Here is a 63,645-nt window from a genome sequence, read left to right on the forward strand (position 1 = left end):
TTTGACCCCAGAAACAGCCTCCTCGGTCTCGGTTTCTGAGCCCAAACACGTAGGACTTGGTCTCAGCCCAGCCCCAGGAGCCCATTCCTCTGCCCCAAGCCCGCAGGACTTGGGCTCCGTTTTCAAGCCTGGGAGATGCCCGACTCAGTCTGTGCTGAGCCCCAAAACCGGTACCAGAAGCCGGGTTTCCAGCCTCACAAACACCCGTCTGGCCGCCAGCGGCTGAGTTCCAAACCATCCAGCCCCGTGTGTGGTGCCGGGGACGGCTCCGAGAGCCCCCAGCGAGGCTTTACTCTCCGAGCCCTGCTGATGATCCTCCGCAGAGCCACCGGCAGCAAGTCAACCAGAGCGCTAGTACTTGCTCGGGGATCCCTAGCTCACTCCCTGGCCGCAGACCCCACAAGATCCCGGACCCCCCAGCTCGGCCGGTACCCGGGCTGAGTCCCCAGGGCTTCTCCTGGCTCTCGCAGGGGAGCCGGAGGAGAATCAGGTGGTTGCCGAGGCTCAAATGTGCTCAAGGCAGCGCTCCGCTCTCCGCAGTAATGCCGCCCCTCCTCTTCCGGCCGGTGGTACGCTGCTGATAACGGCTCGGGGCTCCGCGGCCGGTGTGCACGGTCAGGTCATGGGTTTAGAACGTGAGTCCTTGGCGCCGGTCTGGCGGCTTCTCCTGTGGGTGTGCCGGCCACGATGCCGGGCTTCGCGGACCCTCGGCCAGGGACGAGACTGGTGCCAGTGGAGGAGTCTCGGCCCTAGTGTCCGTCTGTGTCCAGGCGGGCTTGGCTGGAGGGCTCCTCGCTGCGGAAGAGTGCCGGGGCACGCCTGCCCCGAGCCCAGCCTCATTGTCTGGAGCCGCACTTCGGGTCCGGGCCGAGCTGAGGTCCTAGGCGGGGAACGGAACCCCCTGGCCGAAGTCCTGCCACTGTTTGTGGGGCTGGGGATACTGCTGTGGGTCCGGGTGCCGTCCCCTCCAGTGCTGGAGAGCAGCAGGGCAGCCGTAGCTCTGCGGGGTGGGTGTCACGGAGCCAGCGCCAACGGCTCTGCGCAGACAGCGAATAAACGCTGGGAGCAGTTGGCGGCGCTGGGGCTCTGCCTGGGCACGGTCTGACCTGCACCACGGCTTGGGACTGGCGATATACGAACCGGGGTACCGACCCGGGATGGGGAGGATGCGACTAGACTCTCAAAGCGCCTTTTGACCCTAGGTTGTTCCAAATCGAACGTTCAGCTTGGCAACAGTCGGGGGAGCCCAAGGCTGAGCCCAGGGACACGAGAGTAGGAATCTGCTGCTAAGCTCAGGAACAGTAACGTGGGCCTCATTCCAAGCCCCAAAGCACAGGACTCGGTCTCAGTTCTGAGGCTTATGTTCTGAGTCTTCAAACCCTGAAACTGCCCAAATAAGCGGGACTTGGGCTCTGTTTTTCAAGTCCCATCCCCTGCTAATGAAAGTCTTACTCTTTTTTCTTTTTCTAGGGTAATTCAGAAATGGGAGGAACCTTACAAGTTGCAATAAGAAGACTGAAGAGGAGACGGAGGGAAAAAAAACAGTTAAAATTTCATCTAAGCCAACTTCATTTGTAAGAGAGTGCAGAGAGGTGGGCAGTTTTCATCTTACTGCTGTGAGAGAGCCACTTCTCTGCCACTGAGATTTCTAACACTGTTAGCTCTGATCCTCAGAACCTTTGTGTAGTGGCTCAACCCATTACGTGGAGACTGTTGGTCTCACTGAGCTCTGGGCATGCTTTCCATGGGAAAGGTTAACATGGAAATGGCTATTTGAAAGCTTTGTGTTTTAATAATACACTATTGAGAAGTAGCTTTCTGTGAATTTTGGTGTTTTCATTCACTTTTGGAGACACAGCAAAGGGCTTAGAGCAACTACAGCTAGACCATGAGTACAGGTGTGTTGCTTTCAGGCTTGATGACTGACCCTTGTTTAATACAGATGTGTCTGCAGCAAGCTTTAGGCTGCCCTAAGCAAGAGCTTGGGCCAGTCTTGTTGAACAGGACAGCATTGCATTACCCACACCTGTGGGAACAGAAAAGCTCATTCAAGATTTGCTTTCTAAGGAGGAAAGAAAGAAGCCAGGGTGCTAGAATGGCAGAGATGAAGAGCAGAGGATAAATTGCCCTTTCCATGAACAAGCATTTCAACTCCTGGAGCATAACAAGACAGAAGGACTGCTTACCAGGGTCAGGGGGAGGTGGCTGGGAAGTTCTGGTTTCACTTTGACCACTTTAAAGCCCAGCCTGTACTTATGTCACATGTTATTTTCCAGGCCTCCCATGGCTTATCCATGCCTTCACCCACCAGCAGTTTTACTTTTCCAACAGCATTTGAAGTGAGGAGTGAGTAACTTCACTGAACACTTTCAGAGGTGTCTTTATTTTTGGTGAGCACTCTGGTCCTCCCTCCTTCCCTTGCTTTCCAAGGTTATTAGTTACACAGCTCCTGCTAAATTGCCTTTCATTCTGTGCTGTTGTCTTCTGATGAACTTTTTCTTGTCATCTGCACTTCCTTGGTAGTTCAGGAGGTCTGCTTGTGTGCAGTGCTTTAGTGTTTGTTTTATGATACTAGTAATGAAACTCTCTGGGGGTTTTTTCCTTCACTTTTCTTGGACTGCAAAGTATATAGCATGCAAATACAGTCACTTAGGCTTTGCAAAGTCTCATTTTCTCTCTAGCTATTTAACTACTCGACACAGAATTCCTCTATTTGAACACAGCTCTCCTATCTGTTCCATCTCCAGCTCCGTGTCCATACTGATAATAGAATATAACACCTGGAAGTTTCAGCATGCCACTGATGCAGATACTGCCTAAGCAGTAAATGAGAGTCCCCTTTATGCTCCTGTGAGTTTTGGGTCATGTGGGGCTTTTTTTTTTTTTTTTTTGCCAGGTTGGCTCTGGGTGAGAACATCTAGAACTTTTCATAAGGGTGTCTAGTGATAGAACAAGGGGGAATGGTTTGAAGCTGAGGGAGAGAAGGCTTAGACTGGATCTTAGGAAGAAGTTCTTCAGTATAAGGGTGGTGAGACTCTGGAATAGGTTGCCCAGAGAGGTTGCAGATGTCCCCTCCCTGGGGGGTGTTAAAGGCCAGGTTGTATGAGGCCATCGAGCAGCCAAGTCTAGCTGAGAGGCATCCCTGCCCATGGCAGGAAGGTTGGAGTAGATGAACTCTGAGGTTCTTTTCAACCTAAGCCATTCTATGATTTCGTAGCTCAGCTGTCTGTGGATAAGTGTATTGAGTGTAAGTCTTCACAAAGAAGTAGTGAAAAGAGGAAAGCTGGGTGTTGCCTAATGCTTCTGACAGGGACAACAAGCTAGTTTGGGAAGGAGGTTTGTTTGGTTCACTTCTGAGAAAGGAACTATTACGGTCTTCGTTCAAACATCTCTTGTGCTGCTAACCACAGATTACTGACACCTTCTAAATAATCAGTTATTATTCATAATGTTATTTTTCCTTGACAGTTTCCTCTTTTGTAATTTCAAATGTCTGGATAATGTGGGCCTTTGGCAGACTTGAAAAAGTCAGGTTTTGATAGAAGCCTGTTAGAAGAGGTCCAAATCTTGTTGAATTAACAGACATTTGCCCTTTTAGTTATGTTCCCAGGAACCCCACAGAGCTTTTCCCCACCTAGTGTTACGGTGGCACATCAATATTCATCACTTGTTATTTAGAGATGAAAAGGTGGCACTGCAGGGGACAGCAGGGCTCCTCTATTTAACAGGCTTGAGCCAGAGGATCAGCTCTTTGCCAAGTTCTTTCTGGTTGTACCACTTGATGGCACACTTGCATCAGCACACTGCAGGCTGGAGGCAGGACAAAGCAACAAATCCTGTCCAAAGTTGCTTCCCTTAGTTAGTTTTGCATCATGAATGTTCCTGTTTAATTGATAAAAGGAATCTCACACTGTAGTATCAAAGTCATACAAAATAATTACACCAAGGAAGCCCTGTGTTTTGCAGTTTTAATCTCAGGCATTGCCTGGATAATTCATTACTTTTTCATGCTTTCAATAAGTTTAATAATAAATTTGTCTTGGCCTTACTGAGGCCTTTCTTCCAAGGGTGGCAAATTTTCCCTGCAGCTGGGGGAACTGAGATTAAGTCTGGAGAAAGGAGGCTGAGGGGCAGCCTTCTCACACCCTGAAAGGAGGTTGGAGCCAGGTGGGTATTGGTCTCTTTTCCCTAGGAACAAGTGACTGGAGGAGAGGAAATGGCCTCAAGTTGCACCAGGGTAGGTTTAGGGTGGATATAAGAAGCAACTTTTTGACTGAAAGGGTTATCAAAGACTGGAAGAGGCTCCCCAGGGAGGTGGTTGAATCCCCATCCCTGGAGGTTTCAAAGAGGCACAGATGTGGTGCTGAAGGCCATGGTTTAGGACCAGACTTGATAGAGTGAGACAGTGGTTGGACTCGAGGATCCAAAATGACTCTATGATTCTACTTTGATTGCAGCCTGAGTGAAGGACATTTTAATCTTGCCCATATTTGCTGAGCATTTCACCAGCTGTGCATCCTCTGCAAGGTGGCATAGGACACCTCTGTGGTGTGGAGAAAGTCACTTTGAGGTTTTCCATCTCTGCCTAGATTGAAGGTGATTCTGTTTGGGGTGGGGGTATTTTGGAGATGCTTCCTCGCTGGCCGTTTCCCTCGGAGCAGCTTTATTAATACAAGTGTGTGTTGACAGCTGCCCAGCTGCCCTTGGAGCTGGCACAGCCCTCGCATGCTGCTGGCCTCTGGAAGGGCAGCAGCTGGGTGGAATTAAGAGAAGTCTGGTTTGTCTCTGTAGATAAAACAAGGTGGCAAGCTGCTGGGACACTGGGTAGGCACTTGTTCATGCATGTGCTGAGATAGGGTGAGTCCTTCCACCATTTTCCACAGGTCCCAAGCTGTCTTGGTGCTTTTACTGGTTGGACTGGTTGGTCACTCAGCTGCTACTCACGGTCCCACTTGTATGCCAGCACTATTTATACCATGGCTCTAGGGTTCAGAGCAGTTGGAAACCAAGCACCGTGGTGCCACAGCAATGGGGATACTTAGAGCCCCAGAAAGCTGGGTTGGGGGACAGCTGGAGCCAGTGAGTGCCTGGTGAATGCATCCAGAGCAGGCCCCAAGCTCCCAAACCTTGCTGACGAGATGCTGGTGAGTCAAGCTCTGGGCAGAGTGAGGGCTGGGTGCTGGGGCAGTCTGGAGGGCAGGAAGGGAGGTTTTGCCCACCCAGCACAGAGTGTGGCTTTGTCCCCGCTGATCCCAGCAGACAAAGAACAAAAGGCAGCAGATGCCAAGGAGTAAGTTTGAGGTGCCCATGGAGCCTTCCTGTTATGGATGGCAGGGCTGAGTAACGCTGGAAAAACCTGAGAGGCAGAGAGTGGTGGGGGCTGTTTATCTTTTTATTATAAATTTAGTATGAATGACCAATGGAAAAGTCACAATGGAGTACCAAGAATGGTTTATCAACATTTTAGCAGCATTCAAACAGTTATAGATTCCCAACCTCCTCTGGGCACCCCTTGCCCTTTGTCTTCCCCCCCATGAAACAGTAACCTTCACCCAAATGTGCTTTCCAAAGCTGTGTAGGGGATGTAGCTGACCACTTCCCCCCTTGAGCTGCCACAAAAACATCCCATCCCAAATGCTGTTTACCGTGCAGGGCCAGGTTGGCAGCATGGACTGGTGGGCTGTGGCATGGGATGGAACTCACAGAGTGGGGGAGCACAGCATCTGCTCACATCCTTGCTGTGCTCCTTCCACCAGCCCCTGTGTGGGTCAGCACTCCTGTGGGCACCCATACATACCTTCAACCACAACACCAGGGCTGAGCTTGTTTCCCACCTGCTGCTGCCCTTCACTTCTGAATGGCAAGGGGACTGTGCACCCCACGGCCCTACTCCTGTACCTGAGACTGTGTGGCTGTGGTTGGATGGCCAGAAAAGGAGGAGACTGGTGGCCCACTCTCCCACAGGGACTGATAGCAGGGCAGCCAGGAGCTGAGACTTGAAGGGGGAAGCTAGAAGGTGAGCAGTGAGATACTTCAAGCCACAAAATGAAGTCAAGTGTACTGTCAGCTACTGTGGAGAACCGTGGTCTGCCTACTGAGTAACACGGACTAACTTAGTGTGTGCTTTGTTGTTTGAAGTTACATTAAGACATGAACCACCCCATCCTTGCTGGTGGAAGCTTGGTGAAAAGACCAGTGAAGTAGAGGTGGGGAAACACAACACACGCCCACAGGTGTAGACAACAACATAACTCTTGGCAAGCTATTTCCCCTGCTTCTTTGGTACTTCCTAACCTTTCTTATCCAAAATAGAGAAGGGAAATGCACCATTTAAAAGTTAACTGTTTGTCAGTATTTACACAGCCATAACCATCACGCCATGACACGCACAGGTCAAGATGATATGAACAAAGTTATTTTATGAAAAGCACTTCTGCACATTTATTTTTGTTCCAGTATCTTAATAACCTTAAAAAAAAATACCCAGAACCCCCCCCAAAAAAAATCCATGTGATACACAGCCCTGTACCTCGCTTCTTCTTGTATCAAATGGACAAGAAACAATTTTTTTCCCTAATCCATACTCTTCTTCAAAAGGTTTTTAAAAAATCACCACCAAAATGATACACTATGTACAAATTTTTCCTAAATATTAAATTCTAGGCCATTATTTTCACCCCACTGATAATATAACTTAGGTATCATTACCTACTATATGCATATATATTTCTTTAATAGATAGGAAATGGCACCACATCACCATGTCACCAGTATGACACATTGTTATGTACAGTAGATAAAGAAGTTAGATATGGAAGCTGGATCCTCTCCCACCGGTTCTTCCTGGGGAAGGCCTTCTGCCCTGGGTAGCGGCTGGGCGCCTGCCCCGCTGCCCGCTGGCGGAGGCGGGTCAGACGTAGGGCAGGATGCCATACATCAGCAGGGCCATCACGCCGGCGCTGAACAGGCCGGCCACCGGCACCGTCACGAACCACGCCAGGAAGATGTTGCGGAACAGCCGCCAGTCCACAGCCTTCTTGGAGCGGATCCAGCCGACGGCCACCACCGAGCCCACCTTGGGAGAGGGAGGCAAGAGGTGAGGGGGGTGGCTGAGCGCTCCTAACCTGCCCCCGGCCACACCAATGCCAGTCAGCTGATACCAAGCACTGCTCTGACAGCCTCCTTCGCTGGAGACATTCAAAACCTGCCTGCACGCATTCCTGTCTGACCTGCTCTAGGTGATCCTGCTCTGGCAGGGGGGTTGGACTGGGTGGTCTCTAGAGGTCCCTTCCAACCCCCAGCGTTCCCTGATTCTGTGTGGTTCTGTCATAAAAGAGCCCCTGGTGAGGATGATGGAGGCTCTGTTCCAGGGAGGTGGCAGAAGGGCGACAATTCCGGGGTGCTTTAACCTTGATTTTTCAATGATCTCCTGTTTTAAGATCAGCCAAAGAAGAACAAAGATAGTTGTGGGTTTTTTCTCTGCCCTGCTAGCTCCCAGGTTGGCCATGAATGCAACTGGACCAGCTCTCCACTCACCCAGCACCTCACTTGGTATTTAGGGGACAGGGCAGCTGTCCACCAAGTCTGGCCAGGCTGGGGTCTAAATCATGAAGACACTAGGAAAGTTGTTATTAAGGCTCTGCCAGTGTGGTTCCCATTCCACCTGCCTGTTGCTGTTTTGGGATGTCCTGGCTGGTCACTCAGCAGCTGCCAAACAGCCTGGCATACAGAGTTGGCTCCACAGGGCACCTAGGTATTTCACTGTTGTGGGCTATAAACAGGACAGCAACAGCAATACAAACAGCTGAACCCACTCTGTGTCAGCCATGGGAAGTGGGCAGGGGGCAAACTGGACCCCATACAGCTGCCCCACATCAAACTCATCAGTTCCAGCCCTCCACAGAAAACCAACCCTTCTGGACAAGGCAGCCAAGCTAAGCATCCAGAGCTAAAATCCTCCCTGCAGACAGAGACATCAGCCTGATACTATGGGACATGGAATATCAAGAGGTCTGGCTCCAAGTGGGGATGGATAAACCACCACAATACCTTTCAAAGGCACTGCCACCAGGGCAGCTGGATAGATCAGTGGCTTTAAAAACAAAATACACTGTGGCATGGGCCACTTTTTCTTCCTTCAGATGTATTTTCAGTGGATAGGCTCAAGTATAAACCCAGCATACTACTTTTTAAGGAAGAACTGGGCTGAGACCAACAGTTCTGGTGAAAAAAAAAATGAGGCAAGCATTTCAGAACCCCTGGAAGTGGCCCTCTGCACTCTTAAGAAAAATGTGCAAATCAGCACAAGTCTGCTCAAAGCACACAGTAAAGCAGCAATAAGTGTGGAAGGAGTATCTTATTTTAAAGGAAACTCCAAGACACAGGTGGGCTTGTGCTCCTTTGCATGCCAGGGCTGCCTCATCTTCCCTTCTTCATAGGAGCATCAGTCCCTGCCTATAGCTTAGAGGATGGGCTGCTCCTCATGATAAATGCTGGGAAGACAGGGAAGCAGGGAGATGGGGGATAATGAATCTGCATCTTAACACCTCTTTAACTTATAGCTACTGATTAACATTTCTTTCTCCTTTATGGAAGACCCTGCAACTCCAGGGACATAAGACTCAAGACCAGCTGTGACAGAGCAAGGTGAAACTAAACTTGATATTCTAGGACTGAAAAGGCCTCAGGCTAAAGCTTAATCCAGTAAGGAAATCTGTTAGATAATATTTAATAGGAATACTCCCTGAATGGACAGCAGAAGATTCTGTATTTAAGAGGTGTCAGTGTAGTTAGGAGGTGCCCAGCTAGGAGGAACCTCCCACTTCTGACTTTATGAAAGCATTAACCCAAAGACACAGCATTTGGTTTCTCAGCAGCTCAGCTACCAGGCTCTATTTTGCATTTGGCATGTCCTCAGCATCCCTCTGGCATGTTTGCTACAAGAAGCATTGCTTCTTGAGCAAGGCTGCAGCCTGCATACAGTAATCTCCAAGTCCTCCCTCCAATTTCAGAGGTATCAGCAATGATGGCATTGGTAATCTGGTTTAAACATTATTAAAGTTTAGTATATTAATAGTGATTTGGATGGACTAGAGGTTAGGAGAGTAGTGTAAGGACACTACACTGACTGCAGAATTTCAGATGATATCTACTTTGGTAGAGATTGGTTTGAGACCAGAGCAGTTTGCCTTCAGTATGCTCTGCTTAAAGCATAACACAAATGCTTTATGGCTCCCGTGTTCGTGAGTGCAGGCATGTCACCATAAACTACAGAAGAGGATCAATTCCATCAAAGCAACACAGAGACCCTTTTGCAGAACCCCCAAATCACCACAGCAGAGGGGAGCTGGCAGTATGACCTCAGCAAAGTCGCTTTTGCACAGAAAAAGCATCTAACTCCTGCACTCTGCTTTTAGCTTAGTGTGAGCATGTCCAGCCTCTTCCAGCTGGGGAAAACCTGTTTGCTCCTGCAGCTCAGATCTTAACATAAATCAAAAGGTTCAATACTCTCATTTGCCTACCTGGGCAGCAGAAAGGCAAGGTTGGCACTCACACCAGGCTGGCTTTGCAGTGCTAAATCCCAAGGGAGGCTCTGAAGGGCTGCAGGCAGAGCAATGGGGTTGCTGTCTTCAGACTCACTAATTCCTCTGGAGGCTCAAGATGTTAGGTCCTTCCCTCAGGCCCTCATGACTTGGAAGCTTTCAGAGGGACTTTCCTCTCCCCTTTGACTTGTGGCAAGGAAGAAGGTGCAGTTCAGGCTCTCAGCAAGCACAGAGCATGGAAAGGCTGCTGAGCTGTAGATTCAGGACAGGCATATCGAGCAGTGGCTACCTCATGTAGAGCAAAGTCTCTGATTTATAGCATCATAGAACTGCTTTGGCAGAAAAAGAGCTTTAACATCATCCAGGCCAATCAGTACCTAATTCTGCAAAGTCTGGTGCTAAACCATGCCCCTCAGCACATCCCACCTCCAGGGATGGAGATTTAACTGCCTCCCTGAGGAGTCTTTGAGAACCCTTTCAGTCAAGAATTTTCCTCTATGCACCCCTGGTGCAACTTGAGGCCATTCCCTTTCCTCCTATCACTTGTTACTAGGGAGAAGAGATCAACTTCCACCTGGCTCCAACCTCCTTTCAGGATCAAATGCAGGTCCTGATCTTAGAGTGCTTGATGAATCTTTCTGAGAAGTTAATGTTTTTCTTCCTGCTACCAGTCTGTAGTTTGCTACCACATCTGCGCCAAGACCTGAAAACTGCTGCTCAGAGGTTCCCTTCATTATTTTTCATTATAGTCTATCACTCTACCTCAAAAAGGCCTCACTCCACCTCAAAAAGGCCTCCCTCCACCTCAGGTGTTTCATGCTGCTCCTTCTTCATCACTAGTTTGTCTAGCTGCTGCAGGTTCAGATGACTGACACCACTTCAGCAGGGCTCCCACTTCAGAAAGTGCTATTTTGCTGTGGAGCAGATGTTAAGGAATAGAATAATTCCTAGAGTTTTTACTTTGAACACTTTCTTTTTTATTTCTAGGGAGAAATATTTTTTTTCTGTTGATTTTTAAGGCATTTCTGCCTCAAAGGCTGACAGCACTTTCTGACAGGCACCTTCCCATGGAAATTATATTGAGAGTTGTTTTATTCCTTCACTCAAGCCCTCAAAGAAAACAAGGAATATGCCTGTTACTAGGGTTGCCTTTATCTCAGGACCTTTCAACTCAGGATCTCATTTGGCTGAGTCACTTACTTAAAATACTGTGCCATCCTGGAACAGTCTTAATCCCTATTGCAAAGTGGATCTTCCCATTAAGAATGAGTAATCTTAAGATATCTTCCCATATCGAACGAGATTCCACAGGGAGCAGACAACACCCAACCACTGCAGCTGCCTTTATGGAAGTATTTTTTTTTTAACAAAGAGTTATTTTCCTCTTCTATTAGAAAAGACCAATCCTTTAACTGTGTTGAGCCAAGGAAGACCTCCTAATGCCACCCTCTCGTTAGCTTATGGCTTCAAAGACATTTCCTGTTTAAATTCAATCTATTTGTCTGCACCCAAGTGTATTTTCTTGCAACAGTTGGCTTCAGGCACGCAACTGGGATAATCAAAGCTGCATTATTCTCCCTGACAAATTCTTCATCACACGTTTGATATACCAGCCAGCTTAAGGGGAGATGGCGTCAGGCTAACCATTTTTACAAGTGGATCACGTTGTAATTATTTTTCCCCTCCCTGCCTGATTTTCAGAGGACTCAGAGTTCAGCCAGCGCCAGGAATTCTAACAGCCTTTCAGAGCAGCTCAGTTTGGCTGCTTCTCAAAGAGCTCTACAGCAGAAGAAAGAAATGATTTTGCAATAGAGGAAGGCTTTCTGAAGAAATGGTTTTCACTAGAAAAAGGCCAATTGAACCAACTTGGGGCACTTTGCAGGATGTGTGGATTTCAGTGACTCTTTCACTGGAAACCAGGTCAATGTCACAGGCAAGGATGCCTGGCTTCCTGCCAGCCTGCCTGCTGTGCCGTGGAGCCAGGCAGCCCCAAAAACCTGCTTGCTTCTGCCTCAGCCAGAGCTAGAAGGCCTCCAAGGTCTCCAGAGTGCAGTGGCAAACTGCAAGTGGCTCTTGTAGGACTTGGTGGTATGTCCTGATGCAGAGGGGCTCTGCTACTCTGGGGTTTCTGATTCTGGAGGAGCTTCCTCACATCCTGCCAGTGGGTGAGAGATACAGACAGCTCTGTGTATCCAAGAGCTTGAGGGTACACAGGGAAGCAAAAGAAAGACAGGATATTTAACTCAGGAATTTCCTGGGGAACAAAATTCCAAATTCCCACTCTGTCCTTCCAGCAGTGTCAATGTCCACATGCTCCCTGTTGCCTACAAGACGTAGAACTGTCTTCTCACACCGTGTCTCGTAGGACACGATGGAAATGCTGCTCGTTGCCCACCCTATATTTAGACTTCAAAATGGTTTGTTGGGGTTTTTTGTACCAAAAAAAAAAGAATAAAAGGCCAACAACCTTGCTGAAAGAGCTAATGACAGGAGCCAGATTCTCTAGTACAATGCACAAAAGTGAGGATGAGTTGTTTTAAAAGAAGAGAGACATTAAAGTATTAGCTTTATGATGGTTTTCATACAGGTGGCTCTAAACTAGATGTAATGGGGGTGGGGGGGACCACACAAACTACGAGTCTAGGTTATTTTACCAGGTCTATATTAGTTTGGTATGGTCAGACAGAGATGAAAGGTGTTCCAGACTTTTGTGCAGTCGCTCCTAAGGCTGACTTTGCTTTGCCATACTGGCTTTGTGAGCGGGCCTCATTATTTCGCACCCGCTGTCCGCAGGGCACGTGGCATAGTGAAGGCAATCTGCAGCAATCGCTCTCTCCGGTGTGTTGTTATGGTTTGTCCTAGTGATGTGATTTACTGATGGGATCACTGCAAACTCCAATACCTTGCAATGGGTGGAGCTTATTGGAATACCCACATTTGAGGCTACAAGTACCGTTAGCGCACACATTACTTCAATGCAAAATCCACTGTGAAGAAATAAACAAACAAACAAACAAACAAAAAAGACAGATGGAAAACCTGTAGTAAACGAGTTATATGCAGGAAATCCCATGCCATGCACGTGTCAAGAAAGTGAAGAACACACGATGAATGGTGCGCAGCCTCTGAACAAGGGAGAAACGCTACCCGGCCAGGTTCAAATGGCACCGTCGGAGGAAACCAGAGGCCTTCCTTGCAATCATTTGCTCTAAAATTGAGGTATGGTTTTGTTGGGGGGGGGGTGTTTGTTTGTTTTTTCAGGTTTTTTTTTGTTAGGGATGATTTTCTTTAGTCACAGCTATGGAGTTCACACTTTCTGACTTTACCGTGACAACTCCAATGGGTGTTTTGGAAGCCTGATTATTTTCCAGTGTCGCCAGCAGGACTGAGGTGTGCGCCGTCACCTAACCGTCCTGTGCCAGCAGCTGTTTTCCCCTCACCATGCCATTATCCGCTGGCTTGAGCGGCACAATTTTAAGATGAACAGTCCAGGCTGCCTTGACTGCAGTCGCTGGGCAAAGGCATACCTTGCAGTGTGTAGTACTGACAGGAAGTCCAACATTGGAAGCTACCACAACTGTGAACGCCGAAGCCAACTCAATAGTGAATCCACTGCAGGAAGCATAAGAAAACACTTCACAATCACTCTTTGCATCAGCTGGGACTGATACCATGCAGCGTGCCAAAGTCTTACCCGTTTCTTCTTCTCGACTGTTTTATCTCCAACTGGGGTTTGTCATAGGAGTTAAATTAAGAGAACAAGGAAGGGCTGAACAATGGGAACGGCACGGTCATCTGTAGCAACCTGGCTGCACGGCTCATTGCGTCAGGGACTTTTACTGCTCTATTATACGGTGAATCATGCCTAATTAGTAATTTGGTTAAGCACCAGCAGAGGTCGAGTATGCAATAAGGATGAAAATTACTGTCATAAATACATATGGCTTTAATAGTCAGAAGCATACTAGGAAAGCCACTGCAATCTTGCCATTTCCAAATGCGCTTTCTGCCTCGTTAATTAGGTCATCAGCAGAAGACTGTTCATGGAGACATCTATGCCTTCAGACACATTCAGTATTAGTTTACAGGGTTATCTTTTCTCACTTTCTTTCTCTCCTTCTTTCTCTCCTTTCCTCTTTTTTCCTTTTATTTTTTCAGAAAGAGGGAGAAGTCGAAGGCAGGTTATCATTAAAATCAAAGCACAGCAAATCCAGAAAACTGCGTTACAAACGAAATACCGGAGCAGAGATTTCTCAGATTGTTTCACGCACAACGTTCACGCAACCCTTAATGACAATCGTGCACCTACCTTGATGGTGTGATTGGAGTGAGGTCTTTACCCATGGTCTGGATGACTCTTCTACCCCAGACCCAGAGACCCACACAGATGCCAACGCCTCCATAAAACAGGAGCCAGACAGGAGTTGATGCTTCTTGCATTACACCACCTTGCTCATAGATGAGCCAGAGCGCAACGAGAGGACCGATCGCATTGCTGGAGGAACAGGAGAACATTGCCCGAGTTACAAAAATGCAGGTAATCACCTTAAAAAAAAAAAAACTCTCTTATTTTCTGTGTGATTTTCCTACATCAGGCATAAAGTGCTGCTCTGACTTGACCCCAAAGGCAACACCCCTTCTCACTAGGTAAGGCTGCAGCGGGGGACTCTTATCAGTGTTGGGTTTTCCAGTTGTCACTTCACCACTGATAACTACAGCGAACACTGAAAGGAATTCCTCTTTCACAAATCATTTCCTGAAATGTCAGAGTGGGTATTACCTCATTATGCCAGGATTTTCAGTACCATGCTGAACTTATCTCAAAATTTACTGATTTGAGAGCTCTGCAACTTTACAACTCAAGTACTAGATTAGCTCTTTTTGTCAGAAGGAAATTAATAAACAAAATCACCATGGCAGACAAGAAGATACAAACATAATCTACTCTGACAACCTGTAATGTTTGGAGATACTATCAGAATGCAGCCAGGAAGTTGACTTAGTCCTCTTCAAACACATTGCAGAGCTGAATCTGGATTGGATCAGGGAGGACTCTTGGTGACACAGAGCTGGCGTAAACTGTTTTTGCTACCCTGCTGCTGCTAGCTAGAAAAACACTGGGAGTCAGCAACACTGAAGTCCCCACTCCTAATGCAGGTCACCCAATACTGGTGGCTGGAGTCTCCAGTGCCTGGAATTCTGATTCTGCTTATTCTCAAAAAGCATCAATTTCTAGACATGAGAGTTAGAAGAAAAACTCAAAAGCTGGTATCCAGTTACTTTAGAGACTTAGATACTAATAGAGATCCTTCTCGGTCCTTTGCAGCTCTTTTGCCAAAGCTGCCTGCCCTGCTGAGCACCATTTATTCCCAACCAAAAAAGCATAAGAAGTGAGGAAGTAATCCACTTATGTCTAAGTATGCAGGAGAAGAGCAGAGCAAACCTGTCCAACACCATTCAAAACCTCTGAAACCCAACAGGAAGCTCCCCCCTTTGCAAACCGATAAGGAGCGTGGGGTCACAGCGAGCGCTGCAGCCAGGACCAGCTAAATTTAGTTCTTGGTCTTGCTCCAAAGCACACAGATGGAACAAGGGCCAGTTTGGACGGCAAATGTTGTACAAACCAAGCCACCGTAACCAACAGTTAATAATTTACTTGAATCTCATCTTTACAAGATGTGAGGTGCTAGGGGCTGAGTGCTAACCACCAAGAGATGAAGGTCCTCAGCATTCCAAAGCTCTGCACATCTAAGCAACATGAGACACTCCTTCTTTGTCCTGGTCCTTGAGACAAATCAAGCTCTGAACCCTGCAGCAAAATATCTAGAAAGGGATTTTCCCCTTGTAAAGCAAGCAAGCTGCAAGACAAAGGAAAAATATTTTAAAATGCTATTTGATATAAAAAGGAATTAATAATTTTCATGGATTTTCCACAAGATGAGTGTCAGGAGGATGGAGCTAGACTCCTCTCAGTGCTGCCCAGTGACCAGACAAGGGCCAAGGGACTCAAACTGGAACACAGGAGGTTTCATGTAAACATAAGGAAAAACTTCTTTGCTGTGAGGGTGCTGGAGCACTGCAGCAGGTGCCCACGGAGATTGTGGAGTTTCCATCTCTGGAGGCATTCCAAACCCACCTGGATGTATTCCCGTGTGATTTACTCTGTGTGACCCTGCACTAGCTGCAGGGTGGGACTAGACGATCTTCAGAGGTCCCTTCCAACCCCTGACATTATGTGGCTCTGTGATTTTTGAGAAAAGTGCTGGAAATAAATTAGTGAGCTAACATGGGTAATGAAATCTAGTGGGTTTGAAGACACTGGGGAATACAATGAAGAACTAAACACACCTTAAATAAAAGAACGATTTCCAGGAGCAAAAAATACTTCAAAATTCTGTTCTTATACTGTGCCTGGATTTGTTGAGTTTGTGCATGAGTGAAAGCATGGTATGTGAGAAATCCTTAGTGCTAAAACGCAAGCATTGTTTTACCTTCAAGGGCGAAGAGATTCTTGATTGAAGCATTTCTAATATTTTTAAATAGACCTGCAACCTCTTTGCCAGTGTTTTTGGGTGTGGATTAAATTATTTGCACAGTTAAATGCTTTACCATGCATGGAAAACACAAAGGTAATTCACAGAATCACAGACTGGCAGGGGTTGGAAGGGCCCTCTGGAGATCATCTAGTCCAGCCCTCCTGCTAAAGCAGGGTCACCTAGATCAGGTTGCACAGGAACATGTCCAGGCAGGTCTGGAATCTCTCTAGAGAAGGAGACTCCACAACCTCTCTGGCCAGCCTGGTCCAGTGCTCCACCACCCTCAAACTGAAGTTTTTCCATATGTGTAAGTGAAAACTCCTGTGTTCTAGTTTGTGCCTGTTGTCCCTTGTCCTGTCACTAGCCACCACTGAAAACAGCCCAGCCCCATCCTCTTGACCCCAACCCTTTAGCTATTGATCAGCATTGAGAAGATTCCTTCTCAGTCTGCTCTTCTCCAGGCTAAAGACCCCAGGTCTCTCAGCCTCTCCTCATAAGATGGATAGAGAAGGATGTATAAAGGCAACTAATTCACTGATCAAATGAACACAGGGGGAACTGATCATCCTTTCTCATAGAGCTGAATGGCATGGGGACATTTGGAGCAAGTGGAACATCTCCCTTCTGAGGAAAGGCTGAGGGAGCTGGATGTCTTTAGCTTGGAGGAGTCTGAGGGGTGACTTCATTCATGTTTATAAAGATGTGAAGGGCAGTGTCAGGAGGATGCAGCCAGGCTCTGCTCAGTAGTGTCCAATCACAGGACAAGGGGCAATGGGTGCAAGCTAGGGTATATGAGATTCCACATGAACATAAGGAAGAACTTTTTCACTGTGAGGGTGACTGAGCACTGCAGCAGGCTGCCCAGAGAGATTGTGGAGTCTCTTTCTCTGGAGACATTCAAAACCTGCCTGGATGTGTTCCTGTGTGACCTACTCTAGGTGATCTTGCCCTGGCAGGGGGTTTGGACTGGATGATCTTTCGAGATCCCTTCCAACCCCTAACATTCTGTGATTCTGTGAGTCCAAGCACTGATTCCTGACTGTTCTGAAGAGATTAGGGATGGATATTTGTCAGTCCTAAGGTAAATGGGAAGACAGATAAGGCTTCAGAAACTACAGCAGCAAACTGTGCTCTTTTGTAGCAAAAGCCAGTTTTAATTATTTGCAAATGCTGCACCTCTGTGAATCAGCTAAGCTTAATCCTCAAAGAAAAGGTTATTATTTGTGGCAACAGAGGGCAAGGCAAAACTTTGCTAGCTTATGCTCAGCCTTGGAGGATCTGAGTGGCTGATGCTGCTCAAGAGGTCACAGTGATGTCCCCAGAGGCATGATTTCTGATACCTTCCCTGTAGGAAAAGTAAGCAGAGGAGCACTGGATCCATATATGCTTGGAATGGCAAAAAAGGTAATTAACTGCATTTTCATCTGTGGGTACCTACACACCTAGTTTTCTATACCAGGGAGACATTTCTGCTCTCCCAGTAAATCATGTTCAAAGTGACTTAAACATTCAGCTCCTGAGGCTATCTCCCAGCCTGCAAGTGGCTACCAACAGCCACCAAACTGGCGGTGGTGTGCAGCCAGTGGTTCCAGTCTACCACCATCACAGTTCTTAAGAGGGTTCTTTTGGCTTCTGGATTTGTTCAATAGGTCCATCCCTAGGGGCCTGTGGTATCTATGCCAATGGAGAACATCTCTAGAAGAAGCCATTGGGCCTGTTCCAAACTGCCAAAAGCTCACAAGGACTCCATCTGACTCATCGGCTGCAAAGACAAGGATCTTGGTACTGCATACATCAGCTTCAAGATGTTACCATGAGCATGTACAACCAACCATCCTTGGTTGTAGGGAAGAGTTCATTGGCAGAAGACCACCAGTCCCAAGAGGACAGTAAGAAAGAAACAACAGCGGGGGGGAAGCATTCTTAGATAAGAGACTTTGCTTTGGGATTTGCTTCTGTGGTTAATGGATGTCTCCTAAGTGAGAGGCTGAGTGACTAAGCAGATGAACCACAGAGACACTGGCTAGACAGGGATGTGGCTTCCACAATATTTCCCACTGCTTTTATCTCATTTGACTCAAGACATGACTAGCAGGAAAGCAGCCCTCAAATCTTCCATGCCTTTGGCCACCACTCATTTCACAAGTCTGTCTTCAAGAAGTGATTTTTTTTTTTCTCTTCCTCTCTCATGCAGCTCTTTCACTTGCATTCACTAACTTTTCTTGGAGCTCCAAGTCTTATTTGGGATGCTTTAGAAGGAGATGAAAAAAGCCTGAGATGGTCACCCATGGGCTCTGAACCCCTATCCACATGCATCTGTAAAACTGACCTTAGGTTCCTATGGAACTGAAATGCTTTTGAAGATGTTACTGGATTATTTCCATATTAAGAAAAATTTCTTCCCAGAAAGGGTTATCAGGCTGCCCCCGGAGGTGGTGGAGTCACCATCTCTGGAGGTATTTAAAAAATGCATGGACATGGTGCTTAGAGACATGGTCTAGGGGTAGTACCTTAGCAGTCGTGGTGGGCTTATGAATTCTAGCTGAGTGGCTAGCCTCGATGACCTCAAAAGTCTCTTCCAACCTCAGCAGCTCTATGATTTAGCTGTTGGGTTTAAAAGCCAAGGTAAGCTACTCCTGTCACAGTATTTCTTGGGTTTTGGACACCTGATCTGCATTTTTCCACCCAGCACAAGAGGATGGCTGCTGTGAGTTAATTTTGGGGTGGATTTATAAAATATTATGGCATAAAAGCACAGAATGTTAGAGACTGGAAGGGATTTCTAGAGATCATCTAGTCCAACTGCCCTGCCAAAGCAGGATCATCTAGTGCAAGCCACATAGGAACACATCCAGGCAGCTTTTGAATGTCTTCAGAGAAGGGGACTCCACAATCTCTCTAGGCAGCCTATTCCAGTGCTCCATCATCCTCACATCAAAGAAGTTTCTTCTCATATTGAGGTGGAACCTCCTGTGCTGTAGCTTATATCCATTATTCCTTGTCCTATTACTGGGCACCACCGAAAAGAGCCTGGCACCTTCCTCTTGACACATACCCCTCAGATATTTGTAGACATTAGTAAGATCCCCTCTCAGCCTTCTCTGCTCCAGACTAAACAGCCCCAGATCTTTGTCTTTCTTCATAGCAGAGCTGTTCAAGTCCCTTAATCACCCACGAAGCTCTCCATTGGAATCTCTCCAGCAGATCCCTGTCTCTCTTGAACTGGAGAGCCCGTAACTGGACACAGAATTCCAGGTGTGGCCTCACCAGGGCAGAGCAGCAGAAGCCTCGCTCCTGATTCTGCTGGTCATGACGTCTCTTTTCCATGTCCAGTCTTCCTTACCACCTCTGTTGGGTGCCGCCAGCCCTGGTTATTGGCGGGGCACAGCCCTTTGCAGGAGGGGTGTTGGGTGGGGGCTGTTTGCCTTGCCCAGAGGCAGGATGGAGGACCGAAGGCCATCTCCAGCAGTTTCGGAAGGGCTGCCTGCCCGCCCCGTGCCGTGGATTCGCTGGCTGCCTCGACTGGCGCCAGCTGGCACAGCTTGTCTTTTTCTGCTCGCTTCTGCCAGTGGAGAAGCTGTCCCACACCATTTATAAAGCTGTTGTGAAAGATAGGATTTGACAGTGAATCTGAACTATAAATAGAGCTGGCTTCTCCTCTCCCCTGTGAGACAGATAAAATTACTAACAACGCCCCCCCAACACATTCTGCTATCACGAGACAGGCTTAGAATTTAGCCTTTCCCATCCACACAAACACACAAGCTAAGCTTTTTCAGGTACCTTTGGGTCAAAAGTCCAGGCCTTTCTCTGGAGGAACTTTTATAGAGTAAAACTGTAAGAGGTTTTTTTTTCAGTAATAGAAGGATGCCATGAGCTGAATGCTCTGTCACCAAATCCTATCAAACTTGCCATAATATTTTAGGAACCAGCAGCACTGCTATTACCTTGCTGCTTCTGATTTGGATCTGAATGAGTAGCCAGTAGGTTGAGAGAGATGTCTGCCCATCTGCTCTGGTGAGGCCTCACCTGGAGTACTATGTCCAGCTCTGGGACCCTCAACACAAGAGAGACATGGACCTGCTGGATTGGGTCCAGAGGAAGGCCACAAAGATGATCAGAGAGCTGAAGCACTTCTCCTACAAAGACAGGCTGAAAGAATTGAGGTTGTTCAGCCTGGAGAAGAGAAGGCTCCAGGGAGACCTAAGAGCAACTTTCCAGTACCTGGGTGGGGGCTTCAGGAAGGCTGAGGAAGGACTGTTTAGAAGGGTTTGTAGCAATAGGACAAGGGACAATGGTTTGAAACTGGAGCAGGGGAGGATTAGGTTGGACGTTAGGAGGAAGTTCTTCACAATGAGAGTGGTGAAATACTGGAACAGATTGAGGCCCCATCCCTGGAGACATTCAAGTTCAGACTTGATGTGGACCTGGACAGCCTGCTCTAGTTGGAGGTGTCGCCGCTGACTGCAGGGGTGTTGGACAAGATAACCTTTGAGGGTTCCTCCCAATCCAATGCAATCCGTGACTGCTACACTGAATAAACTTTGTGTTGTAATCCACCACCTACAGACAACTTGGTGAGACTATGCTTTGACTCTCTGCTGACTCTCTACCTGAAAAAAGCAGATTGTGTTTTAGCCACCTTTTCTAGCTGAGTGACAGAAGCATGCCACAATACATCATCACTGCTTAAAACTGAACGAGCCAAACAGCCCTCTGAGAGAACTTTATTTGGCTTCCAATATTACTGATATAATTACAAAATCCTCAGTCATTTGACTATTTCCCAAACCAGGATTTCCCAAACCAAGTTTCCACAGGGAAAATAAGTGGGATGACATTTTTGAATATGCTGCAGTTATGTCTGGAGGCATCACGCACTAGAGTAAGGGTGCAAGGAAGACACCCCTATATGTACCAACAGGGAAGAAAAAAATAATGTCCTAAGATCCAGAAATCTCAGATTATCCAGAGAGTTTTATCCTGGTTCTAATAACCAGTTTTGAAATATTGCATATACCCTAGTGCAATAAAAGTGTGTCACAGCTGTGCAGCACAAGCTTTGGGTGTGTGAATGAGTCAGGAAGACTACATAGTTCTCCCTGCAGCTTATTGCTGTGCACTGTAAATGCTGGCTCGGAAACCCCAGCTCCTTGGAACCCTGGAGGGTTGGGTCCATCCTCCCTCACTCCCATCAGCAATCAGCCTTTCCCCAGCAAGCCCAGTGGCAGGCCCTACGTTTTGTTGCTCTTCTCTGGTGTGCCTGCACATCACAACAAATCACAAGTGCCTGCAGAATAAAGGGGACAAGTGAAGGTTTGTATCTGCCTGGGACACAGGCTGCACTTTCAGGACAGACTGCTATGAAAAAGGAAAGAAGCCAAATTTCAGGCTGCTCTCAGTAACTGTAATAGTCAGATTAGCTTCCCAAATATTCAAAGTGATCTTGACTGCAGCTCTCAGGGAGGAAATAAGAAATTCTCACTTTGTAATCCAGTCTTATTACAGTTCCTTTAGCCTCCCTATCTAGCCAGAAGACTAAATCCCACTAAACTCCCTGCGTGCAGGGAGATACTGGCAGTATTCTGACCCTTCCCTCCTTCGATACCATTGCATTTCCTTTAGGAAGAGAGAAGGTGAATTAACGTAGGCTTGTTCAGCAGGAGTGGTCATGCTCTGGAGCTCTGCACTGCAGCTGCAGCAGCCCACCTGTGCAAATGCAAGTAGTGGGAGAGAAGCTAGAAGGATTTCTGCTGTGTTCCAAAGCCTGGAAGCATGTCTGAATTAACTAGCTCCCATAAACAAGGGCAGGTGGGCAGGCTGGTTTGGAAATGAATGACCTCTTTATCCTGTTGTACCCAAGTATGAGTACACAAGGGTAGTCCTGAAGTTCTCCACATGAAATTTAATTAGAGCAGCTACATTCAAACAATTTATGCAGCAGGAACCCAACAGGAGTGAGATCCCTCTCACAAATGTGAAACATCTGCCAGCAGGATTCCTCTCCCTACAGTGCATACCAGCTAAACTCTGGTCTTGCCTGCACCTTGGCAAGCACATGGGCAGGCAAGCAGTGTGATCTGTGCTCACCCTGTCCTGTCACCATCAGAATAATAAACTACTTTCTTCCATGGCTGGGGTCCATGGTAGACACCCAGGTTAGATGTCTGTTCACACACGCCAGAGCACATGGCTCCTTCTCCTGTGACAGCAGGAATGATGGCCTGGGGTGGAGAGGGGGGTTGGAAGGGCCAGAAGAGGCTACCCTTTTATAGGAGAAGAAATCTGTATGAGGGAAAACTAAGCACAGACCCAGACAGGTGCACAAGAGCACAAGGCTCAGGCTTTTTTCAGAACCATAAATGGCAGATGTTAGTCAGCAAACTTCATATCAACCTACATCATCTCCCTGTTGGTCATCTTATCCCACTTTGATTGCAAGAATTCAAGGAACAACAACTCCAAAGCTGGCTGAGTCAACAGCCAGCCCATTTGGTTGGCTGGGCTGTGGGGCAGACACACCCTTTGCTCACAGCTTTCCTATTCCTAACCCAGCAGCAAAGCAGCCCCAGCCACCATTGTGCTGAGCACAGGAGATAGCTATGGGCTTAGCAGTCTCCTCTGGCCATTTCCAAACCAGCCTGCCCCCCTGCCCTCATTTATGGGAGCTAGTTAATTCAGACATGCTTCCAGGCTTTGAAACACAGCAGAAACCCCTCCAGCTTCTCTCCCATTACCTACACTTACACAGGTGGGCTGCTGCAGCCGCAGTGCAGAGCTCCAGAGCATGACCACTCCTGCTGAACAAGCCTACGTTAACAGAAGATAAGCTCAGCCCAACTCAACCATAGGTGCAACTGATCCCCACTAGCCAACAAAGCCCAGCCTCCAGGCCTCTCTGGAAAGCTGGCTCTGAACAAGCATTTAGGAAGCTGGCAGTTCTCCTTGTGTCACGCTCCCAGCACAGGTCTTTTTTTCCATCCTGCCCTTTTTTATTCTCCTGTTGCCCTTGCAGTGACCTGACGTGCTCCCTTTGTGCTGGGGTGCTGAGCCAGTAGGACCTGCTCACTTTGCCTCTGCTAATTAAGTTCAACAGCAACTTTTTCTTCCTTTTTTTTTTTTCTCCAGTGGTTCTGTCCCAACACATTTAGTTGGGATTTGAAATTCTTTAGATTTCATTCAGCCCATGTGCACGATGGTGTCACAAGGCTCTCGGCCCGGCTCAGTTAGTCCCAGCCCTGGAAGGGCTCCAGCATCCTTGACACAGTGCATATAAGCTCTGTGGCAGGGGTGCAGGAGGGGAGGGTCTGAACAAAACAGTCACCCAAATAAGGAGTTACCATGACTCCCTGTTTCCTTTTACACAGGAGCCCTGCTGATGTCAGGCTAAACATGAGCCCTGACTGCTACAAACATCTGCTCCTACAGCCAAGATAGCTGGTACCCTGATGAAAAGGCATCTCCTTGGAAAAAAAATGGGCTCTAGCTACCCTTCTTTATGAGTGAGTTTTGCAGATAGGCAAAACACTGATTTAACTTGTCCAGTTCCAGGGGAAAAGCCTGGACAATGAAACAAAAAGAGATCTCCATATGTTTTTTGTTTCCCACAAACTATATGGGACCCTTCTCCTCCCTAAGGTTTCTGAGCTGCACCATGAGCCTGTGCCTCATGCTTACAGCTGTTCTGGAACAAGTACATAATTTCATAGACTCATAGAATTGTCTGGAAGAGAACCTTTAAGATCATCAAGTCCAACCATAAACCCAGCACTCCCAGGTCAATAGCACCATCTTAGTTCTCAAATGAGTAATCTATGCCTTTAAAATGTAAAGCTAATAGCAAAGATGCTGAGGGGTCTTGATTTGTCCTACTGCACTCCTTATACTGTTCATACAATTATAGAATTGTTCTGGTTGGAAAAGACCTCCAAGATCACCAAGTTCCTTATGCATGTGCCAGCACAGAGGGGAGAAAAAAAAGAAAATATTTTTTCAGCCCTAAGGTTATGCTTTAGAGTTCCTTTTCATGCACTTTGCCCATCTGCAGTTTTTCATTTTTACATTAGCTTTTCATTTCTCTTTCTTGGCTCCTCTTAACTGCTCCTTTCCCTTCAAGGAATACCAGCAAACAGCCTCATGGAAAAGAAATAGAAAACATGGGGCAGGAGTGAGTTTCAGGATGAAGAAAAATGTAGAAGTCCAAAGAAATAGATTTGGACAACAGAGGTGCTACCCTAAATATTTGAATGAGGAGCTTAAAACTAAAAGTGGGGTTTTAACAACAGGAGTCAAGGCTGAAGGAAAAACAGAGAAGCAGCTTGACAGCACCAGCTAAAACGAACAGAAGGAAAGTGAACAGAAGAGGGAGATGAAAAGACCGTCAGCAGAAGATGGATTGCCAAGGCTTGCTTTCTTAGGGAAGTGTGGACAGAAAGCTGTACTGCTGGGTTGGTCCCATTGCATTATTTTCAAAACAATATGCTGTCTTTTGAGCTCTGCAGATCTTTATGCAACAGGCAGAGGAGCCAAGAGCCCAGTGAGAAGTCTTCTGCTCTGCTAGATGAAGACTGGCAAAATGTCTCTGCTACATAATCCACAGGATAGATACCTGCGTTCCCAGAGTGTTTTACCTACTCAACCTTTTTGGTATACAAAGGCACCACTTATTTTTATTGCTTTGCTGGAACTCAGTCCAATTGCAAGGACGGGTTCCTATCCAATCCTACACCTGTGACCATCTTCTTGCCTCTCTACCAGCTTTGACCAAATGAAGCTAACTTTTTATTTAGTTTTGCAATTACATGAATTCAGCTTCAGAAGAGCTTTTGGAATAAATAGAATTTCATAAAAACACATTCTTTCTGGCTCATTTGGTTGTATCACTGACAAAATCAGAGTTCTGCAAAACAATAAAAAAGACTAATTTCCAGGATAGGATATTGCCAAGGCACAAGAAATCCAGGGGAATTAGGCTGTAATGCAACAAAACATGCTACACAGAGCCTAAACCTTGTCTGTCATCCTGTCCTGCCATCCACCAAATCTGATTCCTGAGCAGACTGCATCCTTACAGCTCACTTCTAGCAAACTCGACTACCTTTGCCTCTGACAGAAAAGTCCAGTGATGCTTGCATAAGCATTTGAATCCTTGAGGAGGATGCACAGACATCACCTACAGGGAATAAAGGAGCAGGGGCACCTGCTGGGGTAGGCTGTGAACTCTCTGCAATGGTATTTCCCAGGGAACATCACAAGAAACACCAGCAGTGTTTCATAGAATGGTTTGGCTTGGAAAGGAACTCCCAAAGGTCATCTAGTCCAACCCCCTCTGCAGTAAGCAGAGACATCCTCAACTAGATCAGGTTGCCCAGAGCCCTGTGAACCTCACCTTGAATATCTCCAGGGATAGAGCCTCAACCACTTCCCTGGGGAACCTGTTCCAGTGTTCCACTACCCTCCTTTGTCTTTGTTCCTAGGTTCCCTTTAGCACTTGCAGATCGTGGATATTGGTCTCCATAGACCTTTGCTCTTACTCAGAGAAGGGGTCTCCAAAGGAGACCATCTGAGTGGAATGCTGTATAGCTGCACTCCAGTCCAGAAGATAAAGGATCCTAGACTCCTTCCCAGATCCCAGTGGATGCAAAGGGAGTAATAACAAAAGCAAGGACAGGATGCTGGAGGGACAGGGAGAAAAGAGACAGAATCACTGAAGGGTGGAACTTGGAAGGGAGCTCAGGGAATCGTCTTGCTCAGCTCCCCTAGTGCAGGTTGAACAGGACAGCATTCAGGAAGACTTTGAAAGCCTTCAGAGAGGGAGACTCCACAACCTCTCTGGCCAGTCGAGCCAGGTCGAGTGCCTCAGCTTTTTCAAAGTAAAGAAATTTTTCCTTCAGTTCAAGCGAAACCTCCTGTGTTCTGGTTTGTGCCTGTTGCCCCTTGTCCTATCACTGGGCACCACTGAAAAGAGCCCAGCCCCATCCTCTTGACCCCCACCCCTTGGATATTGATCAGCACTGTCCAGGCTAAACAACCCCAGGTGTCTCTGCTTCACAGAATCACAGAATGTTAGGGGTTTGAAGAGATCTCTGGAGATCATTGCATCCAATCCCCTGCCAGAGCAGGATCACCTAAATAGCTAAAACCTCTCATCTCCTGATGGTCTCCAATCCTGCAGCTAAAATGGGCTATGAAATCTGTAAGGCTGGGACTGCCCTCTGATCGGCATACCAGAGGGGAGTCTCAGTGCCTCAAAGCTTGCCAAAACTAAACCTGAATTGAACTAATTGCTGCACAGTTATTTACCAGTGAACAAAAAAAAAGGCATTACCATCGAGAAGAAAATAAACCATTGACTTAGCAGCTCAACTCCTGGTAGGCACCAGGGACATCAGTGTCACAAGGTCTGCAAAAGACAGCCCTGATGATCATCTGCCTGCAGAAATGAATGTGCAGGCAAACCTCACTCCAAGCACTTAAACTGTAAAACTGCTGGCTGATGACATCTCATCCTCTTACCTGACATCATTACCTCCATGGGCAAAAGATCCAAAGCAGGCTGTTAGGATCTGGAGGAAGTGGAAAAGCAGGTGGACCTGAGACGTGTCCTTCTCTTCCTTATCCTCTTCCACAGGATCAGGTGGGGGGCGGTTAGGCTCGGGGAGTTCAGAGGCCAGCTTCATTTCCACCCCTCCTTCCTCCGCCTCGATCTCTGCCTCAGCCACTGCGTTGCAATAGCTGGAGTAGCTGTCATAGCGAACTCTCTTCTTGGAGTAAGAAACAGTGTCTCCCACCAACTTCTCACTGTCCTCTGGAGTTGAGGGATCTGCTGCCTTAAAGGAGGAATGCACAGGCATGCCACAAATAGCAGCCGTGTAGCAAGTATAGCTGTTGTTACGCCGTAACAGTTTGTAGTTGTTTTCCTGAGAGGGCCTCTCGTCGGTGGCCCTCTCCAGGTGTATTTTGTGGAGCAAGTCTTTGTATAAACCTGAGTCCTTGTGCACAGTGTGATAAACGTGGCCGTCGCTCCTGATCTGGCCGTCGAAGCTGAAGGTGCCATTGGAGACAGGAGACTTCACCGAGGTGTGCGTCATCGAGAACGCCCTGCCTGAAAAGGTGGACATTCAGAGGGGCTTTTATTTCTGTGAAATGGCATACAGAAGCCCTCTCCCTCCCACTTCACAAGTCAGTAAAATGGCAGCAATGTGAGAGCAAAAGACAAAGAATCATAGAATCATTTTGTTTGGAAAAGACCTTCAAGATTATCTAACTCTACCAAGTCCCTCAGCACATCTCTGCCTCTCTGAAGCACCTGCAGGGACAGGCATTCAGTCACCCCCCTGGGGAGCCTGCTCTAGTCCTTGAGAACCCTTTCAGTCAACAAGTTCCTTCTGATATCTAACCTAAACCTCCCTTGGTGCAACTTGAGGCCTCTCCTCTCCTCTTATCATTTTAACCTCCTTTTCTCCAGACTAAACAACCCCAATTCCCTCAGCAACTCAAAGAGATCAATTCTTCAAAAAGAAGATCAATTTGCAATATATGCAGTGTATTAGGCAAGATTCAATTAAAACTCCTTCACCTTTTGTGCAAGAAGAGCTTTGTTCTAGGATTGGATCTCCCTGAGACTGCTGCATGACCTCCAGCAAGTCACTAGGGATCAGCTATTCAAAGGTGATACTTGGAGGTTAAATCCTGAGGATTTTTTTAAAAAATAACTTCTAATAAATGCCTAAAAATGCTAAGATTTTGTCTTTATTGAATAGGCATACTATGGATTTCAGGAAATGTTGTTTATTGTAATACCATGCTGAAGATAAGGTCACCTTTCAGAAGCACCTACGTTTAAGAGATATTTCCATAACTTAAAAAAATAATAATTTTTTAAAAAAGAAAGTAAAAGGTTCATGTTCTGCAGAAATATTTCCTCAGCCAGTCCAACATTTTGATATACTTTTCCTATGGACATGGGCAATTTCAAACACAATATAGGCTGGGCAAGGAATGGCTCAAGAGAAGTCTGGAGGAGAAGGACTTTGCGGTGTCAGTTGATGATAAACTCACCATGAACCAGCAATGGTCGCTGGCAGCCAGAAGGCAGCTGTGTGCTGGGCTGCATCCAAAGCAGAGAGAGCAGCAGGACAGGGAGGGGATTCTGCCTCTCTGCTCTGCTCTGCTGAGACCTGACCTGGAGTACTGCATCCAGTTCTGGTGCCTCCAGCATAAGAAGGACACTGAACTGTTGGAGCAGGTCCAGAGGAGGCCACAAAGCTTATCAGAGGGATGCAGCAGCTCACCTAAGGGAACAGGCTGTGACAGATGGGGCTGTTCATTCTGGAGAACGCTCCAGGGAGACCTAATAGTGGCCTTCCAGTACCTGAAGGGAGCCTATAAGAAAGCCAGGAAGGAGCCATTTACAAGGGCTTGTAGTGACAGGACAAGGGGCAATGGATTTGAGCTGGAAGAGAACAGATTTAGACTGGAGTAAGGGCAGTGAGACACTGGAACAGGTTGCCCAGGGAGGTTGTGGATGCCCCCTCCATGGAGGTGTTCAAAGCCAGACTGGGCAAGGCCTTGAGCCTAGTGGAAGGTGTCCTTGCCTAGGACAGGAGGGTTGGAACTAGATGATCATTAAGTTCCCTTCCAACCCAAACCATTGTGTGATTCTCTGATTCCCACTGTGAACACTTAACATTCCACATGTCACCACTAAAGCATATTTCTGAAGAAACTTCTCTCTTTCATTCCCTGACTTCCTGAATTTCCACTTTTCAGTGTTCAGAATTGGGTTTAAGCTATTTTTGATCTGGAAGCACCCACTCAAAGGGCTTCACATCATGACTTATTTGATTTTGGGAGAACGAGTTGAATATATTAGACATTTATTAATGCAATTACAGGGCTGGGTAGATAGCAGCAACGCAATATCAATGTCAGCAGATCCCTAAGTGTGGGGAGGTGCAACCCCACCACATGGGAGAACAAAAAGACTTTTATGTACACAAGCCTACTTCTTCTCAGCATATATTCAGAAAACAATGGGTGAGATTTTTCTAGTGGCCACGCTCCAAGGGGTCATACATTTGTAAACTGAAGCCCAAATCTTTTCATCTTCTGTGGCAGCATGCTAATCACCTTTATATGCTGAATTTAACCTTCAGGCATCAGCAATTTGTGTTCCCTGTATTTTTCCACTGCTTAAAAGGACGGAAACAACACTAAAGGTAACAAAGTAACACCAAAAGGAAAGTGCTTTTTCTTTTCAGCTGATTCTAAAACTGAAATACAGTCAAAAGAAAATGTAATTGGTTTTAAGTCCATTCTAGAAAACATCGCATGTAAATGACCATCTTTCCCAACCAGTGCTGAAGAAGGATTAGGGCTGGAAATCCCAAATACTAATTCACCATTTACTTGCAGTTCAGAAACCCTGTCAACAAGGAGCAGAGAAACCCTCCGTGTTGTCTTAGCTTCTTACCATAGGGTACACGAGGATGGTTTCCATTTGCAACAGGATCTGGTGCCCCAGCAGCTTCTGTTCCTGAGCCAGTCAGGGGAATTGTGCTCTCGTCAGAGGCTTTGGCACCAGGAAGCTCTTTAAAGACTGGTGTTTCTTCATCTTGAATTTTATCAAGACTCTCATCTGATATCCTTGACAATGCAGCATCTTTCTTTAACCGGCCTGAGGAAATAACAGCACTGTAATTTTACACCCAATCCATCTGACTTGCTGCTCGTGTTTCCACTGTTTGCATCAAGAGCAGAGATCAAGGTGGATACAATAACCTGGCTCTTTTACATACATATTCTTTATTTCTAACACTTATCTTTACTAAATTCATCTGAGAAAACTCTAGAGCATCTTTGTTTCTTCCTAAAAAACGGGACAAAGCAGGTAACTGCAGTAAACCCCTGAGCTGCTCATTTATTAATGAAATCTGAAACTTGTCTCTGAGTTTTATTTGGTGAGAGCAGCAAAGTAAATACACAAAACACTGTAAGGCTAAAAGCTGTGATCAGCCCAACTTTACTGTAAAGATAAAGAAACCACTTAAAAATAGTAATTCTGCCAGATTTTTCCTCTTTAATATTTCCTTCATAAAATATAAACTGGGTTATATTTCAGTATTTAGTTTCTGGTTTTGCTAGACCCTAGAAGTGAGCGCTGCAATGGATTGCCTAACGAGGTTTCGAATTTCTACCGCTGCAGGTTCTTAAGAGCAGGTTACACAAACACACAAGGAATAGTTTAAGCTCATCCTGCCTGTGGGTGGGGACTGAACTAGCTGACCTCTCAAGGGCACTCCTAGCTCTGAAAATATATTTTCCAGGATTTTGCATTGCTCATATTTCATCAACCAACCACTTACTTTCGATTTTCCTCTTCATCCACGGGCACACAAAAATCCAGACTAAGATGGCAAATATTAAGGATACGCCGATTGAGATTAGAGCAATGGCCCACATGGGCAGTACCAGTCCCAGTACTGTGAAGAGAAAGAAAAGAAAAACCCAGCAAACTGTAAATTAACACCACTTCATTATCTTAGGCAGTGGCAGAGTGGTCTGTTGTAGAAAAGCCTGTGCTCAGTTCGGCTTCAAAACCAGCATGAATGAGCCAATCGCTTTTCACATATAGAACAGTTAGTGCAGGATTTAAAGGTCTAGTTGGCTTCCAGTTCTCTGTTACCCCACTGTGAGCTTATTTCCAAAGAAGTCAGGAGTAAAACTCCCACATCAGGGCTGCTTAACCAAGTTTGCTGTGATTTTATACATTAATGCACGTTAAACCACAGTGGCCATAAAGTATTTACCTGATCTTTGCTCTGGCCAACAAAGCCTGATGTTCAGTTTAATCTAAACCATTATTCAATTATGATAAAAGCTTAATGTAGCACTTGAGATCTGAGGTCTCAGTCCTGCAATGCATGATCATGTCAATAATTTGTGTTCCTGGAAGCAGCTCCCCAAGAGAGTTCCTTGAGTTTGTTCAATCAAATGATCAGACCCTTAATGAAGAAAGAGCTTTGGCTTTGATCTTTCAAATCTGTATTTGCACGCCTAGCTTGAAACCTAGGTGATTAATTCATCCTTGTGAGCAAATGTCACCAGGGCAGAGGCCTGGGAGAGTAAATATGTATTTCCTGAGTATCAAAAACAGCCTCTCACCTTTGTAGTCACACACTTTAGAGACTGCTAAGCTGAAACAGAAAGGACATTAAGATTCTTATTTCACTTATTTTGCAGTGTGCCTGACCTACTTCCGCGGTACAACCAGTGAGGAAATGTTGGTTATACAGCTGATTTACTGTGAAACATCTTGGACACACAGCCAGTTAGACTTCAGAAAAAGGAATAGTTGTATTACCCTCAAACTGGGCACTTCTCAAGCATTTTATTAATTTCAGTAATTCCATGCTACTGATTGCACTTATCTAGTACTTCTAGTTTGTCAAGTTTTAGAGAAAGCAAATTTTTGTTCCAAAAAGGTCTAAGCCTGCTTCCTTCATTCAGGGGCATGTCCAGGAGTCTCTCCTCAATTGCCTGTTTGTTCATAGTTCTGAGGCAGCAATCTAGCCTAGATAACATTTAGCCACCAGAGCCTTCAATAAAGTAGTCAAAACCATTGAACAGCTCTTTTCTGAACTCGTTTGCTACAAGTGCATATTTAAGTGCACTCTAAGTCAAGTTAAATATAAATATGGAAATGCAAACATATAACCATAAAAATGTGTGAACAGAAATATATGAAGAGATAGAAATATAAATAAGTGCAAATATAAATACAAATATAAATAAAAGTAACATCGAAATGCACATAAAATATACAGAAATGGAAATAAAATCCTTAAAATGACATGTATCATTTCCTTCTTGAGTTGAGTTGCAGTGAGGACATAGCACCCAAGAAGACAACACATTCAATGCAGGAACAGCCTCAGGGCTTCTGAGCATTGATGGGAAATAAGTAAATTTAACTAATAGGCTCCATGCCAGAACAGTGACTCTGCTGATTTCAACAGAGCTATTAGGTCAGGCTGAGTGCAAACAGCCTACCTGCTCTTACCACCTACTCTGAACCTGCCCTCTTGATGCATATATCTGGCGTAGCTTCGAGACCCCAACACACACTCAGATTTACAAAGCCAAAGCTGGCAGCTCAGTATTGCCCCTTCCTCTGAAAAGGGTTTTTTTGGTAAGCTGTGCTCTTTCCCACTAACCAAAGTGGTCAGGCAGGAGTCATAAAAAGAGATGCACAAATAGAAGCAGGTGGGGAAATGTATAATTTATTCTTAGAATCATAGAATGCTTTGAGTTGGAAAAGACCTTTAGAAGGCATCTAGTCCAACCGCCCTGGGACATCCCCAACTAGATCAGGTTGCTCAGAGCCCCATCCACCCTGACCTTGAATGTCTGCAGGGATGGGGCCTCCACCACATGCCTGGACAACTTGTTTCAGTGTTCCACCACCCTCATAGTAAAGAAATTCCTCCTAATGTCCAACTTAAATCTACCCTCCTTTAGTCTAAAACCATTGCCCCTCTTCCTGTCACTACAAGCCCTTGTAAACAATCCCTCCTCAGCTTTCTCGTAGCCGCCTTTCAGCTACTGGCAGGCCCTCCTTAACTAGTAGATAATGGTGTGGTGTCAGTGCTGGCAGAGCATCATTCCAGCCCCTCCTGTGCCCCTGCAGATGGCTCACTCACCTGGTGCTCCTGTGTACATGATGGAAAACACGTTAATAGCGATGGTAGCAGCATAGAACACTGGAAGTGCGCGGAGGCCGTTGGGCACAGGGTCTTCCTGCATTGAAATCCAGGGGAAGCAAAGGAAATATTAGGTGGATTTTCCACAGGATTGTCATCAGCATGATCTGCCATGAGCAAAACACGTGCTCCCCAGTTCAGTGCCAGGCAGGTGGACCTTTTGGGTGGATGGTGAGGAAAGGATGGTGACCTTAATCTGGGTGCACCCAAAGCCACACCACCGGTCCTGGCAAGTACCGAGTGTTCTGGGGGAGCTTGACACTGTTAATGGGAACCAGGCACCAGGCAGGTTGTACTTTCAGGTCAGCTGCAGACCTCCTGGGTTTCTTTCTGTGAGCATTTCCTCACTGGTCTTGTCTCAAAAATGAGTAGCGTCCCTTTCACTTGGCACGACTGAAAGATGCCAGGCAGGACAGAGCTTTAATACATTTTGTGAGTGGGCTACAGCAGTCAGTGCAGCATGTGCCTAACACAACCTCCTTCCTAACCTCTCCATTTCAACTGAGACACGCTGGTACTTTCCCCCAGCTAACAGAGAGCTCTGAAATGTTGAGTGCCTGGCCACATGAAGCAGGTAAGATAAATAAAGCAAGGTTGCTGCTGCGCCTGCTGCCCGCCACAGGCTCGTGCCCTCCACGCTCAGAAGGCAAGGCTCAGCTGACGGCGCAGCGGAAACGCGCCGCGCGAGCCAGGCAGAGAGCCTTTGTGAGGAGACTGCCTTGGCCTTTTGAGGGGCTCCACGTGTTTGCAAAGAGCCTGGCAAAGTTAAGGGCTGGCTAATGCGGGTTTGTTTCTTGCTGCCATGAGCTGCAAAAAGGGTGCCAAGAGCAGGCTGCGGCCACCCTGCGCTGTGCCCTGGTCCCAAAGCACCAGGCAGCACAGGCTGTATTCCGCAGGGCCAACTGCTATTCAGACACCCCCAAACAAGGTCATGAACCCCTACACCAGGCCATGGGCTTGCAAGCTAAAAAGCTGGTCTTTCTTCATGCACGCACACAATGCAAGCCACTACCCGCTGGTGCCAGAAGCCCTACAGATCTTACTACATTGTGAATGGCACAGGTGGCAGTCAGAAGACTGTTTCCTCAGCTTGAACTTTTTCTGCCTCTTGAATGATTAAATATGTGGCTTTTATACCAGAGTTCATGTGATTTTGATGACTGATTTCTAAAGTTGTTAGGTTTTGAACACAACAGAGGAACTTTTCCTCGTCCTTTATGCAACTTGAGTCGTTTTCAATTCAAAGCCAATCAAATTTATCAGCTGATTTTATTGCTGACATTTATTTACACCAGAAATAAAGACTGATGAAGCTGAGGCTACAGGTGGTGCTATTTATAGCAAGAGAATCAATGCCTCATCTATTTAAGTTGCCTGTATAACTGCTAATATAGCGTCCCTTATTTTAAGTCATTGTCATGCGCCACTGCACTCCCCCGTTTCAGTAAGCTGGGTGGTGTGAGCGAAACAGAAAGAGCAGATAAAAGCATTCTGGTTCCCAGCTTATGCTGGGGTGCCAGGCAAATCATCTTCCACAACACAAACAGGTGGATTGATGGCACCTCAGAGCTGCCACTTTTGCCCAAGGTCACTAAAACTCATGTTTCTAGAGAGTCTAGGAAAAATGCAGATGCCCATCTTCTGATGCCTAAGGTCTAGAAAACAAAGCTTACCATTTCACAACTGTGACACAGCAATTAGAGCATCCCCAAGGGAGAAGTGTTCTGCTTAAATAACAGTCATAAGTCAATAACTTTTTACTAGTACAGAAGCAACCTCAGTGCACCATCCTTTAATCAAAGCGAATATACAATAGCAATTATCGTGCAGCACTTTCTAAGCCTCAAATGCTTGTCAGATTACTTACTCCGAGCTTTCAGAAGTGCTAAGAGCAGTTGCAATGGCTGTTAAAAAACAAAACAAAACAAAACCAAAACAAACCCAAACCAAAATGAAACAAACTAGTGTCCTGTTCAAAAAGCAACTCCAGAAATGCAAGTACCCAAATGGGAGACTAGAACACAGCCTTCATATCAAGTGAGATTTCTTTACCTTGTTTAAAATGAAGAATCTAATCAGCACAAAGAGGACTCCAGACATCAAGCCAGATAACAGTGGGGAAATAAACCAAGAGGCAACTGTGTTGAAAGAAAGACAGAATAAAACATGAAATTAGCAGTCTGCCTGCATAATAGTTAAGTGGTTAATAGGCAAGACATTTAAAACAGTTCTTGTACAACTGGAGTGAGTGCTTCATATGCATTGTGTCCTTGTGGCCAAGAAGGCAAATGGTATCCTGGGGTGCATTAAGAAAAGTGTGGCCAGCAGATCAAGGGAGGTTCTCCACCCCCTCTGCTCTGCCCTGGAATATTGTGTCCAATTCAGGGCTCCCCAGTTCAAAAGGGACAGGGATATATTAGACAGTGGTCCAACACAGGCTATGAGGATGATGAAGAGACTGGAGCATCTGTCTTATAAGGAAAGGCTGAGAGACCTGGGGCTGTTTAGTCTGGAGAAGAGAAGGCTGAGAGGGGATCTAATCAATATTTAAAGATGATCATTTCTTTTCAGTGGTGTCCTGTGGACAAGGGGCAATGGATACAAACTGGAATACAAGGAAGTTCTATCTCAACATGATAAAATATTTCAGTATCATAAGGGCGATGGAGCCCTGAAGCACACTGCCCAGAGAGGTTGTGAAGTCTCCTTCTTTGGAGACATTCAAAACCCATTGGATGTGTTCCTGTGTGGCCTGCCCTAGATAATCCTGCTTTGGCAGGGGGGTTGGACTCGATCTCCAGAGGCCCCTTCCAACCATGATTCTGTGATTTATAACTCATGTCCACTGGCACTCATGAAAGTAAAGTAATGCTAGGCACAATCAGAAACACCACCCAAAATATTTCCCTGCAAGTTTAGGAATCAATTTCATCAGGAAATTTGCTTGTAGTTGGATGCAAAGTGGACCAAGACAGCTCTGTAATTTCCTAATTGTTGTGATCAGGAATGTGTCAAGTGGAAAGCATTCAGCAGGATGGTGTGCTGCTGGCAGGGTGAAAGTCTCCAATTTCCAAAATGATATAGGAGCATCAACTGTAATGAATTAAAGTGAGCACATTTTTTGCAGGCCAGATTTGCAAGTGTCCAGGGCTGACTTAACCACAGTAGGTGGCAAACCTCCTACCGCTTTCAATAAAAGCAGATTAGGGCAGTGCTCTGAGAACTCACCCAGAGTGATTTATGGTGTGCAGTACAGTTAACAGATTGATTCTGCTGTCATTACAAACTGTCTTCTACTTCTGACAGAATTAAAAAAAAATTCCACATTGCTTCAGCTCCTCTGAAGCTCTAGAGTATTTCCATGCCTTCAGCATCAATCCTTTTACTACAGGGTTTGGGCTGTGACTTGGGTTACAGGGCTTCCAAAACAATAATGAAAACTCCTCCACATGCCTGCTTGGCTGTGCTGATCCTGGCAGTGGGAGGCTGTATGTTAAGCATGTGCTGCATGCCCAGCTTTTGCCTCCTTGAAGATGGTGGGTGGAGAAACAGGACTGTGGGCATTATTCACATGATGGCTAGCATTGTTGAGAGCAAGAACGAGGTGGTATGAGCCACCACAAAAAGAATTAGAAGAGGAGGAATGTCACCTTGAAGCAGATCTCTGAGGCACAATGTATCCTCGACTTACTGAGGGAGCTCTATCTAAACATGAGGAGGAACTTCTTTACTTTGAGGGTGGCGGAGCACTGGAACAGGTGCCATCTCAGGTGTCCTCCTGGATGCCATCCTGTGCAACCTGCTCTAGGTGAACCCTCTCTGACATAGTGGTTGGACTAGCTGATCTCCAGAGATCCCTTCCAACCCCTGTCATCCTCTTATTCTGCTGGGGAAGCACAGCTTGCACCTCACCCCTTCATCCACTAGAGACACACTGCAGCCCTTAATGAACCCTCTGACTGACGGGACCGGAGTGAAGAATGATGTAAGGAGGGAGAGCTAGCAGCACAAAGCAGACTCCTGGGGAGGTTTTTTTCTGCAATCAGTGCACACTACTTCACACTACCCTCATGCATGAAAGGAACCAGCACTTACCAATCTTGACAAGCTGCATCCACTGGACTCCCTGCGTGCCAATTGCCACCAGAGAGAATCCGATCGTAGCACCTACGATGCAATGGGTCCCTGATATGGGGAGTTTCAAGAATGATGCAATCAGCTGCCAAACAGCAGAGCCTAGGAAAAAACAACACCCCAACACATGGTATAGAAGCAACAACAGCAACAATCATGTCATGCAGAAAATTCTTCACCACATACCCACATTCCTTCATGAGTGCTGCCTACACTCTGCATGTACAAGAGAGAGCTTCTGAAGAGAGTTTCTGTTCTAGCTCTAAAAGCAGATACCAAGATAGTATAACAGCAGCTTTGAATGCAGCATCTTACTTGATTACTTTCTATTACTAACAGCTCTTTACATTGCACAATGGTTCTGCTTTTGGTTTTTGAAGGCTTTCAATATTCACAGCCTGTCTGAGTAAATACACAGACTGCTCCCAGTCTGCACCAAGCTCAGAAAACTTCATTTTGTGGACTTGGAAGCCTGCAACTGATCAGTGTGATCAGTTCAACTATCCATGAACTATTCATGCTCTTAAATTCAGATGTGACCAGAGAAAGGCTGATATTATGTGACACATGGCCCTGCAGAGTTCTCCATAGGAAAAATGGATAGTGGAGGCAATAAGGACTCTCTCACTGCCTTCATTTGCAGCTCATTATGGCACTGGAGAAACTTAGAACAGCAGAAATCTTAGTTATGTGGTAGCCAAAGATACCCTTGGCATAAGGAAGTAAGATTCCCATGACAACTAAGGGTTGGTGGATAGTGGTCTATAAAGTAAATGCAATGTCTGGTGTCCCAATAAACATCCCAGGAGGGATGTTTGCCAAGAGTGAAGAAAAAGAATAAGACCCCAAGCATCAGAGAAGATGCCTTCTATTTGTTTTCAGTCCCATTTTCCAGTAGTTGGGTCAGACCACAGCTGGCCACCAAGTCCTCAAGCACACAGCTCCATGCTCTGACTCATTGTCACAGTGCAAGGATCCAGGTTCCCTGCTCCTCTTGCAGTGGTGCTAACATCAGGACACTGAAATAGTTTTGACAGTGACACAAGGTTTCTGTGGATCTCGCCGAACAGTGGAGAATTCTCAGAAAGGTCTCTTCTTCATGGCCTTAAGATTAAATCTTCATGTGTTAAGAAGCCCAAGTGGCAGCAATTAAACTGCCACAAGGGCTCTGGTACTTTCTGGTACTTTCACAGATCTGCAATGGACCCAGATGGCAAATCCAGGTCACTGACCATACGCTGTTAGGCCAAATCTCAGCCTCCATGTTCAATCAGAACAGAAGAAATTGGCTTGGAAGTCCTGAGACAGAGCCATCTGCAAATGGTGATGTGCTGGCATCATCTGCAGCTACGTCTGGAAGTCAACCAGTTTGTAAACCTGATCTCTCCTGGGGTACTATCCCAAAACAACTGCTACTCCCATTGCTGTTGGAAATTCTAGATCAAACAAGGAACACCTGCTCTTTCATTTGCTGGCTTCTCTTTCCCTGTACTAAAAAAAAAAAAAAAAAAGTTCACTTTGAAACCTTTGACACGAACTTAAGAGACCAGCAAGTGGAAGTGAGGTGAAAGAGAAAACAGATGGCAACATCTAGAAAGAGCCAAATACATTGAGCCATAGATGTCTCGTTACAAAATAGTCAAGTCTAAAATATAGGGAAAATGCAACCAAGCTGTAACTGCGCTGCACTATTCCTTATTTAAACAACTTTGCCTTGAAAACAAACAGGAGAGCAAGAGGGCAAGTGGTAGAGCACTGATGGATGGTCTGAGAAGGACACTGTGTGGGCTAAAGAAGTTTAAGTAATCACATTAAGGAATAGAAGAAAAAACAAATTAAGGCAGAGGAGGACTTCTCTCTGGAGCTTGCAATGCCTTAACTACCTACATCGAAGCTTTAACTCCTCTAAGACAAAATGCATGTTCCCCAGTTTTGATCTTTGCAGAACTAGCCTAGGGAGCAGGAGGCTCACTAGACCTGTCACAGAGCCCCAGCTTCAGGCTAGTTGCTGTCTCCTAAAGAAAGGGGGTTGGCTGCAGACCACCCCAACCAAGAGACACCAGCACCAGCTTTCAGCTCAGGGTATGTTTCATGTTCCCCTGCAGCTGCAGGCACTGCATCCATTTTCTTGAGGATCTGGTGCTGTGTGACAGGCACAAGACCCTGCCAAGTATGATGCTACCTGCAAGACCTAGTACTTTGCTTTGCCAGTCCTGGCTGGGATGTCCTCTTTGTTGGTGGCACCTGCTCAGTTGCACCAGCTGCTGACTCCAGCTCCCACCAGGACCACTAGAACAACACTTGGGCAGCTCTTGACAACGGCCTGACAAGTGGTTAATGCTAGGGAACTACTACAATTTCCTCCCAAGAACAGCAGTCCCTAACTTCCCAATTGCCTAACAAACATTTTAATAGACTACAAATTATTGCAAAATGTTACATCTAAAAATTTTAATCCTGTTGCTCCCTGCTTCCTTTTCTCTTAGGAGAGAAGTTTGCCCTGAAAATCACCATCTGCTGCTTGCTGCAAGCATCAAAGGATCTTCCACCAACATCTGGAAAGAGGATACAGTGACTTTTGGTCTCTCCCAGGCTGTTGACTCATTTAAGCCTCATCGAAATTCAGAAGCTAAATCCATTTGCAAAAACATGATCATGAGGCATGAGGGAACGGGGGCGGGGGGAAAACGCCAAGCAACAACAGAAAGAGGAAAAGAAAACATCCAGGAGGGCTCGGGGAAAACACAGAAAAAACACCACCCCCATATCCAGAGAAAAAGCTGGAGATGGAGTTGAGGAAGAAAAGATGAAAATCTGCAGTTTGTGATTAATTCTGAGATTTAAAATGTGGAATTTCTTCTTAATGCCCTTACTGGTGGAAGGGAATGCAACTGGTCATGAAGTTCACACGGGCTTATGTAAATATGCATGCAAATAAGTTGTTTTTTTGAGCTTCTGGCCAGTTGCCTCTGCAGGGGGCATCAGAGATTTAAAACTTTGCCAGGCCAGGATCAGGATGCCAGAAATAGATACAGAAAAAGAAAAGGACCCTTTCCCCAGTAGGGACCGTGAGTATCGAGAACGTGCAGGTCAGAAGGTGCAGGCCACTTACATTTCAGACTGCTCCCAGACACACACCCATGGGAAATGATGGAGCTATCTCAGAAGGCTAAACGTTGCAGTGGAGAGGTACTAGGAATCCACCTGACAGCTTGAGGGAAAGATCAGAAACCTGCAGCTGACCTTGCAAAAGAGGAGCTGATGGCAGGTGCCCAAGGGCATTGGATGCGTTTGAACTTGGCAGCTTCACAGAGGGACAGTTTGGAGAAGCAGATGTGGTCTCAGCAGCTCTTTGTCACTAACCACTCCCTCTCCCCCTTGAGCAGAAGGTAGTCAAACTTCAGGAGAGTCACGGGCAATGAAAGCCTAAGTGAACCACTTCCCTGCTCTCAAGCACACAAAGCCAGCTCAGACAAGTCCAGAAACTGGCACTTATCATCCATCTTGATCCATTAAAATTTAGGAAAGCAAAGTTTTCCCATTGCCCAAAAGAAATGGGTGAATAACCACATGTATTAGACCTCTGCATAGATGCACCTATCTCATGTGCAGGTCCTGCCTGAAAACTGGGGAGGCTAGAGGGGGTAGGTGGAGATACTATTTAGGTTAGATTTAAGGAAGTTTAAGGAAGAAAACTTTGATTGGAGCACCCCTTTCAAAGAGAGGACCTGCAATGCACAAATAAACCACATTGCTTTGTTGTGAGATGCCACAGACCTGGCAGACTGAAGAAGTGGTGATGGGATGGTCAGGCTGGCCCCTTGCCTGGGCTGCCTCTCCAACAGAGAAAGAGTTTCCTTCCTGCTGTCTCCTGCCCTTTAAACGCAGGTTTGCTATTGATCCATGAGGGAGCTCTCCAAAAGCTCACAAAGCCTCTTGCATATAAACAAAGAGTAAATAAGGTGGCTTAATGTTACTTACCTCAGAACATGCTATTTGTTCTGAAGGGAGATTAATTTAACTGCAAAGAAAAGCAGGGGAGCAGACTCTAAGGTACCCTGAACTGCTGTCCCTTTGAGTCAGAAAAATTAAAAACACCTTAAACATGTGACCATGAATTTTTACTGCTCCTTTAGTTTTGCCACAGGCAAGAGTGAAGTGTGTGATCAGCTGCAATCACTCAGACAAGCACTTTAAGCAAGTATGTTGGGATCTTCTGTAATTTTTTTTACAACAATTCAGGTAAGTCCTTCTCAAGCTGCTATTTCTGTAAGGTCTTCTGTACAGTCACAAATGCTGTGCTTGCAGATGTCTCATTTACCATCATAAACATCTGCTAAATCATTTTTTCAGTACCCTAGGAGTACATCTATATGATCCCTCATGTTAAACTTTATTTTTCTTCTACTACTTAAATGGCTGAGCCATTGAAAAATGCAAATTATTAGAACCACTTTAAAACACAAAAAACCACAGGAGCCTAAAAGAGGAATACCCAGGGCCCCGCACTCATACAAAACCAGACCTGCAGGTGCAGAAGATGAGAAGACTCAATGAGCACTATTGAGAAGGAGCAAGATGACAAGCACACAGGGAAGGTTACTTGGAAGAGGAAAGCGCTACTTACCAACCATGGCACTCACTTCTCCTGCCATCAGCAGCGGGACGGTGTTGTTGTAGAGGTTAACATCGATGATACCTTTCCTAATGGTTTCTCCTACTTTTGCTCCCAACAACACTGAGCCAGTGGTCTCAAAAACTGAAGCCAGAATGCAAGCCTGGCGCAAAGTAACGACGCCAGAGCCCACGGCCGTTCCGAAAGAATTGGCAACATCATTTGCACCAACAGAAAAGGCTAAAATAAAAGCAATGATAAACCCCACAATGACCATCCACAGGTACTCATCCATTGCCATCTTTTCCCCACACCGTAGATCAGCTTTCCCCTTTGCAAAGAGTTAATAGGCAGGGCTGGAGGGCACCGCAACGGATTTGGAAAGCAGATTTCTTGTAAACAATGAGTTCTCTCTGGAAAGTGCTGGGTAGTGTTAGAATGTGAAGAAACTGCTAACTGCTGATTTTCAAACTACTATAAATACTGTTCATTTGGCTGCCTTCGGTCAGCAGTGAAATACATTCCATATTTTGCTCCCAAACTGGTACAACTGTGATGTTCTGTCCTGCAACAGAAAACAAACAAACAAAAGAAATAAAAGAAATCTTTTTTAACAAAAAAAAAAGAAAAGGAAAAAAAAAAAAAAAAGGAGGGAGAGCCCATAACAATGTGTGTTTTCAGAAGTAAACATGATTTAAACCCGCTAATGGGGTCCTACCTCAGCATGTGACTGTTCTAATCATAAAGCAATTCAGAAAAAGGTTAAAATCAGGTCACCTCCAAAGCAATATGTTTCTCCCAGTATCATTGACCAAGAATATTTTTATTTTTCTGAGCAATTTTAAAAGATTTAGAAAGGTTGGGCTTTTTGTTTGTGTTGAATTTACTGAGTGGTGTGATAAGCCCTCTTTCTAGAGGAGGATTCTTCCTGGCTCTCTGCACCAAGTTGATGTAAGCATGTAGAATATATCAACCACACCGTAGGGCCTGATGTCCAGCTGATCTGTATCACCTAGCTCCACCAACCTCAGCAGAGCTCTCCATCTTTGATCAGCTGCAGCCAGGGAAGCACTTGTTTAAAAATTATTCATGTGTCTGTCCCCCTAGGAAATGTCATTAAAAATACTCTGGAAAAGATTAATATTGATCTGTTGCTCTCAGCACATCCCAGGCAGTAAGAATACCATTTTCTCGTAGATTCTCAGTCACTGAAAGAGCACAATAATCACAAAATTCCTGTGAAATGGCAAAATAATCACAATAATCCTGTGCAACCCCACAGATCTAAAGAAGTCTAATAAAAAAAGTTTAGCTATAAAGCTGAGGTTACCTATAGAAGATTGGGGGTTGGACAAGACGACCTTCGAGGGTCTCTTCCAACCTGAGGCAATCCATTACCCATTGCTAACATTATTTTCTCCAAACCATTTTTACAGGTATCTTTTAGTGGTTCTGACAGTTTCAGTTTTATGACAGCCTTCTGAATTAAATCTTAACTCATCTAATCTGAATTAAAAACAAAAAATGGACAGAAAGGGAATTTAAAAGGTAAAATCTTCACCGTCTGAAAGACTACTAAGCAGAGCAGTAAGGTCCACACTGATGTCAGGATGGTCAAAAAGCACATTTAGCCAAACCATCTGCCTCACTGCTGCATCTCTTCTGCAAGCAGCCACCATGAAGAGGTCCCATGACACTCCCTGCTTTGCTCTCCACACTGATTGGCTACAGAAAAGTGGCATTTTGGAGCCACCTTTGGAGCCCAAAGTGGCAAGGGGTTAAACCAACACTTAGCAGCAAATAACCATCAGCCAACTACACACATTTTAAGAAGCATTTCAAGAGATGAGGGGATATCAGTTGAAAAGCCCCGAGCCCACCTCCTGCTCTCTTGCAGTTTCCCCACACTTCAGTCACTTCAGTCTCATACACAATAGCTACATCCACAGTTTCATGACCATGCTTAACTTCTTCCAATGACCCCCACGCAATGTAGGCCCATGTGGTAGCAAGGAGGAAGGGTCTCTGGTACTTCTGAAACAATGCCAACAGGAAAATCCTACACCTATATGTGTTTCCCAGAAAACCCTTAACCTGATGTCAAGGACTGATGCTCTCTCTAAATACACATATTCAGCAGAAAACATGCCCTTCTTTCTCCAGGCTCCAAAAAGTGGCTGAACAACTGTTGCTCCAGTCTTCTCCAGACATGGAGCAGAGACATCAACTCCTGAATGCCTTACACCCTGAAATAACATCCCTCAGAAGGTCTTAATGGCTCAGAATATTTGTATAAGGATTTTTATAACACAAGATGAGAAAATGAAGCCTCAATGCATTTTTGCTGTTTGAAGACCTGTGGCCTTTCTATAATTAATGAAAGTGGCACAGGACTTTATGGAGACAGAGAAGGCTAACAAGATTTGGAAGACACCACTAAGAATTAGCACTTGTTTGCCTGTGAAGAATGAGAGAACTCTGTGAAATTCATCCAAAATAATCTATTATGTATATCAGATTTTTGCCAGGAGATCGAAGTGCTGGACTAGGGTCCTTCCTTGATCCTGGAGATTAATGATTTAATTCTTCATCCTGAGGGATTTACACAGTACCTTTGCCAAGTTAGCCTCGGTGCCCCCATTTCCTCTCCTGAAAGCGGGCAAAGCTGACTGAGGTCCATGCATGCGTCCACAGACACCGTGATCATGTAAGACCCGTTTCCTTTGGACCCTCAGGATGAAAGCATACCCTTATTCCCAACAGAGATCTGTCTTTTCCCCACTTATCCACCAACCTACCAATTTACTGTGGTGACCCAGTTTCTGGGATAAGGCAGACCAAGGGGATTGTGACATTCCCCCACTGCAACAGAGTTCACGGGACGATGTTTGCCAAACTGGGCTCCTCCAGCCACAGCGAGTTCATGCAGCTTCCAAAATAAACCACTAAGTCACAAGGTTGCCTTTATTAGCTTCTCTGAGAGGGTGGGGAAGAATTCCTGATGGTCCCAAAGAAATTAAGACTTCAAGTGTACATCTGCTCCTAAAACACCTTGTGAAGGCCAAAGAGTCTCCCACAGTCTGTCGGCAGGGCTCTTGGCAAAGGGCTCAGAGAGGTAGCCACCTAATTTTCCTCCCTTCCTTCAGGAGAAAAGGATGTCTTAAGTAAGAAGTCACCCCTCCTGTCATTTTATATGAGGTTCCAGTTCAAAGCAGAGCTTCCTCCAAACCTTGGGAGTCTTTATTTGTCATCTGCTGTGTTTGCAGCAGCGACAAAGTACAGTAATAGCCAAGGCTTCTCTTTAACAAAATGAAAATCAAAACAAAAAAAAAAAAAAAAAAGGAAGGGCAATAAACATAGGTTTAAAACCCAAGGTGGAACCAGTACTTGAGTGGCCAGATGTTACTACTTTCAACCTTAAATGACTATAAGAGATGCTAAACATTTAAAGAAAAGCAACAGAAAGAAAAATAAAATAACTAAAAGGGGGACATCTCTGCTGAGAAAGTTTTCAGAAATGCAAAATATCCTGCAAAGTAGGCCAGTGACTAAATACAGACTAAATCTTGTAGCATGCTTCTTTCTAGAGCCCAAAATATATCTGGCATGCTCAGACACGCTGAGCTATGCCCTTCATCACCTAATCTAACCCAAGAGCCTGTGGTATTTCCATGTTGTTACTGGGACGAAAAGAAACTGGAAAAAATGCCATGCAGTGGGGAATGGCAAATCTTCTGCCCTCTGCATGAATGCTGGAAGTCACTATCCTGTTTCTTCCCCCTGTTCAATTATATTTCACCAACATGCACACCAAATGCAACCTGACCTGCTCAATGCTGGGAAGCCTTCCCATTTACCTGCAGCATCTTTTACCAGCGCTGCCCCTCCGCCAAGCTGCTGTGCCACATTGCTGCTGCAGACTCCAGGTGCAAAAGCTAAATTTCCTATTGATGCTTTGCTCTTCCTGAACTAGCCCAACCTTCACTGCAATGGCTGTGCTGCAAACTCACCCTTGGGCATTAGCAGGACAGAGGAACTCTGCTAGCGCCAGGGAGCTGCAGCAGCTGAAGCTGGAGCATGCCTCTCTCAGGGCTGTTGGAGAGAAGGGAAATGTGTAGAGATGACATTTCCAGTAGCTAATTCTGCATTAAGGCAAGGTTTTTTAGTCAACACGGTTTTCTTATGACCCATAATTAGACCATCATCCGAGCTGAAGCATTTAACTGTTTAAGTAGACTTAGAAACTTACACAACTGGCACCTCAGCGAGAAAAAAATAGGGTTTGTAAATGCTAAGCACATCCCTCTGCCTTGCTGGCAGATGAACCAGACACCCCCCTCGGACTTTATTTTGTTGCTAGCTAAACATCTTGTTATAACTCTGTCAACACGAAGTGCTACTTCTTCCCTAAGGGAGAGAGGAAAACAAAGCCTAGGTAAGTAAGCACCTTGATTCATGCAAAATGACAAGTGAATCCTCAGGAAAAAAGTCAGGATCTCCTGGTAACCACAAGATCATTTTAGGACATGTCTATATACATTTAGTAAGAGCTCTGCTGCAAACTATTCACAGTACTCTTCTAAGCCTAAACAAGTTTTGAGTGAAAAAAATAATATGAAATTTGAAAAGCAAAGTTGTCAGTTTTGGGGTTTTTTCTTTTGCCAAATTGCTGCTAAAGAGAATGCAGAAACATCTAACAACAAGGATGAACAGTTAAATAAATGCTTGGGATGAAGCTCAAAGTCTAGGGAAGCAGTAAAAGTATATTACTCACCAGCAATCCAACTGTGTGACATAAAGGAAACAAGCGGACACCTCATAAACATCCTTCATTCTACTCTTTGCAGAAAATTAGGAAAGAACCTACTGCACTGGTGAAACATTGAAAGGTATATAAACAACCCCATATGCAGCTCACCCCACACATAAAACTGGGACCTTGAGGAATCTCTGTCCCACCTGGAGCAGTAGAAAGTTTTCACCTGCAGCATGGGGGCAGCTTCTGAGAGCTGCACACAGTACGGTTTGACTGGATTGTTGTTGCCCAAGTGTGTCAAGTCAGAGAGGGGAGGACGATTTCTTTCCCCCTGCAGCGCTGCAAACGGCAGACGTTTCATGATAGACAGTGCCACTGAATTTGTGCTGACAGGCAGGTTCACTTCTAGTTACTGGTGGCTGAAAAGTCTGTCTAAAATGCTTCCCAGACAGCATCTTCTAGAAAGTTATTCCATGCCTCTCTGATTGCTGTATGTTGTTCTTTATATAAAAGCAATCCGTCAGGTTTCCCACCTATGCATATAAACTTGTACCAGATCTAGCACAGCAGCCTACTGGAAGTAAAGGCAGCACTGCATAAAAAATAAGCCTGATTTATAACCAAAGCTACTAACATCACTCACATCAGTAGTCCTTATGATTTCCAGTTCATGCTTGGGCCACAAGGCTCACAAATTACCTACTTTAAATTATTAACACTACTTTCATGATATGAAAGGTGCTATTAATTCAAGTGGTTCAAGGCTAAGAACATCCCTATATGGCTCTAAATTACATGGACAGGACTTGTCACCAGGCCAAGCGTGATGCAAGTTTAATACTCCACTACACAAAAAGCACCCTGGACTTACTTTTAAAAACCATCAATTACCACATCCACAGGAGCAGGTATCACTCAGTTATTTTAACATTTGCAATGTGTTTAACCACACCTCATGCTACAACTTGATATGGAAAAAAAGGCTGAAGTTGATAGCTTTCCAAGGACTCCCATCCAGATTAACATCACAGAGTGAGACTCTCTCTGCCAGCTCCCAAAACTTCCAGAGGATGCTTCCTTTTCTTAGTCCCTACCAACCTCCGTTCCCACCACTGAAAGGTCAGAAATGCATATAAAATATTTAGCATGAGATCCTGTTCCTGAAAACATTCACTACAAACACACAGAGACAGCAGTCACGTTTAAACAGCCATTCTACAAACAAGTAAGATAGGTAAAATATCAACAAGTCCTTGTGCATTTGCTGCTAAGTATCTTTTTTCTCTAAACAAAGCACAGTTTGATCCTTCAGTGACTGAACACAAGCAAGTGGCTTTTATGGTTCAACACTGCAGATTTTTAAGATCCATCCAGAGAAAACAAGTGTCGTGGTTATGGAAAACCTGCTGTATAAAAGAAAACCATGCAGAGAAATCTTTAAAACTCACCCAGTATTTAAAAGTTGTTTCAAAAGAAAAAAAGGAACTAAGTTCTTCCAGAGACCTGCCCTCCCGATTGTAAATACAGGCTGAAGTCTAAACCAGACATCCTATCATTCAGCACAGTCACATCTGAACATGCAAACTTCCAGAGGGTAAGAAAGAGGACTATAACTTACAGCAGGCAATCCGGGGATAAAATGCACTCTGGCACAGGAGAGCACACAAGCCAACACCGAGAAGCATCAATGTGAGTCCAGAGTCTTATTCAGTAGGTGAAAATCTGCCTCCTCTTAAGCAAAGAATTCTGCCGGGGGTGGGCACTGATAAAACACAACACTGCGTCACCACTGCACTACCCAGGCAAACCAATCCAATGAAGCTCACATTAAAAGCAACAAAACCTTCCGCCCCCTCTCCCTTTCTTTTTTTTTTCCTTTTCCCTCCCCTCCAAGCACAGGCATAGACAAGAAAGGAAATCTCCTTTTTGGCTGCCAGCTGGGCATTTTGGTGCCATCAGGTAATCTCTGAGGTCTTCTATTTGCAGGCGCACTTAAACACATGCTTAATTCAAGTGCATGTGACAGGAGGGGACGTGCCTCCAATTGGGGAAAGATGTTGCATGCTTGTTACTTTATCCATGTCAGCAGAGGTCTCACCGGCTACGCAGGCTGCAGAAAGTTAAAGATGTGCACGAGTTGTGGCTGGATCCTTGCCTAAACAAGCAACTTCACTTTCAGCAGTTCAGCCTGAAATTACCCAATCCAAATTCCTTCAACCGCTCTCCTTTGAGTGAGAAACATTTCTGCATGTATGGCAAAGCAAAAAAAAAAAACAACCAATAGTGTTTGCCTAAAAGAACCCAGCTTAGCTCCACGTAAAATATTTGCTTTAATAGTATAGACTGCAACTAAGCTATTTTATTCAGCCAAAAGGAAACTGCATTGTCACAGTTTAAAACACTCTGACACAAACACATTTATTTGATCATGCTTCTGGTTTATACAGAAACAATGTTTTAAATTCAGCTGTTAGGGTTTATTCTGTTCTGAGTCACTCAAAGCCATGGAATCGTATTCCAACATAATAAACTTCAGTTGGTACATTTTCTGCATCCTGAACAACTGAGGAAAAAAACCCAAATCAGCAATGAAGATTTGCAGATGTTGCCTTGGAAACATAATTCTTACCTCATATAGTTTTCTTTTATCATAGAATCATAGAGCGCATGGGGTTGGAAGGGACCCTCAAAGGTCATCTTTTCCAACCCCTTTTAACAAGGAGACAAAAGTTTTCTGCACTGGTTAAATCCAGCTGCGGCTGATACGCAGGGTTTATTTGGTAAACCTGAAAAGTAGTTTACATTTCTTAGGAAAACTCACATGGATTACGAAGCCTACATGAGCCTCTACAAAGAATTAGGGCAAAACTCCAGCTAGAAATCTGCAACGCAGAAACGACATTAAAAATCTCCCATAAAAAATAAAATAAAATAATAAATCCCAGTATCAGGCCACAATGCTTTGTAAGGAATGCTGACTCTCTATTTAGGGTCAATACCCAACTCTTATTAAGCTTGCAATATAGCTGCTAACTTTGTGAAAAACCACATATCTCCAGTCTGGCTGCAAAGACTTTCCTTTTACTTCTGTCATAGCGGGAAAACAGGCTTCCTAATTTTAGAGAAGTGAGGGAGGATGATCCTTTCACACTGGTTTTCACTCATGTAAAAAAGCAATGTATTTTAATGAGAAAAATATTGATCTTTTCCTGCAGATCTAAACAGAACTTAATATTTTATTTTATTATTTTTTACAAGTAGAGTCAATTATTTCAAATGACAGCGATTCTAAATGTAAACATGAAGTCAGGCTGTATTTATAGGTCTAGATTCCAAGGTTTTAAGGAGTGAATAAACAAGCACAGAAACTTTCTTGGAGCACTTATTTAACGTTATAAAAAAAAAAAAAAGGCAAAATATTATTTCATGCTCTCTTTATAGCTGACAAGTTGTTGATGTCTGCCTTGGAAACTCAAACCTGAACAGTCCAACTAAGCACTAACCCACCTTTCCCCTTAAAGGACCATTTCCCCAGCCTTTAGTAACCACCACCTGGGTGTAGAGATGCAGGTAAAAAGGCTGGCACAAGGGCAAATTGTTTGGGTAGTATCTACATCAACTCCAAAAGCCAGAAGCTGCCAGTGTGACCTGTGGGAATCATCTTGGACCCAGAAGTACAACACACTGGAACCATTGGAGTGCCACTTCCCACGAGCCAGCCTGACCACAATGGTGGTTTCTTGTTGACCTAAGCTTCAGAGCTTGGTCTACACACGAAGCAAAGCATATAATAAAAAGTACAGAGAAAAGGAAATATCTTCAAAGTTTCTGCTCTGCTAAATCAGCATTGTGGACCTCAGGCATGGGAAAATTCAAGCCAAGAGAGGTTGACCATTAAGAAGAGCTGCAATTTGGGATACCACAAAAGAAGCATGCAAAGGAAAATTTATACAACCACAAAATAAATGATGAGGATCGGCTTTTGGCAATGGCAGCACCAGCTTGGTTCCCAGCAACTCAAATATTTGTAGAAATGATAAATAACCTCAATCAGATTTTTTTCTTTTTTTCTTTTTTTTCTTTTTTTTTTTTTAATTGTAATTTATGCTGGTAAATCCACAACTGAGAGATCTCAGATTCAACAAACCCTCACAAGGCAGATTAATATTCTGGTTTAAATCATGTCATAGGACATGCCAATTTAAATAATTAATTTTAACTCCCTTTGGTTTTGTATTTCCCTGTTTTCTGAAAGTTGTCCAAGTTCTCCTTTGCCAGTCAGCACCAAACCAACATTAATTTGCAACTTAATGTATCTTCTGTCAAATGCAACTGCGTTTTTATGCCATTCAGGCTCCGTATTTAAGTGGTTATACTGATTTTTAAAATACATATGAGTTGAAATTAATGGGGAATGATTATCTTTTCTAACAAAAAAAATCTGTAGTAAGAACTGCAGCCTGAATGCCTGTGAACTGTATTTGGGCAGAAACAGAAACACAATAAAAACATCCAAAAGCTTCAGGCCATAGTTCCAGCAACACTGTGACAACTTGAATAAGGTTACTGAGCAGCGATGGGAGCTTTCAGGCTTTCACATACCTGCTGATACTCTGAAACTGGGAGCCATAAGCAGCTGGAATTGAGGACCTTTTGGTTCCTTTCCCAGTATTTGTGCTCCTGACCCTGCCTGGGAACTCCTATTTCCTCTCAGACTACAAACGAAAAAATAAAGTTAAAGAGGAGGAATGAAAATGGGTGGCAGATGACTGCAGAGGTATCACACAGTATGTCAAAGAAATCCAGCTCTTGCCATACCCTTTTTTTCTGGTTTTGAAGTGACCACCTACACCTCCCACATGGGAGGCTTGAAGCAAGACACTGCATGCTGCTGATCATTACGTGGAGATCAGCCCTGAGGAGGTCCTTGAAGCTAATGGAGATTTAACACAGCTCTACAGAGCCCAGCATCATTCCTCAGTGCTTCAGTAACTCCACTGTGCCTAATGAATCCCAATAAAACTCTGGGTACCTGCTCTGCAGAGAGCAGATAGCTACAAACACAGTTCAAGCTGTTGGCTCCAACAAAAAAAGGCCTATCATCTGCTTTTGCATATTAAGTAGCAAGCTCCAACACATTCCATTATCTCTCAGGATAATCTCTAAACAGAAAGACGGATCCATGTTTCACTGCAAGAAAAATGTATCTCAGGGAAGTCTAATGTGACAGACACAAAAATTAAAGTCACTGGCCATTCAGGCATGGAATGACTCCTTTGCTCTGAGAAAACAAACCATTTGGATGGACTTTCTTGATGGCTCTGAACTCTGTCACACTGTTGTCCAGACCTCTTTTTCCAGCAAGCCCCTGGGCTTTCAAAGTGGGCATCCCATCCCAGCTAGGAGACTTCCACTCGTGATGGTCAAGGCAAGTTGGCTGTGCTTCCTTAGGCATGTAGGGAGAGCTGTCATGTTGCAGAGCATGACACTGCTCGAGATCCCACTCATCTACTGAGTGATGGAACTGTGGGAAAATGAAAAGGAGGAACCCACAACTGGACATGTTGGAGGCACAGAAGACGACATAGGCTCCCAGCATACGGCCTGGGAGAACCAGCCTGGCTCCAACCCCTGCCACAGCACAAGCCCACACAGAGCTTAGCAGTTCAAAGGCACAAAATCTGTTCTGAGGGAGCATGGCTTTGGCCAGCACCGATTCAAGCACTATCCCAGTCAATGCCAGGAACCAGGCCTGTATGACCCACCACTCTGGTTGACTCACTGGAGACTGAAGTACCACATCCACAGCAGGCCCAAGGGAAGAGGTGAACTGCTGCTCTGAGCCTCCCTGAGCTTAACCCATGGTTTCCCCTTTCAAGCCCCATACCCAAAGAAAGAAACCAGCATGGGCAAAGTATTTCTAAAAGCCCTAGCTACTGCTGACAGCTCAGAAGCATTATCCTCAATTACTAAAGGACCTACAGTGACTTCACAACGAAGATAAAAGCTGCCCATGAAATGCTCCCGTGGCAATCCAAAAGTATGCCTTTTGCAAATTCAAAGGCTTAAGCCAAGATCCCCCTGGTAAAAAGCCAGATTGCAGTTGCCAAAAGTGAACAATGCAAATTTTTCAGATAAAGGAAACCTGAAGCCTCAAGCCCCAGATTGCCTGCCATTTCCATCTGGGTTTGGGTTTCAGAGAATAACCACTGTGAACTCTTTTCCTGTTGAGCCAGAAGAGATGGCTTGGGCTCCCCCAAGTCCAGCAGCCCTCTCTCTTTTCAAAGGCAGATGGAGTGAGTGAGTAGCTACCAACTTGCCAAACCACACTGGCTAGCTCTTGCTGACAATCTCCAAAATTGGTGTGGCCAGCAGGGCAGAAGACCATGCACTGCTTGCTGAATGCCAAAAGGAACAAAGGACCAGGGGTATGACCAAAGAGAGGAGGGACAATGGCGCTGAGAGGTGCCACCCAGAGTTACAGGAGTAAGTGGAGGCAGGTGAGGCCAATACATTGTGGCAATGGAAATTATGCTTCACTTACAAGCATTGCAGTAATCAAGATAACAGTGGTGGGAACAGCAAAGAAAGCTGTAACCTTAGCTGCATTTCACAGGAACGGGAAACAAAGGTTACACCAGGAACTTAGTGACCATGCCTAATACTGTCTGGAGACCATATGAGGAATGGCACCTGGCAATTAATAGGCCTGTTTTTCCCCTGAAGTCCAATAGCTGCTGATCTCTGTTCTTCACAGTCCATGCATTGCTCCACATCTAACCCATGTAGTCTTGCTGCTAGAGACAAGAGGAACACAATGAAGCAAAAACTTTGAGGTTTTCCTACCAGGTGGTGTCAATGTACCAGATGCTTCACCACAGGCTGACAATTCTGCTGGAGCAAACAGGTGGCCAACAGACTTGTTGCACTGGTTAGGAATTAAATCACCACAAATGCAGCATGACAAAAAACGTCTCCTAGTCTGGTGCTTGGCTCAGCAAGCACCTCTGGGAGGAGTTAATAAGGGCATGTCATCCTGTGAAGCTAGGTCTAGAGGAGCTAGGCTTTACCCTCTGCAAAGGAAAACATTGCTCTCCAATGCTCGTCTTGTGCAAAACATAGCGCTGAAAATCATAGGAAAAGGGGACCTACAAACCAGGGGACTTTTTATATCAAGAACACTCTCCCTCAGCTGAGTTACTGCTCATGGAGAGATGGCTGAATGTTTTATCTGGGCTCTTCCTAGCCTGGGAGCAAACCTTGGTAGCATCAGCATTTGTGCTACAGCAGTCCAGAGCGTTATGACCAGGTGGAGCGTAAAGAGTCTTCCTAAAGGTATCCCTAAAGGGGATGCACATTGCCTCCAGTGGACTGATGAGTGTATTCACCTTGAACAGCTAGAATTTCTCTGCCCACTGACACAGAGGCTACAAAGAGGTCTTTGAGTACAGCTGTGCTGGTGGTAGTGATGCATTACAGCACCCCAAGGGCTGCCCAGAGGAATAAATGGATGCTGCAGAGAGGTCAGAATTAGCAAAGGGGATTCCAAGAAGAACTCTCTCTTCCCTGCCTTTCTGGCATTGCCAAGATACTGCTGTGTCCACCACAGCTTGAATGGAGACTTCTCTAGATCTATGCATCTCCCTCGCAGAAAATTATGTACCCAACAGTGGGAATGCCACAGCACTGGCACACATTTCCATTGGCTCCATACAAGGACCAAGAGAAGGGGTCCACCACTCCAAGGCAGGGTGCAAATTCCAAGAGAGCTGAAGCATCACAAAACATAAAGCAAAACCAAAAAAATTAAGTCTGCTGCAGCCAGATATGACAACCACACCATATGAAGAGTCCTCTGGAGTATGGAGCCCGTATCTTGCAAGATCTGGAAGGGACCACAGTCTACTTCTGTCATACTGATTCAGAAAAAAAAAAAAATCACTGTGTTATCCATAAAGCAAATCAGTAAGTGAATTAGCATGTAAAGAATAATGAATACTCAGGGGGAAAAAAAAGAAAGAAAAAAGTAAACATATTTTCTTTTAAAGAAGTAAACAAGGAATCTACAATGATAAACGACTGTTTATTTCTGGTCACCAAGACCTTCAGAAGTCATAAAAGTAATTTCCTCTTCCATCTCTCCTATGCATAAATTAAAAAGGCAACATTCATTATGCCTTTTTTTTCAACTGTCAATCAGATCCCCAGCTTTGAATTAACCAGATACTGAATTAAATCAAATTAATAAAGTTATGTGAAGAAAAGTTGCTCTGTTGCTCTGAAACAGTGGAATACATGACTTGCAAAATGGTTTTAGTGTTTCAGTCAAGTCAGTCAGTGTTTCAGTCAGCTCGGTCTCCAAGTGTTTAACCAGTGTTCTCCTGCGATTTGATTTTGTTTTCAAAGTTCAGCAGACATGAACACCTTTGAATCACTTCATTTCATACAGATAACTAAGCAAAACAGAAAAATTTTAGGCTACATTTCAAGTTTGTTTCCTTCAAATCTGAAGAACCAGGGCTTTAAAATCAATATAATCCTTTCCAGTTTTAAAAATGTCTCAATCAAAAAGTATTTTCCATTCTCCAGAGCAATCCAGAAGGCAGACTGTGCTGTTCACTAATGTACATTTGAATTGGGATCCACTGGTGCCACTTAGCTAATGTATCTACTTTAAAACACACTGATCAGTTATTGACAAACGAACCGACCCATTGGCCACACTGCTAATCCTGGGATTTTGTTTTGTCTGATCTTCTCTAGGGTTTATCCACAAAATTAAAGTAATTCCATAAACTTAGAGGCACAGTTCTCCAGCCAGGAAGTCTTCCACCAGAACATGCAAAAGCCCACACCAAGAGTGTCTCCTGGGTCAATCTAAAGGCAAAGACCATGAAAGGAGTAATGCTGAAAGGAACACTAGGTGTGGTAGAGGCGAAGGTAATGTGAAGAAAACAGAAATGTGCAGATTTTCTTGTTCAAGTCAACAACAGTAACTAAAGTTTATTGATTTCAGTTTCAGCAGCTGAAAATCCATGAAAACATATTGATATGATACAGACAGTACTATCCCATATTCAAATGTCTATAAAAGTAATAATAAAGGCTAGCTTTCTCACAGTCATTGCACTTTACTTATCAATTAGTACAATAAAACCTATTTTAAAATATAAATATTACTGAGTGCAAAAAGCTTTTGTATCCAGTTGTAATTTAGCTGCTCAATTATATGGAAATGCTTCAGTAAAGGGACTGAAAAAATATAACTGGTAGCTACAAAAATAGCTGGACACATTCTCAGCCACTGTCTCTCAACTGTTCCCTTTATATCCACTGTAAAACTATTTCCAACATACTAATCACATCTATTCGGAAGAAACTAAAATTATATGATTTCAAACTATTTTCATTAGAAAAACAGTCCTTTAGCACTGCTGTTACTCTTCCATCTAATTATATACTCTTAAAGGCCAAACATTCAGTCAGTATGCAAAAATAACCATAGCCTTTTATTAAGGATAAAACACCAGATAAGAGTTCATAAGAAAAATAAAGATGCTCTTTGCCTCTACCAGCAACTGTCCAATACAGGAAATTACATTTCATTTTAGAATTTTAAATACATATATGCCAAAGTCTTAATAACTCCATAGCAGAGACTTAATGCAGTTAAGTCTGGTCTCAGCATCCTAAGTTGCTGGACTACATGCCTAATATTTCCTTGGAGATATTTCACGTAACAGCCAAGATGTTAAAAACAATACCTTTCTAAAAAGCTCTCCTCTCACTCAATACTAAGTAATCTGCACTTAAAACCCAACAGCCTTGCCAAGAAATCTTACTTCTCTGGAATGTTTTTGTGACCAACAGTCAAACAGAAAATATTGAGCTGATTAGTACTTGATTCTGCCATCTAAGGACAGCTTAGGAACAGTGCATTTTTAAGGTGACTCCAATTAGAGGGCTAGCACCATCTTTTTATGTCACATTTTTTATGCAAAGGCTGTTTATTAAATGCAAGCAAAACCCCTGATTTCCTGTTTCATAATGGTCATGGTATGATCTCTGTGTTCAATGTATGCTTCTACAAAAATGAAGAAAAAAACACCCACCCAAAATTGATTTCCAGGACACAGCAGCAGCTATCTAATCCAAAAACAAAACCTACAGAGATGTTGCAGCAGAACAAGCTTGAAGCCACGATTATATTAAAGACACAGATGTGAGGGCATTTTTCAACTTCCAAACAGATATGCAAACAAAGTATTACAATCCAGGGGGGCAGGCAAATGAATAAGCAAGCAAACTACATGACGTTTGTGCAGCGTCCTCTCAAATCCTGCAATCCCTTCTAGAAAGTCTGGGTCTACATCTCCCTCTTCTTTACTCATGTTCTTCTCACATGGCTTGGTCTCAGAAACTTTCCATGCCTGTAACGGAAACTCGAGCCAACTTCTTAAATGTATGATTTCTTCATCTCCACTCATCATCCACTTCTGTTTCTGAGAAGCTCCTCATCATGACACCTGTATCTCAAGAAGCAAAACAGGAAACATCACAGGGATGAAGCAAGGAAAGATGAATAATAATATGCCTCTGTGTCTTTAATAAAATCCCAACTTTCATTCAAGTTCCTTTGAGGAAATAGAGAGTTCCTTTCACCAAAGCAAAGCTTTGCCAAACTAGGTATGTAAACATCACATGCCAAAACTGGGGTCACCGATGAAGTCTCACAATCTGCACCTCCGTTCCTGACATGATGGGCAGAAGAAAGCCTGTACATATTGTGGAAAAGCATCTTTGGGTGCCAAGCTTGCACAACTAGTCTGCAGCAGCCAGCTCAACTCAAAGAAACTGCTGACCCATCTACTACCTCATCCACTGCTGCAAGCGATGCAAGCTTTACTCAGGAACCATTTGTCCAACTAAGTAGAGCTCTAGCCCAAAACTGAGATGACCAACAAAGATGTAAGCCTCTCTCTCTACTGTCCTTACTTCATCTACTCAGCTTCCACAGTTCACATGCCTGTGTTTCAGACACTCATCAGGTACAGGAGGAGATGCTTCCTTTGCATAACAGCAGTTTAACTACAGGGTAACAAAGCCCTAATGCTATTTTAATCATGTCTTTGTCCCCAGAGTCATGCCAATGTTTGGGGTGGAAGGAATCCTCCTATCTGTTTCTGCCATTCAGAACTCTGGATCAAGTGGCCCCAAAGCCAACAGCAGTACTGTTCAGAGGCCAACAACAGAAAGGCTGAGGGCATGACTTGCCCACAAAATGGAAACACGACCATTTTTCATCCAAACAAGCAGCCACTGGCCTGCCTCATGATTTTGCCTGAATGCTGTACAATGGGGTGCAGGAGAAATGATTTCTGCAGCATTCCCAGTCATGAAGCTTTTCAGAGTAGATAAGCAGATACTAAAACCACTCTGCCAGCCAGCTCTCAGTAAGACAGAAGCATGAAAGCAATTTTATCTCTCTCTTTTATGGTTAAGGCCATCTTTGAATAAACATTAGCACCAAAATCTCTTCCTAGGAGAGGCAGAACAGATCCTACCTTTTATCAGCTCTCATCTTAAATTCTCTGAATTCCACCTCCCATCTGAAATCCTCCTTTCTCCTGCAAAAGCACTTGACAGCAGCACACTCCATACATGGGGTACACTTCACTCAGCAGAGTCCTTCTCCAACCCCTCCCAGTGAAGTGACAGGTCACTTTGGCTCTCTTACACTAGGGACAGCTGCAGGGACAGAGGCACATCTGAGCACAAAAAATCTTGGCTTCTATTCTTGCACACTGCGGCAGAGAAGATCACTGAGCCTTGGACAGGCAAAGGAAGAAACCCTCTGACAGCACTCTGGGTATTGCAGAAACAATAGCTGTTAAGTAACTGGACAGAAATGTATTTGCTGTGCAGGGATTGTATGTCAAAGAAAAACACATATTCCCTCAATTCTGAACTCCTGACACTCTTACCCTCCAAAGTGCTTAGGAGGCAAACATTCCTGAAAGCCTGTGCTATTGAGAAATAAGCTGCTGCCTGCTTAGGAAAGGCAACTATCCCAGATTTCAAGAGTTTACAGAGCACCAAAGCCAAAGTAGCCACACGTCCCACCAGCAGGACATCCAGAACTTGTCCAGATACCAGTCCATTATTTTACACCACAGTGACTCCTTTATCTTTTATCGTGATGATCACTGCATATATGAAACAGAAACCACAATTCCATTGTTCCATAAGATGTTAGGAGTTGGAAGGGACCTTAGAAGATCATCAAATCCAACCCCCCTGCCAGAGCAGGACCACAGAATCTAGCACAGGTCACACAGGAACACATACAGATGGGTCTTGAAAAGTCTCCAGACAAGGAGACTCCACAACCTCTCTGGGCAGCCTGTTCCAGTGCTCTGGGACCCTCACAGTGAAGGAGTTCCTCCTCATGTTGAGGTGGAATCTCCTGTGCTGCAGCTTATATGCATTACCCCTTGTCCTATTACAGGGTACAATGGAGAAGAGCCTGTCTCTTCCATCTTGACACTCAGCCCTCAGATTTATAAACATTTATTAAATCCCCTCCCATGATCCCATACTCATCATAACTCTGTCTTCTCTCTAAGCACCAGAAATGATATGCAGACAAGTCAATTTATTATTGACATCCTCACTTGTTAATCAAACATCTACACTCAGCATATGCACTATACAGTCACAAGACATCCAGCTGCTCACTGTTGCATGCAGAAAGAGAACTGCAAAAAAAAAAAAAAAAAAAGACAAATAATTGTCAAAGAGATCTGACACTGGCTGTCACCTGAAGCAAGTGAGGAATTTTCAGTTTTCTTTTGAAGAGACAATTTACTGGCAGGCTGGTACTTCTAACTTTGATCTTCATAGGAGCCAACATCGGCAGAAGAATTTTGTAGCTTGGTAACAAAACACAGAAACCTCCCAGACTGTTAACTCAATTACAGCATTTTGGCAAGGAAATCTTCCTCTTATGCCTTAGGGAAAGTCTTAAGATTAAACAGTGCATGTTTTAAAGGCACACATGCCTCAGCTATTTGGTGTAACAGTTCATGCACATAATTGCTTTGAGAGCAAAAGTATTCCATGGCAACTTGCTTGGAGAACTGGTGTTCTTCCTTGCTTCCCAAGGAAACAACAGTTCTGTAAGCACATCAGCTGTCCCATGCACAGAAATGTTAACTTGTAAGGCAAATTTCAACCTCATGTGATGGAAAAGGATAGATTTCACAGGTGCTCGATTCCTACAACAGGCTTGCCCCATAAGTAACACGCTTGGTTCACAAACATCATGGAGATAGCATGTTTCAATTAAATATGTCAAAGAACTCCAAGGCAGTGAGAGCCTGCTCAGGCACTGTGCTGCTGGGAAAATGAGGGGTGGTAATGATACTGCTATGCAATGGAAAGAAGGAGGGGAAGATCTTTGAAGCATTGCAGTGCCACCAAAACTAAAAAAGCTGCAGGAAAGGCTCACCTTCACTAGCACAGCTGGTCACAGATCTACTTTTCTACTTACAAAGCAATACAGCAATGCCTTATGCACCCATCACAACTTCCAGCTGTTGGCTAAGACCAACAAGGCCAACAGCATCCTAGCCTGTATAAGCAATTGTGTGACCAGCAGGACCAGGGAAATTATTGGTCCCCCTACACTCTGCTCTGGTGAGGCTACACCTTGAGTCTTGGGTTGTTTCGGGCCCTGGCTACAGACAGACATTTTGGTACTGGAGTGGGTCCAGAGAAGGGTAGTGAAGCTGGTGAAGGATCTAGAGAACAGGTCTGGTGAGGAACAGCTCAGGAAACTGAGGTTGTTGAGTCCAGGGAAAATGAGGCTAAGGGGATACCTTCTCTCCACAACCCCCTCAAAGGAGGATGGAGCACAGTGGGGTTGGTAACTAGCAACAGAGTAAGAGGAAATGGTCTCAAGTTGCACCAGGAGAGGTTTAGGCTGGATATTAGAAGCAACTTGTTGATTGAAAGAGTTCTCAAAGACTGGAGCAGGCTGCCTGGAGAGATGGTTGAATCCCCATCCCTGGAGGCGTTTCAGAGGCAGAGATGTGATGCTGTAGGACATGGTTTAACACCAGACCTGGTAGAGTCAGACAGTGGCTGGGACTCAATCTTAAAGGTCTTTTCCAACCAATACAGTTCTATGATTATATCTTTGTATAGGCTGGTGCTGCTGTGTTAGCAGACACTTCTCAGGATTTGTTAAAGGCACTTGATCAACAGTTGTTCTCCTTTGCCAGTACAGGTAGCCTTAGAAAACCCAAAAAAAAAAAATAAAACAACCCAACATGCTTCTCAAATCCTTTCAACAAGATCTTACCCAGGCAGAGTAAGCTAAGCACTACCAGCACAGGTCAGGTTGCTGGTCCATCTGTTTGAGAATCCTGCCTTCTGTGATTGGGACCAGATGCTTCAAAAGGTGGAACAGCTTGGCTAGTGAACAATGATGCAATTCACCCAAAGGGGAAATTCCTTCCTGACCTCATCAATTAGCATGAAGGTTTATACGCTTAATTTATTTTTAATCCTATTTACTGCAACTCTGGACATTGTCATTATGTATATAAACATGGATGTCTGCTTGGAATCCAACTAAACTTTTGGTCTCAGTACCATCATGTGGTACAATTACGCCAGCATTTCAAACGCACTGATTTTCAATTTCATTTCAACATCCTTTTGTTCTTGCACTATGGGAACTAGCATGGCTATTAACCACTTCTCTTACACTTCCTCCAGCCCAGATTGCACGTTAAGCTCCCATGCCACACTGAGCTCTGTTACACAGAGGGAACATCATCTGATGGCCTTTAAGGTAACAACTCACCACTTTGTCTCAGGTTTTCAGTCTAGAGAAGAGGAGGCTGAGGGAAAACCTCATCGCTCTCTACAACTACCTGAAGGGAGGCTGGAACAAGGAGGGGGCAGCCTCTTCTCCTTGATGACAAGCAACAGGACCAGAGGAAACAGTTACAAGCTGCACCAGGAGAGGTTCAGGATGGATATTAGGAAATATTTCTTCACTGAAAGTGTTCTCAAACATTGGAATGGTCTGCCCAGGGCAGCAATAGAGTTGCAATCCCTGGAGGTGTTCAAGCACCACAGTGACCTGGCACTTAGGGCCGTGGTTTAGTGTTCACTCTTCAGTACTGGGTTGAGGGTTGGACTGGATGATCTTTGAGGTCTCTTCCAATTAGATATATTCTGTTATACAGCAACATTTCTATATGCTAAAGTTACGGAATCTGATGGAAGCTGGCAGCTTCACCAGATTTTCACCAGGTGCTACCCGTCTTCCAAGTGCACTTCACTGATGTTTTGCGCTACAGAGCTGCTACTCTTACAAGTTTTGCCCTGTGTTGTTTGAACCTTCGTAAGATTCTGATAAATTTCGTTACAAAAGAACATCCAACAAGTACATACACCTTCCTGTGCTTTTTAGGGTCTCACACAGGACCCTCTGCCTCTGAGCAAAGGATTCCCTTCTCATCTCCATGCCTGAACAAAGAACAGCAATGTCCAACCAAGCAAAACCAATCCCATTTTGCTCTTGGTTGATGTTCCTGTGGGCTGTAGGTTCCTCTGTGCAATAACTTTAGTCTATGCTGTTACTAATGGATGAGCTCATGACACAGTCATCATGATTATTATGCCAAGTACTGACTAAAGCTCCAGTGTGATTTTAGACATTGCCATTTCTGCTCACACAATGCTTGCAAGAGGCATCAAGGTATAAAGCCACACCTTCATTCATCAGAAGTTTGGCAAAAAAAACAAAAAAAAAAAAATAATGTATGCAAGCAGTAGACAGAGAAGGGAGACTCCTAAACCAGACTCGAGGTTCTGAATCCTCTCAACTCCCCAGACATAGTCCTGCTTTCGGTAACTATTTGTGCTGCATTTTTTTCTCCCAGCCTCTGGAGCTAAACCTTTAGACTCAAGGCTACAGTCTTTAGGAGAGAAAGTGTGGGTCTGGCTGATACCTCATGGCAAAATGGCCCTCCCAGTTTGATGACAGAGTTTTTATAGCATCTGTATGAAACGTCACATAGCCATCTCTTTTACCACAAGTGTTTTGATTATGAGTTTGGAACTGGCGAATAATGGCAAGAGAACAGTTCTTTGCCTCAACCAAAAAGAAAATGATAACTGTTTCATTCTTCAACCAGTCCAGAGAAAAGTCCTGTCTCAACCTATGGTCTGTAAACAAATTGAGCTCTTTAATGACCAAAATAACACTAAGAAAACTGATAATGGACACCATTCTGCCCACTGTCAGCTCCTTCACTGATAGAACCACACGCAACTTTTCCTCTACTTGAGTATCGCATACTGATTAGCCACTAAAATCATAGGTCCCACAATGGCAGCTGAATTGTCCTCTTGCATACAGTGACCTCCCTGTGCTCTTTAAAAGTTGTGCAGCAGCCTTAGAAACTCTGTTCTTAATACTTCCTAAGAGGCCACAAACACTTTCCTATTCCTCTGTCTCACATGTGTAAAGACAACGTACTGAACTGAATGCTCCTGCAATGCTCTTAGGCAATGATCAGCGGTCCAAGCCACAGGGTTCAGAGCACTGCCATACCAGCATCCCCAGGACCTCTGATCAGCCACCAAGTGGTTTGCCTTTGGCATTTCAGGATTTGCTGAGGTTGAAAGAGAAGACAGTAATGATACAGAACAATTCTCCCATCAGCAGCGGCAAAGGCAATCTTGGCAGCCTTGACTTCAACGCTTTCACCGCTTTTACGTCCTCACTGAACACCAAGTCAAAAAAAAAAAAAAAAAGAGTGATACTTTCTGTTTGTCACACACAAACCCAGAATTTGGCTAAGGAAATCTTTCAAAGGACTCCACGACAGTATTTTTGGCTGTTAAGAATTCTCATTCTGTTGTGCTAAAATTATCTTTAAATAAACGTGCACTACAAGCAGGACATACTTTGCCTAATGAAAAAAAATCTACTGGCCACTTCCAGATCATGTGAGCTCGCTTACTTAGTTGAGCTAAGAACATCAGTGATTCCAAGCCTTATCTGACAGGAGATTTGGATCTATTTAGCACAGGCCACATATCAAAATGCACAATGAGCCACAGCTCTCTACTAAAGCAAGGGAAAGTTCCTGCAAACAATTGTTGCTGCAATTTAACAGAATGGTCATGCAGAACAGAGATCTAAGATTGGAAAAGCTTGTGCCTTTTACCATTCTTCTAAAAAGAAAAAACAAGTATTTCCTCTTCTGTCAGTCCA

The 63,645-nt window shown here is 44.8% G+C and overlaps 1 protein-coding gene across 1 annotated transcript; it reads right to left on the reverse strand.

Annotated features, from left to right (window-relative positions):
* Positions 1–6,910: 6,910 nt before the first annotated feature.
* SLC20A2 (solute carrier family 20 member 2) lies at positions 6,911–41,912 on the reverse strand. Its single transcript, XM_054383026.1, has 10 exons — positions 41,603–41,912; positions 36,937–37,077; positions 34,894–34,979; positions 32,782–32,878; positions 30,445–30,561; positions 29,553–29,756; positions 26,594–27,182; positions 13,852–14,037; positions 13,070–13,154; positions 6,911–7,075 (listed from the first exon to the last, which is right to left on the reverse strand). Exons 1-10 carry the CDS (start codon positions 41,889–41,891, stop codon positions 6,911–6,913), a joined length of 1,959 nt encoding a protein of 652 aa, XP_054239001.1. The 5' UTR covers positions 41,892–41,912.
* Positions 41,913–63,645: the final 21,733 nt, after the last annotated feature.

This window comes from Indicator indicator, chromosome 8 (genome assembly GCF_027791375.1).
Source record: "Indicator indicator isolate 239-I01 chromosome 8, UM_Iind_1.1, whole genome shotgun sequence".
Classification (NCBI taxonomy): domain Eukaryota; kingdom Metazoa; phylum Chordata; class Aves; order Piciformes; family Indicatoridae; genus Indicator; species Indicator indicator.

What these genes read in the sequence shown, in the direction of transcription:
- SLC20A2 (XM_054383026.1), bottom strand. Translation starts at nt 41,891, where the DNA reads ATGGCAATGGATGAGTACCTGTGGATGGTCATTGTGGGGTTTATCATT. An exon ending in AGAAGTGAGTGCCATGGTTG is followed by an intron (nt 37,078 to 41,602) that starts GTAAGTAGCGCT and finishes GTTTTTTCCTAG; the next exon opens with GCTCTGCTGTTTGGCAGCTG. An exon ending in ACTCCAATCACACCATCAAG is followed by an intron (nt 13,155 to 13,851) that starts GTAGGTGCACGA and finishes TGCTTCCTGCAG; the next exon opens with TGGATTCACTATTGAGTTGG.